Here is a 61,942-nt window from a genome sequence, read left to right on the forward strand (position 1 = left end):
ATGGAGTCAATGTATCAATCACCCCATCGCACCCTAACTAACCTTGCTAAAAGGATTGGAGGATTGTTTGGTTCATTGGTTTAATTGACTCTCCCACACTTAAAAGAGAATAAAAAATTTAGTCCTGGAAGGGACCTTAGAGGTCAATGAGTCCATCTTCTTCATGTTTCAGATGAGGAAACTGAGACCTAGAGAGGCAAAGTGAGCTCATACAGGTAGTAAATATCAAAGGTGAGATCTGACCCAAGTGCTCTGGCTCCATACCCTGCAAACTCTCCTCATTTCACCACATTTCCCATGATGGTGAGGAAAGTGTTCAAAATACGCCTATAATTGACAGACTTCATGTTATGAAGTTGTGTAGTAATAATAAACATTTCTAGTGATTTGTTTTTTTTTTACATTTTATTGATTCTTTTTTTGTTTTTAACATTACCTTTACCTCTAAATATAGCCCTCCTCTCTCTCCTCCCTAGACAGCTATTTCTTGAAACATAGAATGAAAAAGGAAGGGGGTGAGGAGAAGTGGCCAGGGGAAAGTTTGGGAGTGGACCATTCAGCAAAATAAGTCAAATAGCAATGGATTCTACCAATGTAGGCAGTGTTCCACATCCATAATCTCACAGGAAGGTGTGTTTTTTCCTCTTTTCTCTAATCCCAAACTTGGCTCTTACAGTTCTAGTGTTCCTATCTGTTGTGACCATTCTTTCCACTGACATTGCTATAATGAATCATTGTACATACAATTTTCCAGAGGTGTGCTGGTTGGGGTCGGCTCAAATTAGCTCTTGGGAGGCAATTGGGGAATTTTTGCTGTGAGCATTTCCACCTCAGAAATCAGTAAATACTACAAACCAGGACTTGGTTTATGGTTTTGTAATAAATGTTCATTGACCGATTGTAATTTTAAAAGAATTGGAGAAAATTCTAATAATGCAGATGAAACTTTTAAGTTTGTCATGAGTACATTTTTTTTTCCAGAGAGGCAGTTTTTAACTAGCACACTCTGCTGTTTTCTTGGCTCTGCTTACCTCACTTTATGTCTTTTCATATGTCTTCCCATCTTTCACAGTCACTGTTCCTTATGGCATTGGATGGTCCAATTCATTCACGTACCAACATCTGTTCAAATATCCCCACCACTGCTGGGCATCTGCTTTGTCTTTATACTTAAAGTGCTGCTATTAGTATTTTTTTGGTGATGGAACCTTTCTGCTTGTCATTGACCTCCTTTGGGATCTATGCCCAGCAGGAGGACCTCTGGGTCAAAGGGGAGGTATATTTCACAAATGCTAGAGATTTGCAAATTGCTTCCCTGAAGGTCAGGAATGTTTCACCAACCCCTCTGAAATGAACTATTTCCATCTTTTGTCATCCTTGCTATTTTCCTCGGTAGATAGTAGAACCTAAAAATGATTTTGATTTGCGTTCTTTTTATTATGAGTAATGTGGAACAACCTTCCTAAGGATTTTGCAATCTTATGAGACTTGTTCATGTCATTTGACCACTCAGGCATTCAGAAAGGGTTCATGGTCTACTACATTTAAAAATGCTTTCCATGCATTATCTCACTTGGGTAGCCATTACTGGTATTATTATCTTTATGGGATGGATGAGGAAATGGAGGCTCAGAAAGGTTATGTGACTTGCTCTACATCAGACACCTAGTGAGTGTTTGAGGCAAATTTTAAATTTGGGTCTTCCTGCCTCCAAGGCCAGTGCTCAGTCTATAAGGCAACACTGCCTCTATCATCTGACCTTTTCAGCATAAAGTTATAAAAATAAATATTTAGTAATGATGATGCTGGGGCATACTTAAACATAGCCTGGGTGAAGTATACATTCCTCTGGGTCCTCTGAATGACCATCTTAGTAAAATAATAATAACCACAGAAATAAACTATTATTATTATTATTATTAATAGATAGCATTTCTATGTCACTCTAAGGGTTCTGAAACACAGCACACACAACATCTCATTTATTCTTACAACAACACTGAGAGGTAGGTGCTAATATTATCTCCATTTTATAGATGAGGTCACCAAGATAAGAGGTGTTAAATGACTTGTTAAGGGTCACACAGCTAAGAACATATATATGTGTATACATACACACACACACACACACACTCACACACACACATATATATAATATATACATATTTTGAACTCATCATCCTGATTCTAAGCCCAGCTCTCTTACCCACTGTTTCAGTGGTCTCATGTTGGCAGAGTAAGAAGAAAATGGGGCATGATTTGGGGAAAATAATCATAAATCCCCATCAAAATTCCTTGAATGCAATGAATTCTACAATTATTAAATATTTCTCTTTTTTTAAATCTATGGACTTAGCCTTCTCTCTCTCTCTCTCTTTCTCTCTTTCTCTCTCTTTCTCTTTCTCTGTGTGTGTGTGTGTGTGTGTGTGTGTGTGTGTGTATGTATGTGTTGTACTCCATGGGCAATCTGGTAAAACCTTTAGATCTCTTCTTGGGGTAACGTTTTTAAATTATTGAAGGAGATGCTCAATTTCAGTTAGAGGCTAGTGAAAGTAAAGATGTGTTTTTTTTTTCCCATCCAAGTTTACAGACCCTATGAAAGGCTAAGAATCCTTGGCTTAAGCATTGCTTATTTGAAAGAACAGAATATTAGTCTTGGTGAAGAGAAGACTTGAAGTGAGGCAGCTGGGGGAGATGGGAAATGAAAACTATGTTGAAATATTTGAAGGCCTATTACATGTTGAAGAATCAGACTTGTTCTCTTTGGTGCCAGAGGACAGGACTGGGAGCAGTAGGGGACATTGAAAAGAGCCCATTTTAGTCTGAATGTCAGGAAGCACTTCCTAATAATCTAACCTGCCTCAAAGTGGAGCAAAGCAGCTCAAAAAGTGCCGAGCTTCCCTCCATGGAGACCTCCAAGCACGGGCTGGACAGCCACTAGTACAGTATGTTATGGTAGGAATTCCTTTGGTCCATGTGTTGGACTGGATGACTGCTAAAGTTCTTTCCCACTCTCACATTTTGTGATTTTGAGTCCTTCACATACCGTCCTTCCAAATGTAAATTTTGATAGTGTTAACACATTAAGCAGCTGAAAACTTTACTTGAATTTATTCAGCAAAATGGGATTGTCTTTTGAACAGGGGACAAAAGAATTATACTATCTGCAGCATTTCTCCATTTTGTATATTACTCTCTTATACAAAGGGCATCTGAAAAGAGGCTGAGCTGTGCTGGGACGAATAAGGCACAGCCACTCAAACACTGTCTTGTTGTGGGCAGCACACGTCTTCAGCTAGGGGCTGATTCAGAGGATGATTGACTCCTTCATCCAAACTGAAGCTCATAAGGATGTAAAAGGTCATCAAAGATGAAGCAGGAGTCTGTTCTTTGAATTTAAAAAGAAATTCTATGGTTCCCATAGCCCACAGAGTTATACCTCAATGTCTCCCTGATCACGTCCCATTTTTTCTCTTTATGTCCCCAGGAAGGCGATGGCCAATCACACAATCATCACCAACTTCCTCCTTATGAGCTTCTCTGACATCTGGGAGCTGCAGATCTTACATGCTGTGCTGTTCTCCCTGATTTATCTGGCAGCCTTGATGGGGAATCTGCTCATTATCCTTGTCACTACCATCGACCTGCGCCTTCACACTCCCATGTACTTCTTCCTAAGGCATTTGTCTTTCATAGACCTCTGCTACATCTCTGTCACAGTACCCAAGTCCATCCTCATCTCCCTGACCCACAGCAACTCCATCTCTATCCCTGAGTGTGCTACCCAGATTTATTGTATTGTGTTTTTCGCCTGTGCTGAGTTGGCTCTGCTGACAGTGATGTCCTATGATCGATATGCAGCTATTTGTCACCCCCTGCACTATGAGACCCTCATGAACAGAGGAGCCTGTTTACAGATGGCAACTGCTTCTTGGCTCAATGGGAGTCTCTCAGGCATCATGCACACAGTCAGCACTTTCTCTGTACCCTTCTGTAAAGCCAATGTGCTTGGCCAATTCTTCTGTGAGATCCCTCATTTGCTCAAACTCTCCTGTTCACCACCAAATTTTGCTGAAATTGGAACCACAGTTACAACTACAATTTTGGGTCTTGGCTGTTTCTTCTATATTGTTATCTCTTACGTCTACATTTTTTCCACTGTTCTAAGGATGCCATCCACAGAAGGCAGGTCCAAAGCATTCTTCACCTGCCTGCCTCACCTCATTGTGACCACTGTATTTTTCACAACTGCTTTTGTTGCTCATGTAAAACCTACCTCTGACACCCCTTCTGTGCTTGACCTGTTGGTGTCTGTGTTCTATGTTGTGGTGCCCCCCACCCTAAACCCTGCCATCTACAGTTTGAGGAACAAGGACATGAAGACAGCTCTGGCAAAGTTGATGAGGCGGGAGCTTCATTGTTTATAGAAAATTTCTTCATTATAAAGGTCATTTTTCTTTCTTTCTTTTAATCTCATTTTCCAATTTGTTATTATAAGGATTAAATGAGATAATTGGAAAAAATGCCTAGCAATATCATTCAGTTATTTATTCACCAGTATATTTGCTGTATTGTCCAAATGAACTATACCAAAGCAACACACATTTATTAAATATTTACTATATACAAGGTACTGTATACAAGTTGCAAAAAAAAAAACCACTGCCTGACCTCATGAAGCTTACATTTCAGTGGGAGAAGATCACACACAAATGGGACCTGCAAAGTTTGGGTGGGATGGAAGGTATCCATTTAGGGCCATGGTCTCAAAGTTTGAAAGGTCAGAAGCAGATCCAGTAGTGGAATGAATACTGGAGTCATGTTTCTATTTGCTCAATTCTAATTTTTAAGGAATTGTACCCCATACCCCTTCAAAATCTTCCTGTTCTGGTCATTACTTTTTTCTATTTAATATTTTATTTACTCCAAGTACATGTAAAAACAATTTGTAACATTCATTTTAAAAAGCGAGTTCCAAATTTTTTCCTTCCCTCCCCGCCCCCCTCATTGAGAAGGCAAGCAATTTGATAAAGATTATATATGTGTGGTCACGTAAAACATATTTCCATATTAGTCCTGTTGTAAAAGAAAATACAGACCACTATGAATTTAAAAAAAATAAAGGAAGCTTAAAAAGTATGTGTATTCATCCTCCATCAGTTCTTTCTCTGGAGATTGATAGCATTTTTCATCATACATCCTTCATAAATGTCTTGGATCATTCTATTGATGAAAATACCTAGGTCATTCACAGTTGATCATCTTACAACATTAATGTTACTGTGTACAATTTTCTCTTGGCTTTACTCATTTCACTTTGTATCATTTCATGTAAGTCTTTCCAGGTTTTATGAGAGCTCATAATTTCTTATAACACAATAGTATTCCATCACAATCATATACCACAACTTGCTCAACCATTCCCCAATTGATGAGTATTCCCTCAATTCCCATCTCCCTGCCACCACAAGAGAGCTGCAGTTGATATTTTTATACATATGGGTCCTTTTCTTTTTTTAAAAAATCTTTTTGGATTTAGACCTAGTAATGATATTTCTAGGTAAAGGGGTATGCATGGCTTTACAGTCCTTTGGGCATAATACCCAATTACTCTACATAATGGTTGAATTATTTCACAACTCCACCAACAGTACATTAGTGTCTCAATTTTCCCACATCCCCTCTGACACCTGTCATTTTCCTTTTCTATCCTATTAGCCAATCTAATAGATGTGAGGTAGTACCTCAGATTGTCTTAACTTCCATTTTACTAATAAATAATGATTTGGAACATTTTGTCATATACTATAAACAGCTTTAATTACTTCATCTGAGAACTGTTCATAATTTAATCATTTATCCATTGAGGAATGGTTCTTATTCCCATAAATTCGACTCTATTCTCTATATGTTTGAGAGATGAGGACTTTCTCAGAGACACTGGGTTCAAAAATTTTAGTCATAGTTGTGATTGCTAACTGTATCTCCCTTCATCCTATTTCCCCCCTGTTTATTCTGTTCTCATTGTATTCTCTCTCACCCTGTCCCTCCTCAAAAGTGTTTTGCTTCTGACTACTGCCTCCCCCAATCCCTTCTATGAATGTATCTCCTCCCCTTCTATCCCTTTCCCCTCCTATTTTTCTGTAGGGTAAGATAGATTTCTATACCCAATTGAGTCTGTATATTTTTCCCTCTTTGAACCAATTCCAATAAGAGTAAGTTTCAAGCATTTTCTGCCACCTCCGCCAACTTCCCCTCCACTATAAAAGTTATTTTAGGCCCCTTTTATGTCAGGTAATTTACCCCATTCTACCTCCCCCTTTCCCTTTCTCCCAGTGCATTCCTCCTTCTCACCCCTTAATTTGATGTTTTTTAGATATCATCCCTTCCATATATAATTCACATCTGTGCCCTCTGTCTATATGTGCTCCTAACTGCTTTAATAATTAGAAAGTTCTTATAATTTACAAGTGTCATCTTCCCATGTAAGAATGTAAACAGTTTAACCTTATTAGGTCCCTTATGATTTCCCTTTCCAGTTTACCTTTTTATGCTTCTTTGGGATCTTGCATTTGAAAGTCAAATTTTCTATTCAGCTCTAATCTCTTCATCAGAAATGTTTGAATGTCCTCAATTTCATTAATATCTATTTTTCCCCAGAAAGATTATACTCAGTTTTACTGGGTAGATGATTCTTGGTTGTAATTCTATCTCCTTTGCCCTCTAGAATATCAATTCCAAGTCCTCTAATCCTTTAATGCAGAAGCTGCTAAATCTTATGTTATCCTGACTGTGGCTCCACCATACTTGAATTGTTTCTTTCTGGCTTCTCGCAATATTTTCTCTTTGACCTGGGAGCTCTGGAATTTGGCTACAATATTCCTGGGAGTTTTCATTTTGGGATCTCTTTCAGGAGGTGATTGGCAGATTCTTTCAATTTCTAATTTATCCTCTGGTGCTAAAATTTCAGGTCAGTTTTCCTTGATAGTTTCTTGAAAGATGATGTCTAGATTATTTTTTTTATCATAGCTTTTAGGAGCTCCAAAAATTTTTAAGTTATCTTTCCTGGATCTATTTTTCAGGTCAGTTGTTTTTCCTTGGAGATATTTCACATTATCTTCTATTTTTTTCATTCTTTAAGTTTTGTTTTACTGTGTTTTGATGGCCCAAAAAGTCATTACCTTCCGCTTGTTTGATTCTCATTTTTAAGGAATTATTTTCTTCAGTGAACTTTTATACCTCCTTTTTCTTTCGGCCAATTTTGTTTTTGAAAGCATTCTTCTCTTCATTGGATTTTTGTATCTCTCTCACCATTTGATCTATTCTGTTTTTTAAGGTGTTATCTTCTTCAGTATTTTTTGTGCCTCCTCTAACAAGCTGTTGACTCCATTTTCACAGTTTTTTTTTTGCATCACTCTCATTTCTCTTCCCAATTTTTTCTTTACCTCTCTTATTTGATTTTTTAAATCCTTTTTGAGCTCTTCCATGGCCTGAGACTAATTCATCTTCTTTCTTTGATGCTGTAGATGCAGGATTCATGACTTTGCTGTCTTCTGAGTAGGTGTTTTGATCTTCCTTATCATCATAGTAACTTTTTATAGTCAGAATATTTCTCAGTTGTTTGCTTATTTTCAAGCCTGTGTCTTGACTTTTAACCTTTTGCTAAAGAGGAGCTCTGCTTCCAGGGTAGATAGAACAGGGGTTTTGTGCAGCTCTTTTCACAGCTACTCCTAGGGATCTATAAGTTTTCAGTTTTTCCAAGGTAGTATGATCTAAAATTGTGTTTACTACTCGGCTGGCCTGTGCTCTGGTCTGGGGGCAACCACAAGCATTCTTTTCTGCCCTGGGACTATCACAAGGGTCCCCACTCCACTGGCACTGTGAGCTCTGGTTTTTTCTTTCTCCTCCTTGCTCTGGAACTGCAACCCAGGACTGCAACCTGCATCTGAGTATGGGCAAAGCAACAGAATCCTGCCCCTGGTGCCAGAAAAGGGACCCCTGTAGTTTCCTTCTGGCCAGTTTTTCTGCCTCTTCTCATATTAGGGCTGAGAACTTGGAAGCAGCTACTGATGCTGCCGATTCAGTCACTCCCAAGGCCTACTCCTGGTTTGCTGGGACCCAATCTGCACTGGTACAGCCTACACTGGACTGTGCTCCACTCTCACCCTGATGTGACAGACTTTTTCTACCTTCTAAATTGTCTTCAGCTGGATGATTGTTTTACCACATCCTTTTGTGGGTACTGCCACTCCAGAATTTGTTTTCAAATCCTGAAAATCAAAGGAGAGGTTAATAAAATTTAAACTAAAAATTGCACTAATAATTAAACCTAGGGACTAGTTTTATGAAAGAACAATAAAATAAATGATCCATTAATTAATTTGATTTTTAAAAAAGAAGAAAATCAAATGACTAGTATCAACAATGAAAAGGGTGAATTCACCACCAATGAAGATTAAATTAAATTATTATTAAGTTAAATTACCAGGAGTTATTTTGCCCAATAATATGTCAATAAATCTAAAAATCTAAGTGAAATAGATGAATATTTGCAAAAAAATGTAAATTGCCCAGATTAACAGAAATAAAATACTTAATTATTCTTATCTTAGAGAAATTGAATGAGCCATAAATGAGCTCCCTAAGAAAAAAGCACAAGGATCAGATGGATTTATAAGTGAGTTCTCTCAAACATCTAAATATCAACTAATTCTAATATCAAATAAATTAGTTAGAATAACAGGCAAAGAAGGGATCCTACCAAATTCCATTTATGAAACAAATATGGTACTGATACCTGAACCAGGGAGAGTAAAAACAGAAAAAGAAAATTATGTACAAATTTTGTTAATGAATATAGATGCAAAAATCCTAAATAAAATACTAGCTAAATGATTACAACAATATATTACAAAGATTATACATCTTGACCAGGTGGATTTTACACCAAGAATATAGAGATGGTTTGACATAAAGAAAACTATTAATGTGATTTATTATTTCAAAACTAAGAGTTTAAAAATCATGATTATATCAATAGATATAGAAAAGGCACTTGATAAAATACAATACTCATTTATATTAAAAAAAACTCTTGAAAGTAGAGATATAAATGGATTTTTCCTTAAATTGATAAAAAGCATTTATCTAAAACCATAAACAAGCATTATTTGTAATGGAATAAACCAGAAGCATTCTCAGTAAGGGCAAGTGAAACAAGGATGCCCACTGTCACCAATATTATTCAATATTATACTGGAAATCCAAGCAATAGCAGTAAGAGAAGAAAAAGAAATAGACTTAATCAGAACAAGGAATGAGGTAATAAAACTATTTCTTTTTGCAGATGATATAATGATATACTTGGAAAATCCTAAAGACAACTAAAAAGCTAGTTGAACTAATTAATAATTTTAGGAAAGTAGCAGGATATAAAATAAATCCACATAAATCATCAACATTCCTATATATCACAAACAAAACTCTGAAAGAAGAGACAGTAAGAGATATCCCACTTAAAATAACTCTAGACGTTGTACATTATCTGGGAGTACACCTGTCAAAACAAACCCAGGAACTATATAAGCAAGTTTATTTTAAAAAAAATAAGCAATTTTATATACAACTTAAATCAGACTTAAATAATTGGAGAAATATTAATTGTTCATGGGTAGGCAGAGCCAATATAACAAAAATGACAATTTCAACTAAAAGAATTTATATATTCAATGCCATCCCAATTAAATTACCAAAAAAAATACTTTACAGAATTTTAAAAAATAACAAAATTCATTTGGAAGAACAAAAAGTCTAGCATATCAAAGCAACTAATGAAAAAAAAAATAGACATAAAGCCCATAAAGTGATTCCAGCTTAAGACATAAAAATAGACATAAAGGAGGTTTAGCAGTACCAGATCTTAAACTATATTATAAGTCAGTAATTATCACAACTATCTGGTACTGGCTAAGAAGTAGAAAGGCAGATCAATGGACTATTTGAAAAAATTGATAAAGAGTCCCACCAAATTCCTTCTATGACACAAATGTGGTGCTGATACCTAAGCCAGGAAAAACAGATAAAGAAAACTATAAACCCATTTCTTTAGTGAATATTGATGCAAAAAAATATATTTAATAAAATGCTAGCAAGGACATTACAGTAATTTATCATAGAGATCATATACTATGACAAGGTGGAATTTATATGAAAAATGCAGGGTGGTTCAATATTAGGGAAACTATCAGCATAATTGACCATATCAATAACAATAACAAAAATCATATGATGATATCAATAGGTGCATAAAAAGCCTTTTATCAAATACAATACTTGTTCCTAGTAAAAACACTAGGAACATAGGAATCAATGGAATCTTTCTTAAAATAATAAGGAGTATCTATCTAAAATCAAGAGCAAGCATTATTTTTATGGTGATAAACATGATGCCTTCCCTATGAGATCAGGAGTGAAGCAAGGATGTCCACTATAACGTGTATTATTAGAGATGCCAGTTACACCCATGAGACAAGAAAAAAATTCAAGGGATAAAAATAGGCAATGAGGAAACGAAACTATCATTCTTTGCAGATGATATAATGGTATACTTAGAGAACACTAGAGAATCAATTAAGAGACTAGTTGAAACAATTAACAATTCAGCAAAGTTCCAGGATAAAAAATAAACCTATAGAAATCATCAGTATTTCTGTATATTACCAACAAAACCCAGAAGGAAGAGATAGAAAGAGAATTTCCACTTAAAATAACTGCAGACAATATAAAATACTTGGGAGTCCTCCTACCAAGTCAAACCCAGGGATTATACGAAGAAAGTTACAAAACACTTTTCACACAAATAAAGACAGATCTAAACAAATATAGAAATATTCTTTTCTTATAGGGAGGCCAAGACAATATAATAAAAATGGCAATTCTACCTAAGTTAATTTAGTCATATTTCAAAAAAAAAAAAGAAAGAATAAGAAAATGAGAAAATTATGCTTCAATTTGCACTCAGTTCACCATTTCTCTCTGGAAGTGAATAGTGCTTTTTCATCTTCAGTATTTTGGAATCATCTTAGATCATTGTACTTGTCAGAGTAGCCAAGTCTTTTGCAGTTGATCATCATTGCAACATTGCTGTTACTGTGCACAATGATCTCCTGGTTCTTCTCACTTTGCTTTGCATCAGTTCATAAAGCTCTTGACATATTTTTCTGAAACCACCCCATCTTCATTTCCCCCAGTATAATAATTTTCTGTCATAATTATATGCCACAACTTATTTAGCCATTCCACAATTGAGGAGCACGCCCTCAGCTTCCAATTCTTTGCCACCACAAAAAGACTTGCTATAAATATTTTTGTACTATAGGTCCTTTTCCTTTTACTTTGATCACTTTGGGACACAGACCTACTAGTGATATTGCTGAGTCAAAGGGTATGCACAGTTTTAGAGCCCTTTTAACCTACTTCCAAATTCTTCTCCAGAATGGTTTGGCTAGTTCACTACTCTACCAACAATTCATTAGTTTACTTATTTTTCCCACACCCCCTCCAGCATTTGTCATTTCTGATAGGTCTGAGGTGGTATCTCAGAATTGTTTTAACTTGCTTTTCTCTAATCAACAGTGATTTAGAACATTTTTTCATGGCTACAGATAGCTTTGGTTTCTTCTTCTGAAAGCTGTCTATTTATATCCTTTAACCATTTATCAATTTTTCTATAAATTTGACTTAGTACTCTACCTAATATATATTTGAGAAATGAGACCTTTGTCAAAAAAACTTGCTGTAATTTTTTTTTGTATATTACTCCATTGTTTAGGGTACCTTTTATCATAATGCAGTTTCCCTCATTATGTCTTTTAATTAGGTCTAGTTTTGCTTTTGCTTTGTCTGAGACCGTGATTTTTAATCCTGCCTTTTTTTTTTACTTCGGCTGAAAAATTAAACTCTGCTCCAGCTCTTTATTTTAACTCTGAGTGTGTCTTTCATTTTCAAACGTGTCTCCTGTAAACACATATTGTTAGATTCTGGTTTCTAATCCCTTCTGCTATCTGCTTCAGTTTATGGGTGTGCCCATCCTATTTACATTCACAATTATGATTACTAGCTCGATATTTCACTCCATCCCATTTTCTTCTATGTCTTCCTCTCTCTCTCTCTCTCTCTCTGTTTGTCTCTTTCTGTCTTTCTCTATCTCTCCCCCAGCTTTTCCTCCACTATAAAAGCTCTTTTGCCCCTCTTTTGTGTGAGATATTTTACCCCATCCTAGCTTTCCCTTTCCCCTTCTTCTAATATTCTGTAACATAGTACAAATGAGGAATTATGCAAAGAAAATGGTATAGATGATGTCATCAGAGATTCATATGATTAGAAAATATTTGGGGGGCAGAGTCAAGATGGCAGAGGGAAAGCAGTGACTTGCTAGAGCTCTCCCCCAAAGCCCTCCAAATACTTACAAAAAATGGCTCTAAACAAATTCTAAAGCAGCAGAACCCACAAAAAAACAGAGTAAAACAAATTTCCAGCCCAAGACAACCTGGATGGCTGATCGTAAAGGTATATCGCGCGGAGCTGGGAGAGGAATGCAGTTCGGCATGGGCGCCCAGGCCACAGCGAACCTGGAGCAGGCCTCAGAGGACTGAATTGAAGACAGCTGTGGTGGTTTCCAGACTTCTCGACCCATGAACACCAAAGACAACTTAGAAGGTCAGTGGGAAAAGTCTGTGACTGTGGTGAGAGAAAGAGCTAGGTCTCAGCCACAAGTCCTGAGTGAGGGTAGCAGCTGCCTCCTGAGCTTCTGGCCCACAGACTGAGGGGGATTCGAGTGGCTGATTATAGGGGCATTGCAGGGTTCTCTTTGCCAGTGCTGAGGCAGGAATCTCTTGCTTTGCCTGTGCTTGGATCCAGGTCACAGTTCTGAGGGGCAGTCCTGGGGCGAGGAGGAGTGTGGCATGGTGGAGCTTGTTGTGGTGGTGGAGAGGAAACACCTCACCTCTTATCATAGCACTTTGGAAGAACTGACACTTTTCAGGTCCCTAAAAGTATCTCTGAAAACAGCTGTACAAACCCCCGAAACTTGGGACAGTATATTCTCCATATTGGAAACACTCTTACCTTAACAAAGAGTTTAAAACTCAAGTAATTGGTTGGGATCATGAGCAAGCAGCGCAAAAAGAGTCAGACTATCATCTTACTTTGGTGACAAAGAAGATCAAAACATACAACCAGAAGAAGAAAACAAAGTCAAAGCTCCTACATCCAAAACTTCCAAGAGAAATATGAATCAGTCTAAGGCCTTAGAAGAGCTCAGAAGGGATTTTGAGAAGGAAGTAAGAGTAGAGGAAAAGCTGGGAAGAGAAATGAGAGTGATGCAAGAAAATCATGAAAAGCAAGTCAACAGCTTGCTAAAGGAGACCCAAAAAAAATTCTGAGGAAAATAACACCTTAAAAAATAGCCTAACCCAAATGGCAAAAGAGGTCCAAAAAGCCAATGAAGAAAAGAATGTCCTAAAAAGCAAAATTAGACAAATGGAAAAGGAAATCCAAAAGATTACTGAAGAAAATACTTCCTTAAAAATTAGAATAGAGCAATTGGAAGCTAGTGACTTTATGAGAAATCAAGACACTGTAAAACAAATTGAAAAGAATGAAAAATTAGAAAATAATGTGAAATATCTCATTGGAAAAACAACTGACCTGGAAAATAGATCCAGGAGAGAGAATTTAAAAATTATTGGACTATCTGAAGGCCATGATCAAAAAAAGAGCCTAGACATCATCTTTCAAGAAATTTTCTAGGAAAACTGCCATGATATTTTAGAACCAGAGGGCAAAATAGAAATTGAAAGAATCCACTGATTTCCTCCTGAAAGAGATCCCCAAAGGAAAACTCCTAGGAATATTGTAGCCAAATTCCAGAGTTCCCAGGTCAAGGGGAAAATATTACAAGCAGCCAGCAAGAAACAATTCAAGTATTGTGGAAATACAATCAGGATAACACAAGGTTTAGCTGCTTCTACATTAAGGGACCGCAGGGCATGGAATATAATATTCCAAAGGGCAAAGGAGATAGGATTACAACCAAGAATCACCTACCCAGCAAAACTGAGTATAATTCTTCAGGGGAAGAAATGGTCATTCAGTGAAATAGAGGACTTTCAAGCATTCTTGATGAAAAGACCAGAGTTGAATAGAAAATTTGACTTTCCAATACAAGACTCAAGTGGAACATGAAGAGGTAAACAGGAAAGAGAATTCATAAGAGACTTATTAAGGTTGAACTGTTTACATTCCTGCATGGAAAGATGATATTTGTAACTCATGAGACTTGTCAGCATTAGGGTAGTTGGAGGGAAAAAAATATGTGTATGTATAGATAGATAGATAGATAGATAGATAGATAGATAGATAGAGGGCACAGGGTGAGTTGAAGATGAAGGGATCACATCTGGAGAATAAAATTAAGGGGTGAGAGAGGATTACACTAGGAGAAGGAGAAAGGGAAAGGTAGGACATGGTAAATTATCTCACAAAAAAAAAACAGAAAAGAAAAGGCTCTTACAGTGGAGGGGAACTGGGGGAAGGTGAGAGGAAATGAGTGAATCTTATTTTCATAGGATTTGACTTAAGGAGGGTATAACATACACACTCAATTGGGTATGGAAATCTGTCTTACCCTGCAGGAAAATAGGAGGGGAAGGGGACAAGAAAGTAGTGGGATGATAGAGAGGAGGGCAGATTGGGAAAGGGGGTAATCAGAAGCAAATACTTCTAAGGAGGCACAGGGTCAAAAGAAAGAATAGAATAAATGAGTGGGCAGGATAGGATTAAGGGAAATAGAGTTAGTTTTTCACAGCATGTCTACTATGGAACTGTTTTGCATAACTGCACATGTATAGCTTATATTGAGTTGCTTGCCTTTTCAATGAGGGTGGATGGGAAAGGAGGAAGGAAGAAAATTTGGAACCCAAAGTTTTAAAAACACATATTTAAAAAAATGTTTTCACATGCAACTGGGAAATAAGAAATACAGGAAATGGGGTACAGAAATCTATCCTGCCCTACAGGAAAATAGAAGGGGAAAGGGGGGAGAGATGGCAGGGAAAGCAGACCAGGGGAAGGGGTATTCAGAATGCATGCCATCTTGGCGTGGGGGAGGGGTGAGATGGGGTGAAAATTTGGAACTCAAAATCTTGTGGAAGTAAATGTTGAAAACTAAAAATAAAAAAGGAAAGAATTTAAAAAGAAAAAAAAAGAAAATATTTGGGCTAGTCATATGTGTCATATCTCAGACCTGAGTTTAAATCCAGACTTACTCACTTCCTACCTGTGTAATCCTGGACAACTCACTTAACCACTTAACCTCTGTTTGCCATTGTAAAATGAGTATAATAAAATCACCTACCTCATGGGGCTGTTCGAGATAATATTTGTAAAAAAGTGTTCAGCACAGTGTTTGGAGCATTGTAGATACTGTGTTAATGCTTATTTCCTGCATTCTCCTTCCCTATCTGTAGACAGTGCAACTCAAATTAAAGTATCAAAGGGTTCTATTAGAGGATTCTACAAAATTTAAAAAAAATCATTTGGAGGAATAAAAAGTCAAGCTTCATGTATATATGAATAAAACAGGAAGAAAGGTGAATTAGCTTTACCAGTTTTCAAATAATATTATGATACAGTAATTATTCAAAGAAAAAAACCTGCTACTAATTAACAATGAAAAATTGGTCAGTTGGAACAGATACAATAAATAAGACCTAGAGACAAACATGAATAGCATATTAATAATGTTTAATGAAGCAAACCTAAATTCCTGGGAAAGAGATTTTTTTAATCAAACAAGCATTGCTAAGAAAATTAGGAATCAGTTTGGAAGAGATTAGATTGAGGCTAGCATCTACCACCATATACCACTATAAATTCCCTATGATTAAACAATTTAGACCAAATATAATAAGTTAGTATATATTGTTGTTCAGTCGTTTCAGTCATGTCTGACTTGTCGTGACACTATTTGGAGTTACCTTGGCAGAGATACTGGAGTGGTTTGCCGTTTCCTTCTCCAGTTCACTTTATAAATGAGGAACTGAGGCAAACATGGTTAAGTGATTTGCCCAGAATCAAACAGCTCATAAGTATCTGAAGTTGGATTTGAACTCAGGAAGATGAGTCTTTCTGATTCCAAGCCCAGTACACTATCCACCACACCACCTAGCTGCCTCTAAGTTATTACACACACACACACACACACACACACACATGCACACAGAAACATAGACACACATGCTTATATAGTAATGGATATATAATGTTTCTACATGCACATCTATGTATATGTGCATATCTCTCTTTTGTCAAAAGAAGACAGATAAACACAGCTATTGTCCATAAGGAACCACCTCACAAATGGGCTCCCAGAAAAACCATCTGAGGCTTGAGTTACTTTGTGAATCAGCACCTATTCTAAATCCTGGCTCATTGACCTCTACAAATATATTTATTTTTGCCAGCCAGTCACAGGCCATGATCACATAAAACAAGAGACATGTCATCAAATAACATCTCCAGTAAAATGAAAACAAATATTGTACCACCTATATCAGGCAAAATCTCCCACAGGATACCACAACAAAGATGGAGAGACCACACACATGACCAGGAGTAACACATGGAGGTTCTACATGTTGGATAATCCTGTATGGCTTGAGATTTGTTGTCCACGAGCACATCAGAGCCCATGTGGCCAGGCAAGGACATGTCTAGCTAGAGTACATATGTGCTTTGGGCAACTTGGGTTTCTGATGCTCTATAACTGCTGCTGTCTCTAATTGGCATTGTCATTCTCTTGCTCTCTGTGACTCCCCTCTGGCTGTCTCAGTAGTGATTTCTGTCCATGTATTGTGCTGCTGCTGAGTGCCTCTGCTGTTCTTGGTCGATCAGGTACACTCTGCTACCATATGAGGGACCTCAGCTATTTATTCTCTCCAGGGATATTTACTACACCCTCTGACACTATCTACTAAGATATGGTGTCTCAAAAGCCTATCTTAGTAAGGATCTTGTCATAGGAAGATCAGTGGAAGCTGTTTGAATCCCTGGTATTAAAGTGATGTAAATGAGTCACCTAAATCTGCCACAGGGTATAAAAGAAAGCTTACTCATTTTTTAAAAACAGGTTTAAATTGTCAAACACAGGGCAAAAATACATGTTTATGTCCCTGCTCTCAGTTCTGGCTTTATTTTATTCTGTTTTGGGGAGTTCCCTCCTTCTCCTTCCTTTCCCACCTCTAACAATGGTGACAGTGCCAGCCCATATAAGATGGAGGATCAATTATGTCTGAGGATTGGGAGGAGAGTGGTCTTCCTTGAATACAGTGGATATTTTTATTTCTCTGTGGTATTACCAGTACCAGTAAGATTCTATGTCACCAGTGTAAAGCCTTTCATTATGTTTAAAACAAAGAAATCATGGGGATATAGCTGCTTCTGTGATAGATGACGTTGGTCAGAATCAAACTCTAATTCTCTTTATTTTTTTAATTTTTATTTCCAGTTCCAAATCCCTCCCTCCCTCCAGGCCTCTTCCCCCATCCATTGAGAAGGCAAGAAATATGATACTCATTATAGACATGAAGTCATACCAAACATATTTCCATATTAGGCATGTTGCAAAAAATCCCCAAGAAAAATAAAGCGATTAGGCATGTTAGGAAAAAAAAAAACAAGAAAAATAAAGTGAAATAAAATATGCTTCAATCTGCACTCAGACTCCATCAATTCTAGGTCAAAGGGTATGCATGATTTTATGGCCCTTTTGTCATTATTCCACATTATTCTCCAGAATGGTTGGACCATTCCATCAACAATGCATTAGTGTCTCAATTATCCCACACCACCTCTAGCATTTGTCATTTTCCTTTTTGGTCATATTGGCCAATCTGGTGGGTGTGAGTTGGTACCTCAGGCAAACTCTAATTCTATTGTGGATTTATCCTATCTTCCACAGCCTAAGGCCTTCTCTCTTTAAATTCTATCTGTTCCACAGGCCCTGCTACCATACTTACAATATATCTAAACCTGGCCATAACATACCACAAATATCTATAACTCTTTAGTACATAATCAAGAACTACAAGTCAGGTAACCAATAAAATCCAGTTGAATTAACATCCCCAAAATCCATCTTCTGGATTCCACCACTATCCCCCATACAAATCATAGCAGTTAGATTGAAGTGCTATCTCTCTGAGATCCTCAAATCCTTTTCGATTCATATATGCACTTTAAATATAGAAGAAAGATTAAATGACCAAATGAAGCATGCAAGACCATTACCCTCTGCCCTTGTGTTGATCTGCATTGGTCAAAGGAGTTTTCTTAGTAGGAGAATTAACCAGTTACCCACTACAATGATTAATAAAACTTACAAAAACTTCATATCTATGAAGACCCATCTTGAGCTTCAAGAGGACTTTTCCTCAAAACTCTAGCAATGTAAAACAGGAGAAGTCTTTCACCCAGACAGTCAACCTTTTTTGATCTCATGACCATAAATATCCTGTGAGTTTTTGACTGATGACAGCAATCATTGTTGTTAAACACTCTAAGGTTTACAAAACATTTTACAAATATCTTATTTTTTCCCATCACAACAACCCAGGAATGTAGGTGCTATTATTATCCCCAGCAAAACTGAGGCAAACAAAGATGAAGTGACTTACTCAGGATCACACAGCTCGTAAGTGTTTGAAGCCTTATTTGGACTCAAGTATTCCTGATTCCAGGTCTAGTGTCCTATCCACTACACCATATATCTGACTTACAGGTCACATGTAATATTTAGGTAAAATAAGTTATCTAAAGAGAGTATTGTGCATGACAGGTGCTAGCAAAGGTCTAATGAAGTGAGACTTGACCCCTTACCCTGCCTTCCTTATATCAGAAACAGCATCAGTTTGATCAATAGAATGTTGGTCTTCTATCCCTAATGAATATGCTGAACTATTCAGCACAGGTTATGGGTTAATCTGACTTCATTGATGCCTTATCATAATTTACACATCATTTGACTGACAGATAATGAGGAGATCTTCCAGGGAGAGGGGGTGGAGAGGGCATGAAGATAGTAAAAGCAAAGAGGTGGAGGGACAAGGAGAAAGTCATGGGGATCAAAGGAGGGACTTGAAAGGGCTCTATGCTGAATTGTTTCATAATTGTTCTGGTGGCTGGCCATGCTTATAACTTCACATAGATGTTTTCCTGGGCATCTGAAATAAGCTATCAATTTAGTTCCAAAGGAAGTCTGACTGGAGTCCAAATAGGAATTTGAAGATTCTGTTCATTCCTTTTATGTTACTGGATTTCCTCGTAGTTCTCCTATTCATCATTGCTACCATCCGTATTATTGACACTTGGTCAGGATATCCTGGGACCACACCTGGCTCATACTCTGGGCCCTAGGCAAAGCTAACACATTGTAATTTCTCTTCCTCAATCCCAAGTCATGGCTGAGAAGAAGTGATTACAAGAGCAAGAACTGCAGTCTACTGAGGTTAATCAAGCACTGGTCCCAGAAGGCCCCCCTCTCTGCTTTAAAAAACATTTCTGAAGAATTTCCTACAAAAAAAGAAAGCTATTTCCCCAGCAAGAGACCATTTTTAGTCCCAAGGGATATAGATCATCAAGGTCTGGTGACAGGTAGCTCCTCTACCTTTGGAGTATTTTTGTCTTGAGTAGAGGAGACACAAGGCACATTTACTTTCCTCAGAACTGCCCTATGGTTTCTTCCTTGGATTTCTGCAAACTCTTCATGTTGCCAACTTCTTTTCTGGACATGAAAGGTGAGGGGAGGAATCAGCTGTGTTTACCCAGGGAGTCATAGGAATATCAGAATTAGCAGGCTGCCTTTAAATTATCCAATTTCTGAGACTACTAAGCCAAATTCAATAGGTCAGATTTTTCCTTAAGAAATAAGTTGGAAAAAGAGAAGTATAATATGAAAAAAACTTAATTAGTATATATCTATAGTAGTTTATTTTTTCCTTAATGAAGGATATATTTTTAGCTGGGGCAAACAATTTAATGCTTCTTATATTGTAATATAATAGAGATTTTTATATATGTTAACCTTATTCAGGATTTTAGCTCAGTAAGGGATCTCAGAAATAGAAATATATCATCTTTAAATCTCTAAATGAAATTGTCAAGTTATTATAAAAAACAGAAAAAAGAAATCCCACCCTCATGCTTAGGACAGTTCTGATTAGATTTATCAGACTGGGATTATTGAACAATCATTAAATCATAGGTCTAGACCTGGACACAATTTGAAAGATGATCCAGTCTAACCCCTAACATATTTTACAGATGAGGAAACTGAGGCCTAAAGCAGATAAGTAGCTTGTCTAGGGTCCCATGGGTGGCTAGTATCAGAGCTGGGATTCAAGGAGGTCCTGGGACTTACAAATCCAAACCTTTTTCCTCAGTACTATGCTGCTAGTATGGCTAATATTGATGATGATGGTGATATTAATAATAGGAACTAACATTTATATAGTGCTTTAAAGTCTGAATAGTTTCACATACATTATCCACTTAATCTTCACAATGAACTTGTGAAGGATGTGATATTATTGTCCCCATTTTATAGATGAGGAAACCAAGGCTGAGAGAAGTGAAGTGGCTTGTGCAGGGTCACACAGCTAGAAAGTGCCTTTGGCTTTACTCAAATTCAGGTCTTTCTGACTCCAAGTTCATGTTCTATACACAATGACACCTTGTTGCCTGAGTGCCTATTTGTGAAGCAAGTCTTCAGAGTTATGATCCAAAGCACTGATGATAGTGACACTGGGAGTGTCTAAGCCTATGGGATGAAAGATCATTTTCACTTTCTTGCAGGAAGAGTAGGGTGCCAATGAGACTGAATTTAAGGAAAATTCCCCAGATATCCTGCTTATACCCTCAGATGCCACTGTATCAGTATTTTCACTATTAGAGGTTCATTCTTTTGTTGTAAGCACTGATGCTTCAGGTACCCAATTTTTTTTCCCCAAAATGCAAGTCCTGAGAAGGGTGGGACAATGTCTCAAAAAATGGTAGACATTTGTGGAATAGATAGTTTTCCTCTGTGAAAAGGGAGGCAAGGACAGTTTGAAAACATAAGCATCTAGTGGAGTGGTAGATTTTGACCAAAGAAGGAGCTAGTTAGAAATCTCTGAAGGGAGGCATGGGGAGCCTTTTCATCACCCTTTTAATCAAATTCCAGAAAGTCAGAATTGAAAGGGATAGATGTCTAAGGCTATCTAATCCTAATCCTCCCAGAATAAGAATGCCTATATTTACATCATCCCCAATAATTGGCCATCTACCCAAAGGAAGCAGAATCCCCCACCTCCTGAGGCATCCTGTTCCACCTTTGGACAGTTCCTATTGAGCAGCATGGGGCTTCTGCCTCACTTCTGCCCTTTGCTCCTGGTTCTGCCCTTTGGGTCCAAGCCAAAATAGACACATCCATTTTATAGATGACAGTTCTTCAAGTACCTGAAGACAATATTTATCTTCTCTCCTCCACACAATGACTGCTGAGGCCCTGTCAGTCTTCTCTTCTCAAAGCTAAAGAAACTCAGTTCAGGCTCTCTACTCTCCTAGTTGCACTTCTCCATCTACTTTCCTCTTTATTATGTTCCTTCCTAAACTGTAGTGCCCAGAACCGAACACAATAACACAGAGGAGATATGAGGAGGGCAGAAGATCGTAGGGTTGTTCATTCTCTTGATTGCTAAACAGGCTTCCCAGTGAGCAGCAAGTAGTTACAATGCTTTGTTTTTTGTCAGTCAGAGGATACTTTTGAGGGCTACTTTTACCAGCTGGTAGATTTTCCAATACTTCCATTATCTGATGTAGATTTGCTTTCCATTAGTTAGCTATCTCGAACAGTAGACTCAGTAACATTTAAAATATGGTTTTCCTTTGTTCTTGAAGAGGACTAAAATGACACCACTATGTTAGAGTCAAGTTACAGTGTGTCTAACTGTGGCTGATCAGACCAGTACAAGCTCCGAATGTTCTACCACAGGTCAGGCACAAATAGTCCATGGGAACATTTGGGGTAAAGCTGTGCATTTCATGTTTCTTTTGAGTGACTTCAATTCTGATTTGCTCATAGAGCACAACACCTTCTCTGATAAGGGCACACCATGCTGGGCAGTCCTGTACCAGCATCTTCGGTGTCACACAATCAATTCCAAAGTTCTCAAGAGAGATCTTCATAGTGTCCTGGTATCACTTTTTCTGACCACCATGTGAGGGCTTGACCTGTGTGAGTACTGCATAAGAGTCTTTTAGGCAAGCAGATGTTTTGCATTTGAACAACAGAGCCAGCCCATCAGAGTTGTGCTCTCTGCAGTAGAATTTGAATGCTTGGCACTTTAGTTCAAGAAAGGACCTCAGTGCCTGGTATCTTATCCTGCCATGTGATCTTCAGAAATAGCACAACTCTCTCTTTCTAGACTGAAGTTCCTGAAAGCAAACGTTAAGTATTGCAACACTGTTCCTCTCAGTGTCTGTAGGTGCTGAAGTCATAGCTAGGTGGCGAATCTTTCTCAGATATTCTATTTCTGACATAATGGTCGTAGCCCCTCCATATTTGAAGTCATGTTCAATGTTATATCTAATCTTGACATTCTCTCCTTGATGACTTCAGCAAAAAAAAAAAAGGAAATTTACGTAACTTTGTTGTGTATTTAAAAGGAATAGTAAGTTGTACATAATGAATTTGCAGTTTCATGTGCAATGATCTTTTTTATTGTACTGTTATGGAAATATTTATTTTATTCCATAAAAGTAAAAATTAATTAATTAAAAACAATCTTTATTCTCCAATACCTTAAGAGATTTTAGTCACATTTCCATGTTATTGCAAGATACAAAAATCCTCAATTCATTACAATGAACCAGATCATGGCTACTTTGCCTTAGGAAAAGAAAATAATTCATCTACAACTAAGCACCTTTTGATCTTTTCTCTCAATCTTTTTTTTGGGGGGGGGGTGAGGCAATAGGGGTTAAGTGACTTGTCCAGGGTCACACAGCTAGTAAGTGAGAATGTCAAGTGTCTGGTCTGACACCGAATTTGAACTCAGATCCTCCTGACTCCAGGGCCAGTGCTCTATCTACTGCACAGCCTAGCTGCCCCTTTTTCTCTCAGTCTTTGAGTGATGATAAAAGCAAGGTGTCAGAAAGAATGATGGAATCTGTGTGGACTGGAGGCCTTAATGATCTCCCTAGTCATATGCCAAACAGTCATTTAAGGGTATTCTGCCTCAGGTTTTCAAATATCTTGACTCTAATCACTAGGCTAGATTTTAAAATGATCTTTGTTCCCCTCTGGAGCAGCTAGGTGGCATAGTGGATAGAGCACCAGGCCTGGAGTCAGAAAGACCTGAGTTCAAATTCGGGCTCAAACATTTACTAGCTGTGTGACCTTGAGCAAGTAATTTAATCCTATTTGCCTCAGTTTCCTCCTATGTAAAATGAATAAATCACTCCTGTGTCTTTGCCAAGAAAATTCCAAATGGGGTCACAAAGAGTCAAATAAAACTGAAATGATAGAATAATAAAATTGTTCCTCTCTGACTTATAAATGGTCGATGAGTTGTCATGAATCAACTTTGCTTCTACCAAGTAGGGTTTTTTCCCTTTTAAATTGGACCTACTTATGACTGACACAAGAAATTCACTATGAAGAAAATCCCTTTGCCCCTCTGCTAATGGAGATTGGCTCCTGCTCTGCAACTTAAAACCTTGGAGACACTGAGATGTGAATCCTTCTCTGTCCATGGTGCTAAAGCTAGCATGAGTTAAAGGCTGAATTGAAATCCAAGTTGTCCTGACTAAAGGTCAGTTTTGTATCCACAGTACCATGTTGCCTTTGCGTAAATAGTACACATTTCACCACTGTTATAGCAAGGTCAAAAAGCTGGTTTTTCCAAAGTGAGTGCAAGTTATCTTGATGGGGTTATGCAAAAGAAAATGTTTTTAAGCTACAGGATCACTGAATCAGAAAAATAATATGCCTGTTGCCAGGGACTTCAGATAGCATGCCATCTGTCTCATTCCTTAATCAGCAATGTTCTTTATAGCATCCAGTTCTTGCTTGAAGTCATGAAGCAGAATTGAATTCAGCAACCTCTTAAGTCAATTGGCACATTTACCTGGGCACAGCTCCACATGTCAGGAACTCTGTCCTTTGATTAAGTCAAATCCTGCCTCTCTATAACTCCCAATCACTAACCTCAACTCTCCTCCCAAGGGTCCCCCTCTTCTAACCCCCCAAAACATTCATGGACATGACAGCACTTGGGATACTGGAAACAGTTCTCACATTTTCCTGGTGTATTCTGCTCTCTAAGTCTGTGTGGTCTAGTTACATAAGGCACTCTTTAAAAAAAAAAAAGTAACTACTGCTATAACTACTAATTGGGTGGGGGATTATTTAGGGGGAAGAAAACAAGTGTTTAAAGGAGAGTACCAAACATGGGGAAGGATCCTGAGTGTGTGATACATTGGGGTATGTTAGAAAGAACTGGGCATGTTAAGGGTCAGGAAGAGGAGCCTGGAAGTGTGGGATGAAAGGCACCATTCATATATTTAAAGGACTGTTGTGTGGAAGGGTGATGAAAACAGTATCCTTCTTGGCCACAGAGGGTAACACCAAGAAAAATGGGAGGATGAAGTGACAAAGGGTCATATTTAGGCTGGATTTTGGAAGAAAACAAGACCTAAAACTTGTTTAGAATTATGCCAAAGTAGAATGGGAATCCTTATGAGTCTTGGGAAGTTCCTACTCCTTGAGTGTCTTCAAACAGATGCTAGATGACCATTTGTCAGCTAAAGTATATTGGACATTTTTTCTGAGGGATGGCTTAGACTACTTCGCTATTGAGTTCCCTTTCACTCTGAAATTCCATGATTCTTTCAGGACTGGTCCTGGAATCAGAAAGACCTGAGTTCACATTCCACTTCTGTCACTTACTAGCTGTGCAACCATGAGTGAGTCACCTAATTGCTCTAAACCTTATTCTTTTCATCTGTAAAATGGGCTGATAGTCCATTTAAGCATGATTCTAGGGATTAATTGGGATAATGTATGAATAGAGACTCAAAATTGTACAGCTCTAGATAGATATTGGCTATAATTACATGACATGATTTTGAGTTCCCATCAGTATCATGGTGGCTTTACTCTGGGCAAATCCCAGTTTTTCAATGGCCATCCCATATTTTATTGCTTTAGAATTAAACACAAAACTCCAGATTGGTTCATACAAGGACTGAGCACCTCCCTTGCTCTGGCCACTATTTCTATATTAATGGACTCTCATATAACAGATAAATCAATATTATGCTCTAGGTGAAAACATACCTGCTATTTCAGTCTTCCTATTTCTTTTAAGGATCTGACCTCAAAGACTGCTTGAAATAACAGCTAGTAAGGATGCTAGGTTTCTCCATTTTGTGAATTGCTTCCATGGACCAAGTCTATTTGCACTGAATGCTGGATGGGCTGGGAAGAGTGGAGAGCTGCTGTCCAAACACTACCTCCTAGTGGGTACTCCAAATCTTCAGCTCTGCTACTGGGACTTGGGTCAGGAATGATTGACCCCTGCTATCCAATCCAATAAATCCAACCCAATAAATGTTTATTTAGTAAGCCTATTATGTCCCAGGCACTGTGCTAAGTACTAGGGATACAATTAATAAAAAGAAAGACAGTTCTGCCCTCAAGGAGCAAGAGAGAGAACACACAAAAGTAGGCAGGAAATTGGGGGTAGAACAGGACAACAAGGGCTGCTCAGCAGTGGGGAATATTTTTCCATGGAGTTGAAAGTGGGTGATACAATAGATGCAAAGGACAGTGGGCTGAGACTCCACTTTCTGCCCTCTATAAAGGAAGGCATTGGGAAGAATTTGGTATGCTGCCCTCCAGCCCTCCATTCAGAGGGGAGAGAAGGTGAGGACAATTAAGAGCTAGAATAGTGGTGAGATTAGAAGTGATAAACTGATCCAGGGAGCAACATCTTGTTCCATGTGGAGTTAAAACTACGCAGGGTCACAGGTACAAAGTAGGGTTGATGCCACATAAGCATAGGTAGGGAAAAGGCCTGCAAAAGTGACCTAAAACATTATTTTCCCTTTCAGTGCTATGAGTTTAAAAAGAAAGCCCATGATATCCTTAGACCCACAGAGCTATACCTCAATATCTCACTGATCCCTTTCCAATTTTCTTTCTGTGTCCTTAGGAAGGCCATGGCCAATCACACAATTATCACCAACTTCCTCCTCATGAGCTTCTCTGACATCTGGGAGCTGCAGATCTTACATGCTGTGCTGTTCTCCCTAATATATCTGGCAGCCCTGATGGGGAATCTGCTTATTATCCTTGTCACTAAGATCGACCAGTGCCTTCACACCCCCATGTACTTCTTCCTAAGGCATTTGTCATTCATAGACCTCTGCTACATCTCTGTCACAGTACCCAAGTCCATCCTCATCTCCCTGACCCACAGCAACTCCATCTCTATCCCTGAGTGTGCTACTCAGGTATGCTTTGTGCTTTTGTTTGTCTGTGCTGAGCTGGCTCTGCTGACAGTGATGTCCTATGATCGATATGCAGCCATTTGCCTCCCCCTGCACTATGAAACCCTCATGAGCAGAGGAGCTTGTGTACAGATGGCAGCTGCTTCTTGGGTCAGTGGGAGTCTCTCAGGCATCATGCACACAGTCAGCACTTTCTCTGTACCCTTCTGTAAAGCCAATGTGCTTGGCCAGTTTTTCTGTGAGATCCCTCATTTGCTCAGACTCTCCTGCTCCCAGCCAAATTTTGCTGAAATTGGAACTACAGTTACAACTACAATTTTGGGTCTTGGCTGTTTCTTCTATATTGTTATCTCTTATGTCTACATCTTTTCCACCGTTCTAAGGATGCCATCCACAGAAGGCAGGTCCAAAGCATTCTTCACCTGCCTGCCCCACCTCATTGTGACCACTGTATTTTTCACAACTGCTTTTGTTGCTCATGTAAAACCTACCTCTGACACCCCTTCTGTGCTTGACCTGTTGGTGTCTGTGTTCTATGTTGTGGTGCCCCCCACCCTAAACCCTGCCATCTACAGTTTAAGGAACAAGGACATGAAGACAGCTCTGGCAAAGTTGGTGAGGCAGGAGCTTCCTTGTTTGTGATGTATTTGTTTATCACAGTAATCTCCTTCCCACCCATTTCTTTTTTTTAATTTTTCTTTTCAAATATGATGGTGTAGTAGAAAGATACCAACCTGATAGACTAGACATCTGAGCTCTTGGCCAAATTCTGATATTAACTCCCTATGGTATATTGAACGCACCTTTTTTTCTAAGTGTAAGACTTCTTTAGTCAATGAAGAGGCTGGCACAATGGATTTTCTAGCTGTAACTTTTTTATGACAAATTCTCTCATCTCTTCTTCCTTGCCTGATCCTTTCTTTTTCTTTTCCATTTGTTGAGTTATAATTATATGTATTTTCCAGGACCAGTCACAAAAATACAGAGCTATGTCCAGGTATATGTATTAACAGATAGACTAATAATGGATTAAGCTACATGAGATCACTACCGTATATTAATAGTTAAACAGTAAAGGGAATGAACATCTATGACTCTAGAGACTTGTATTTTTCATCTTTTTTTTTCTTTTTTAGTAGGAGTGACTGAGCCTGTTGAGGAAGCTTCCTTAACTAATGCAGATTGGCATCTACTCTGTAACTTATATAGTAGACTTGGAAAACTTCTCTTTTTCATCCATCCCACTAGCCAATTCAATCAAAGATCACATTTTCCTGATTTTTTATGACTAACCTGACCAATTAAGATGACCATTTGATTAAATTGAGTTCAGGCAGAAAATCAACATCATTATGGACTTATTCACCTAAATATAGCTGGTCCAACATCAGCACTGGAAAAATTGTAATAAAATTGCTTCTGTTACAGGTCTTGGTTCAATTGTCATTCTGTCCATATATGTTGCAAAACAATTAGAACAATGAGTTTCCCCTGATTTTGCTGCTGCTTGCTCATATTACCAATTGATTCCACTGCAGTTATATTAGCGTTCATTCACTGAACCATTTTCCCAGATTTGTTTTAATTTTGTCAGGTTGGGGGAGGGAATGAGAATAGAGGGATTTGTGGGTCAACAGGCTGAATTATATGACATTTTTGGAGGCCCAAATGTTGTCAAAGGTAGCTTACCTTCTCTAGAGGGCATGAAAACCACTGCCAGTATTGCCACTCTTATGATAAGCACCACCACCATTAGCATCATTGCCAGCATCACCTCCACCATCACCATTAGCATTATCAAGTACAAGTATGTGTATACCCACACACACATATATCTACTTATTTATAAATAGTAAGTAATTCTGGGCAGGCAGAAAGATGGCTGTATTTTGAGTTGTGCTAAGAAGGAAGCTGGGGGTTCTCCCAGTAAATGGGAGGGCAGAGGGCATTTCAGACTTGGGGATCAACTTTTGCAAAAAAGCATGTTGGTGAAGGAGGGAATGGCATTCATGGGGAAGAGAGAATTGGCCAATTTGATGGAATGTAGGTAATGGAAAGGAGAGTAGTTTTATATCAGTTGGGTAAGGCAAGTTGAGTTCAAAATGTCAATGCCTCTGAATGCCAAAAACAGGAGTGCTGTTTTCTCCTAGAGACAATGGAAAGTAATAATCATTATCCTAGCTCACCATCATTGCCAGTGTTATCACCAACATCAGCAGCTTCAGCACCACCATCAGCACCAGTATCAAATGTATCATACCTGTCATGATCCACTGCTATCATCTATGACACCATCAGCATCATAATTACCCATGGCAATATGATATATATTTATATTCAAATGTTCACTGATGTGCAAGGCTGAGAACATTGTGAGAATGCAATAGATAATAACCAATCCATATTCTTTCTTATGCTCACTTTTTTTGCTTTTTTCGTATTCACTGCATTACTAATTATTTTGGTTTAGTGGCCAATAAATGAATACATCAAAAAGCATATACTAAGCACTCACCAAATGTCAGGCATGATAATAAACATCAAGGTTGCTGAAAGTGTGTGGGGGGGTGGTGATAGGTAGTGCAGTGGATAAAACACTGGACCTGAGATCAGAAAGACTCATCTTTCTGTTGTGATATCACCACTGTAGTTCCATATTATACTGGAAACATTAGCAATAAGAGAAAAAAAAGAAATTGAAGGTATTAGAATAGGCAAAGAAGAAACAAAGCTATCACTCTTTGCAGATGATACGGTGATGTGTTTAGAGAATCCTAGAGAATCAAGTAAAAAACTACTTGAAATAATAAACAACTTTAACAAAGTTGCAGTCTATAAAATAAACCCACATAAATCATTGGTATTTCTATATATTACCAACAAAGTCTAACAGCAAGAGATGGAAAGATAAATTCCATATCAACTTACTGTGGACATTATAAAATATTTAGGAGTCTACCTACTGAAACAAACCCAGGAACTATATGAACACAATTACAAAATACTTTCCATACAAATAAAATCAGATCTAAATAACTGGGAAAACATCAGTTGCTCATGAGTAGGCTGATCTAATATAGTAAAAATGACAATTCTATCTAAACTAATTTACTTATTCAATGTCATACCAATCAAACTACCAAAAAAATTTATAGAGCTAGAAAAAATAACAAGATTCATTTGGAATTAAAAAAGGTCCAGAATATCAAGGGAACTAATGAAAAGAAATGCAGAGGAAGGTGACCTAGCTGTTCCAGATCTTAAACTGTATTATAAAGCAGCAATCATCATAACTACTTGGTACTAGCTAAGAAATAGAGTAGTGGATCAGTGGAATAGGTTAGGTATGCAAGACACAATAGTCAATGACTATAGTAATCTATTATTTGATAAACCCAAAAACCCCAGCTTCTGGGATAAGAACTCACTATTTGTCAAAAACTGCTAGGAAAACTGGAAAAGAGTATGGCAGAAAGTAGGCATAGATCAAAATCTCACATAATATATTAAAATAAAGTCAAAATGGGTTCATGATTTAGATATAAAGGCTGATACTATAAGCAAACTGGGAGAGCAAGGAATAGTTCAACTGTCAGATTTACAGAGAACAGAAGAATTCATGACCAAACAGGAGATAGAGAACATTGTGAAATGCAAAATGGATAATTTTGATTACATTAAATTGAAAAGTTTTTGCATAAACAAAGCCAATGGAACCAAGATTAGAAGGAAAGTAGAAAATTGGGAAAGAATTTTTACAACCAGTGTCTCTGATAAGGGCCTCATTTCTAAGATATGTAGAGAATTAAGTCAAAATTATAAGAATACAAGTAATTCTCCAATTGATAAGTGGTCAAAGGATATGAGTAGGCAGTTTTCAGATGAAGAAATTAAAGCCATCTATAGTCATATGATAAAATGCTCTAAATCATCATTGATTAGAGAAATGCAAATCAAAACAACTCTGAGGTACCACATCACATCTATCAGATTGGCCAATATGACAAAACAGGAAAATGATAAATGTGGGAGAAGATGTGGGAAAATTGGAACACTAATACATTGTTGGAGGAGTTGTGAAATGATCCAACCATTTTGGAGAGCAATTTGGAACTATGCCCAAAGGGCTATAAAAATATGCACACCCTTTGACCCAGCAATAGCACTTCTAGGGTTGTATTCCAAAGAGATCATACAAATGGGAAAAGGCCCCACATGTACAGAAATATTTATAGCAGTTCTTTTTATGGTGGCAAAGATTTGGAAATTGAGGGAATGCCCATCAATTGTGGAATGGCTGAACAAGTTGTGGTATATGAATGTAATGGAATACTATTGTGCTATAAGAAATGATGAATAGGCTGACTTTATAAAAACCTGGAAAGACTTGTATGGTCTGATGTCGAGTGTAATGAGCAGAACCAGGAAAAATTGGTACATATTAACAGCCATGTAGTTCGATGACTAACTTGGATAGACTTAGCTTTTCTCAGCAATGCAAGGACGTAAGACATCTCCAAATGCCTCATGATGGAAAATGCTATCCACATCCAAAGAAAGAACTATGGAGTTTGAATGCAGATGGAAGCATACTATTTGCTATTTTTTCTGCTTTTTTTTTTGTTTTCTCTTTCTCATGGTTCCCCCTATTGGTTCTAATTCTTCCTTAATGACTAATGTGAAAATATGTTTAATAGGAATGTATATGTATAGGCTATATCAGATTGCGTGCCCCTTGGGGAAGGAGGAGGGTACAGAGCAGGAGAAAAATTTAAAACTCAGAAACTTATGGAAGTGATTGTTGATAAATTAAAATAAAATTTTAAAAAAGAGAGACCAGAAAACACAAGGGAAACAGTGTCAAACACACCACTTGTCTCTTGGTAGAAGAATGGGGAGGTGTGGGTTTCAGATTTTTTCTAAACTGTGAGATGTCATTACTTTGTTGGTAGGCTTCCTTAACTAGTTTTTCTTTTGTAAAGAAAGGCAAAAATGTAATGAGGCATTCTTTGGAACTGAATGTGATGTAAAAAGCAAAATATATTTCAAAACATTTTACATAAAATTTATGAAGCTCTCTTGCCTACATGTCAGTCAAAGCCATAAACATAGCCACTGTATATGTGTATCAAGTGAGCTAAGAAGCCAGACACTCTTCAGGACACTTGGAACTCTCCTCTTCTGCCTTTTCAGGAATGCATGAAATAAGCTTATTAGATTCTTTTGAGGGAACCTGAGAGATAATGAATCCTTCAGTCATAGTAAGTATTCTCACACATGCAAATTAATTAATATTTCTTGAACTCCATCCCAGTGCTTCTGAGAAGACTTTATTTGGCACTTTGTCTTTTGCTACCCAGAGATAATTACCTCAATGCAATGATCTCTACCCCTCTGCATTTGGCTGACAAGCAGGGACAATGTCCCCAAGGAGATGCAAGGAATATCTAGTAAACGTGAAATTGGCTTATGAAGTCATCTTATCAAACATGCTGTCAAACTTTAGTTTCCAATATAATGGGGAAAATAAAGGGAAAATATGTTTCCAAGCTAAGGAGAAGAGAATTATGATGGGCAGACAACAATGGAAACTTTATAATTTTCTGCCAGGACAGCCCAAACTGAGGAAAATCTGGATATCTTTCCCATGGCATTGGAATTCAATGATATCATTTTTGAGCAGCTCAGATTGTAGAAGCTAACAGCAAGAAAACTTGTTGCCTCATTCAGGTAAGATACAATGAGCTTGAAAGGAAAGCTTTTTCCCATTATCCACTTTTATTTGTTTTCTCCTCCCTCCCTCCCACCCTGTGCCTCTTCCTCTCTCTCTTACTTCCTCTTTCTTTTCTTTCTCCTCTTTTATTTTTTCTTTCTATTTTCCTCCCTTTCTCACTCTCTTTCCCTTGTTCCATTTTTCCTTTATTTCTTCCTCCCTTCCCCTTCTTTCTTTCTTTCTTTTATTCTTTCCTCCTTCCTTCCTCTCCTCCTTTCCTAATCCCTCCCCTCCCTGGCCTAAGCTTCCCTTCCTCCCTTCCTTCCTTCTGCTTCCCTGCCTCCCTCCTTCCTTCCCTCTCTCCCTCCTCTCCTTCCTTCCTTCTTTCCTTTGCTTCTTTCTTTCTCTTTCTTTCTTTCTTTCCTTCTTTGTTTTATAGCTAATATGGTCACTTGTTTTAGGTGACTATGCATGTGTGTTATATGTTTTTTTTGTCACATTCTCAATGGGTAGGAGAGGAGGAGTAAAATGATACAGAATTAAAAAATGAAAACAAAAACGATATTTTACATATATATGTGATCACATATACCTATGTGTGTATATATGTATGAATTAAACATAACCAAAATGTAGCTCTTATGTCAGGACCTGCTTGCTATTTCTTTAAAGACGTTATCATAGAGAACATCTGCCTACCAAATGTCCCAAAGTCTTGGATCTTTAACTTGGAAAGATTTATTTAGGGAAATGGTGGACATAAAAGAAAGGGGGATGTAGTATTAGGACAGTATGGTCCCTTTGATGCCATTCCATATGAAATAAGAGTAGAGCTGGGGGTGATAGACCATTCATTTTGCTTGTCTGATACTTCTGAATGGAAAAAATAATTGAAATGATAAGATCAGGAGAACCAGTGACCAGCTATGTTGAAAATTAGATGAAGTGATACTATTTAGAGGAGCAGAGAGAATAGCAGGCCAGGTCAGCAGACTTCACCATCCTCCTGTCCCTGGCTAGGGGAAATACATTTTTGTATACATCTCCACCATTCACTTGCAATTTCATCTTTCAGTCAGTTGGAGGGTGTGTGGAGGGCAATGGTAGGAGGAAAAATTATAGTCCCTGTCTCCATTGCCAGCAAAAGCAAGAAACATGATGGTAACTATGTCTTTTTAAATTTCTGACTTTCTCTTCTATGTTGTTTACATTATTCATAAAGATGAGATGGACATGGGAAAGGAATACAAAGATAGGATAAGACCATATCTCAGAGGACTTTAAAAATAAGAGATCATCATTTTCATTTCATGTTTCTGGTCTAGGTCAAATTATTCGTACTGATGTATCCACTCACAGATCATCAATACATTACAGAAAAAAGGAAGTCAATGAGATGTTATTAAGAATATTACTTTGCTTCCTTAAGCATCCATGTTTTTCACAGATGGAATTCCCAGGCACAGTAATGTCCTTCACCACTGAAGGTCTGCAGCTCTCATATAATTCTTAGAGAATATTTCCTTGAGAGATAATCTGACTTGCCCAGCATCACATAGCCAGTACGTGACAGGGGCCATGTCTGACACAGTAATGATCAAAATGGAATAATGTCTTCTACACACAATATGTCCTTAATAATCACTGATTGACAGATTGTTTCATTTCTCTTTGGCTCTCTAGGTCATTCACTGGATTCTGAAAATGTCTAACTTTACCACCACTGTGATTGAATTTCTCCTTATGGGGTTTTCAGACACCTGTGAGTTGCGGATCTTATATCCTTTGCTTTTCTTTCTCATTTACTCAGCAGGCTTGATGAGGAATCTCTTCATTGTCCTCATCACCATCATTGACAGGAGACTCCACATGCCCATGTACTTTTTCCTTAGGAATCTGTCCATTGTAGATGCCTGCTTCGTGTTAGCAACTGGTCCCCAGGCATCCATTAACTCCCTGGTGAACAACAGAGCTATCTCAGTTACTGGATGTGCAGCTCAGATATTCCTACTGATTTTCATGGCATATGTTGAGTTTACTCTACTCACTGTCCTGGCCCGTGATCGTTATGTTGCCATATGCCATCCACTTCTCTATCCAGTGATCATGAGTCCCTGGGTCTGCATGCAGATGACCTTAACCTGCTTGTTCACTGGCCTTTTGTGTACAAGTTTCCATACTGGTTACACATTTCAATTGTCTTTCTGCCAATCCAACGTGATCCAGCAGTTCTTCTGTGATATCCCCTCTCTCCTCAAGATCTCTTGCTCAGAGACATTCAGCATACATTATCCTAACTTGGCTGCACTCTGGTGATTGGGATTGGCTGCTTTGCCTTCATCTTTGCATCCTACATTAGCGTATTTTCCACTGTGCTCAGATTTCCAGTGAAAGAAGACCAAAGAAAAGACTTCTCTATTTGTGTCCCTCACATCGTTGTGGTTTCTTTGACCCTTATTTCATCCTCTTATGTGCACCTATGACCACCTTCAGATTCTGGGTCCCTTAAAGATATAATCCTTTCAATATTCTATTCCATAATACCTCCCTTTCTGAACCCCATTGCATACAGTCTACAGAATAAGCAGATAAAAGAGGCTGCAAGAACAGCAATGAAGAGAATACTTTTTTGAAAGGAATAAAACATAAACTGTAATTCTTTCTCAATATGGTTGAACCTAATTCATCTATAAATGAAAAATCCCATTAAGATATATATTTTTGTTTGTGATTTTGTGAGTTTATTGGTTGGTATTTGTATATTGATAGGTACAAATAAACCACTGGTCTAAAGGAGTAAAAACTCCTAGAATTGACTTTGATGTTGTCGATATCAATGGCATTTTTTTTTAGCATTTTGAGGCATATTCAAGAATTCAAAATAATATAATGCCCTTAGCCCTTAGGTGGACTTTGGCAGCACTGCTTATGAAGTACAAATGAGGAATATATACCACATGTGATTCAGAGGGTTCTTTTTCCAATTCAAATTCACACAGACAGTTCTGGTACCTTAGAGGAAGGCAGAATTCTTCTTAATCCAAGGGTTCTAAGGATATCTCAGAAAGTCAGTGGGATGTCTTTTTAAGTAGTGTGCTAGATTTATTAGGCTTTTTTTTTTAAAGCAAGCTTCATGGAATAGATATGCACTGTTGAATATACCGTCCATATTCTTCTTTGTATAAGGAATCATTCTTTTAACCTCTCCATTCATGTGGCCATTTACTGAGCTCACACTCTCCCCACAACTTCTAGGTTATTTCAATTTTCTCCTAATTTGTTTTTAGGACTCAGGGATTTTCTCCTCTAGGATCTTTTATATGCATAGTTGTCTAATTATTATATATGTATAATGAACATGCCTAATCATGTCACTCTCCTACTCATAAAGCTCTAATAGCTCCTTGTTGCCTCTAGGATTAAATGCAGACTGCAATATGTAGAAATTAATGTCTTCCACAGCATGGCTCCCACCTACCATTCAAGACTAGATGTGAAATAACAAGTGGAAATAACAACCACATGGTCAGATGAGCAACAAAATAATTAAACATTTTACAAAGAAATAAGAGTAGGTATTATAATAAGAAGTAGTGGATTCAAAGAAAAAATTAAAAAGGCAAACAATGGAATATTTTGTAGAAATATTAGTAGATTCTTTGAAAAAATGAATGACTGATTTGGAATATGGGAAGAAAATAGAGAAGAAAAATTATGCAAATGAAATCAAAAGGAATAAGATGTTAGGAGTGACTGAATGAATGAATGAAAATAATTTCTTAAGCACTCACAGTAAGCCAAACAGTGAGCCAAACCCTGGGAATACAAATAGAAAAAGGGAAACAGTTCATTCCCTTGAGGAACTTATACTCTAAGTAGAGAGGATAAAACATAAAAGAAAGTTTAGCTACAGGGAGAAGGGAAGCTCAGAAGTTCTAAACGTTCAGTGGAGTAGATAACAAGACCATCTTTAGGTTACATCAGTAGATCAAATGACATTTTTAAAAGTCTAGAGGCTACAACTGCACAGTAATGAATCATAACTTCCGGTGGTTATATATGTCACTTACGGTTATAGAATTGGTGAGTCTTATCTCATTCAAAGTATGTGAACTATTTTTTATTTTTGTTGCTTAGCTGTTTTTCAGTTGTATCTGAATTTTGTGCCCCCTTTTAGGGTTTTCTAGGCAAAAACACTGGAGTGGTTTGCCATTTCCTTTTCCAAGTCATTTTACAGATAGAGAAACTGAGGCAAGTAGGGTAAATGACTTTCCCAAGGTCACAGAGCTAACATCTGAAGCCAGATTTGAACTCAGGAAAAGGAGTGTTCTTGACACTAGGCCCAGAACTCTATTCATCGTACCACCTAGTTGTACCCATGTGAATAGTAATCCAGCCCAAATGAAATTTAGGTTTCCTAAGGTGAGAAAAAGGGAGTAGTCATGAAGGCAAGCTGTTGTTTTTGTTTGTCCTTCATCCTTTTGATCTCCAAGAGAGCTAATGTCATCATGAGGGTGATGTCTTGACTTGCACATGTATTGGATTTAAGTGAGGCAGAGCTGTGCAAAGTCATCAGCCTTATTCTCTCCTCCAGAGTAATGGGAGTCTGGTGGCAAGACAAAAGTCAAGATGACTTGTAATGGCCCAGCAAAGGCAAACAGTAAAGATAATCTGGGTGGTCACAAGTTTTCTTCCTACAATATGGCCATCCCAGGTAGGTTTTCAGTGATTGAAGGCTGGGGGTGATACAAGGCCAAAGGCAAGAGAGAATTTTGTCTATGCAGTGGAACACCTTCTTAATTATTCCTGGCCATCCAGGATGGGTTCTCAGTATCATTGGACCAGGTGAGGGTGTGAATAAAGAAGGTGATGAGGGCAAAGTGCCCCCACTTACAACCATTCAAGGAAGCTGAATTTGACTAGAGAATATAGAAAGGTTGTCTATGGTTTATTTATCTTCCAAGGGCAAAATAATGAAATAAAAGACTTTAATGTTTCAGAAAAAAAAACCGTACTGGAAAATTGCCATAAGTATTTGGAAAGATGGATACAAATAGAAAACAAGAGACTATATAAGGCACTGAAAAAAGAAATTCCAAGTAAAATTTAGAATAAAATACTGTGCTCAAACTTTAGAATTATAATATAAAATGACAAATATTGTGGACAGGTAAGTGAAAGTCAATTTCACATGAAGGTAATCATGATGAATAGTTTAGGACTGTATGTTGTTTCATCATTTCAAAGGGGTCCAACTCTTCATGACCCATTTTGGCATTTTCTTGGCAAAGATACTGAAGTGGTTTGTCTTTTTCTTCTCCAGCTCCTTTTACAGATGTGGAAACTGGTAAATAGGATTAAGTGACTGACTCAAGGTCACACAGCTAGCAAGTGTCTGAGGCTGGATTTTGAACTCAGGAAGATATGTCATCCTCGCTCCAGGCCTGGTGCTCTGTGCACTTTGCACTGTGCCACCTAACTGCCCTAACTTAGGACTACTTATTAATGAGAAATACAAGGAAATAGCTGAAGATTTTTAAAAGCAAAGGAGATTGTTTTCTGTGCCCAAAGTGACATATCCTTCTAAGCTGAGATCAAGTTCAAATGTTCAAATAAATCTGTGATATCACTAATTTAAAGATTTCTTAAAACAATACATATTATGACCCATCATAACCAGATGATCTTTTGAGATTCTTGTCTACATCATCCCACAAGCTTTCTGAAGGAGGGACACTTAATGTGCAAGATGCCTTTTGGTCTGCCAGAGGTAAATGTAAGTCCAAGATGAAGATCTGCTGAAGTAGACATGGGACGTGTGGGTAACATCCAGCTCCAGATTTTCAGAAGTCCTTTTCGTCCCCTGTCTAGGTTCCTTGAGATGTTCTTAGGCGTACTGTAGCTTCTTTGCTGTGATTCTTGTGAATACATGCATTTTCATCTGGTCTATCTGTGATTGTTCAATATTGATACTATCATTAGCTGATCAGGGGAAATCATTTGTATACACATGGAAACAAGAGAAGTCCAAAATCCTCCAGACTCTTTGGAAAACACAGTTTTCCTTCAGTCAAAAGGGAAGAAGGGAGGAGACCCAGGCCAAGTCCAAAATCAAGGTGATCTCTTCCCTTACACCGTGCCCCATCCCCCTAACACTTAGTTCTTCCTTAAGGCTTTTCCTGGAATACCAATTTCTGGAACAATCTGATTCTAAACTTGGGTATGCTAAAGTTTGATATTTGTACACATCTTAGAATGTGAACAGATTGTCACATGTGAACAGATGTGAACAGGTAGTCAGGAGATCTGACTACCATTATAGTGCAGTGTCATTCCAGTTCCAAGGACTTTTTACCTTTAGTCTGATGGCCAGACTTCATTGAAAGTCTCAAATTTATGATTGAGAGTGTTTTTTAAATGAAATCTCTAATTTAATTAAAGTATCAAAAGGTCTTAACATTTACATTATGTATGGTAAGGTGGCAATTGATTTAACTAGTCTTCTTAAACATAAATAAAGTCAATGCAGCTAGACCAGGGGTGAGGAACCTGCAGCCTCAAGGCCACATGTGGTTCTTCAGGTCCTCAACTGTGGACCTTTGACTGAATCCAAATTTCACAGAACAAATCCCTTTAATAAAATGATTTGTTTTATAAAATTTGGACTCAATCAAAGGACCACACCCAAGGACCTAGAAGGCCACATGGGGCCTTGAGGCTGCAGATTCCCTACCCCTGAGCTAGACTAAGATGAAAAGTAATAGATTGAACAATGGATAAAAGTTGTACATTAGAAATCTATAGGGAATCAATACAAACATATGATATAAAGCAGAGGTGTAAAACATATGCATTATAGGCCACAATATTGTCAACAACATTCCTGAGTGCCCACTGAATCAGATTAAAATGCAATCAGGAAATATTTAATGAAACAAATAAAAATTTAAAAGAACATAGATAATGTTAATATGTGGTTTTCTAAAAACCTGTGCAGCCCACAGGCATCCTTATTTATAGTTTAGTGGCACCCATTTCAAATTGAGTTTGGCAACACTGACGTAAAAAGCCAGCCCCACAATATATTAGTCAAGTAATCACCCAACTTGAGAGACTGAAGGAATATCTAAAGCAATATATTTCATCTCAGGTGCCTCTAAGGTGTCCCTAAAGTGTTAGATGTCCTTTAAACACCTAAAAGTGAACTGATCACTCTTCTACATGAAAACCTCCCAATATTTGAATCCTGTAATCATGTCCACTCTGAGGTGTCTCTTTAGTAGGCCAAACAGCTCATCTTCATATGACTTGGGATGAACATTTCTTGTCTTTCTGTTTATTATCCTCTGGATTTATTTCAACTCATCCATAAGCATAATATGGGATATTAAGGGAGGACTAGCATCGGTGCTGTGAGAGATTGCTGAGCCCTTTTCAGGGCTGCTCACCTACCTTTGGTGTCTACCTGCCACCCAACTTTCAGCTGTGGCTCCAAGAAGCATGCACAGTGCCTATAGTTCAGCAAAGTCACCTTGGTCAAACACCAAAGAAGATGTCAAGGTCATCCACGGTGTCTCAAACCATCTCCAGTCATCTTGACTTTTGTCTTGCCACTTGACTTCTGACTCTGGAAGAGAAAGTGAGACTGACAACCTTGTGCAACTTTGTCTCACTTAAATCTGATTCATGTGCTAGTCAAGATATCACCCCATGACAAAAGACAACAATCCAGAAAAGAACATTGTATTACTGATATGCTTTAATTATTAACTGGTTATTTGAAGTCATAGTACATGAGATGTAATTTCATGCCACCAATAAATAGCTACATGAAAAATTATATAAAACACATATCGGGTACCATATAACCCAACACACACACACACACACACACACACACACACACATGAACAACATGGAGAGCCCATTAGAGTTGATTTTCTGTAGTAAAATTTGAATGCTTAGCAGTTTAGTTTGAGAAAGGACCTCAATGTCTGGTATCTAATCCTGCCAGGTGATCATTAGAATCTTCCTAAGACAACTCAAAGGGAAGCTACTCAGTTTCCTGGTGTGGTGCTGGTAGATTGTCCAGGTTTTACAGATATCCAGCAATGAGGTCACCACAATGTGTTGTTCATGACAAAGACAGAGATTAGGAAGGGGCCTTTGATTTCATTGGTTAAAGGAACTCCAGTCTAAGGAAATTCCCTCTTCCACTGCTAATCATATGATTCTCTACCACATGCTCTTTTTTAAAAGTAGCATTTTTCCAATTGTATGTAAAGACAATTTTTAACATTCATTTCAATGAAATTTTCATTTCTAAAATTTTCTGCCTCCCTCACTTCCCCTCTTTCCAAAATGGTAAGCAATTCAGTATAGGTTATATGTGTGCAATCATGTTAAAATATTTCCATATTAGTTGTGATGTGAAAAAAGAAACAGATGAAAAGTATGTGTGGGGGGGGAACTATGAAAAAAAGTAAAGTGAAAAGAAGGGAATAGCTTGAATCCTTATGAGTCTGATTCAGTTCTGTATATATTTGAGAAATGAGACCTTAATCAGAGATACTTGATGTAAAGATTGTTTCCCAACTTTCTGCTTTCCTTATAATCTTAGTTGCACTGGTTTTGTTTGTACAAAAGCTTTAAAATTTAATAGAATCAAAATCATCTATTTTACCTTTTGTAATGCTCTATCTCTTGTTTGGTTATGAGTTCTTCCCCCCGCCCCCATAGATCTGATAAGTAGACTGTTCCTCGTAGGATTCTAGATTTTGATCCACTCTGCTACTCACTTCCATTTTATGAGAGAGTTCATCCCATTAACATTCACAGTTATGAGTATTACCTGTGTATTCCCCTCCATCTTATTCTTTGTCCTGTTTGTCCTCTCTCTCCTTTCACCCTTTGCCTCCTCACCAGTGTTTTGCTTATGTCTTTCACCTCCTTTGATCTGTCTTCCGTTCTGTCAGTCCCCACCCCTCCTTTTTTGATCTCTTCCTCTCCTATTTCCCTGTCAGGCAAGATAGATTTCTATATTCATTTGACTGTGTATATTATTCGCCCTTTGAACCAATACAGATGAGAGTAAGGTTCAAGTAATGCTTATTGCTCACACTCCCATCTTCCCCTCCATTGTAATAGGTCTTTCATGTCTCTTCATGTGAAATAATGTACCCTATTCAACCTTTCTCTTCCTTCTGCTCCAATTGTACTCCTTTTTCTCATCCCTTAAATTTTTATATCATTCCATCAAATTTACCTTATATCCGTGCCCTCTGTCTATGTATATTCTTTTTAACTATCCTATTAGGAATACAAATTTTGAGAATTACAAGTATTATTTTACTGTATAGGGATGTAAATAGTTTAGCTCTTTTGAATCCCTTTTGTTTTTTTCCTCTTTTTCACCATTTCAGGCTTCTCTTGTATCTTGATATTAGAGGTCTTTTTTTTTTGTTTAGTTCTGGTCTTCTCCTTATGAAAACTTGAAATCCTTCTATTTTGTTGAATGACCATTTTCCCCTTTGATATTACATTTGATTTTTCTGGGTAAGTGATTCTTTGTTGTATTCCTAGCTCTTTTGCATTCTGGAATATCATATTCCATGACCTCCAATCCTTTAATGTTGCAGCTGCCAAATTCTGTGTAATCCTGATTGTGACTCCCAATATTCGAATTGTTTTTTTTTTTTTCCTAGCCACTCTTAGTATTTTTTCCTTGACCTGATAGTTCTGAAATTTGGCTGTAATGTTTCTTTGAGTTTTTATTTTGGGGTCTCTTTCCTGAGGTGGTTGGTGGATTCTTTCAATGCCTATTTTGCCCTCTGGTTCCAGAGCATCAGGACAGTTTTCCTTGATAATTTCTTGAAAGATGATGTCCATGTCCTCCTTTTTATTGTGCCTTTCCAATAGTCAAATGATTCTGATATTGTCTCTTCTGGATCTATTTTCCAGCTTAGTTGTTTTTCCTATAGGGTGTTTTATATTTTCTTCCATTGTTTTCATTCTTTTCATTTTGTTTGTTTGATTCTTATCTCAAAGATGCATTAGCTTCCACTTGCCTAATTCTTGGTTTCAAGGCATTGTTTTCCTCAATTAGGTGTTGGACTTTCCCATTTGGAAAATTGTAATCTTTAAGGTGTAGTTTTTATGAGCGGATTTTTGTATCTCTTTTTCCATTTGGACAATTCTACTTTTTAAACAATTTTCCAAGCTTGTCTCTTTTTCCATAATTCTCTCTCATTCCTCTCATTTCTTTTCCCTGTTTTTCTTCTATGTCTCCTATATAATTTTTAAGATCTTTTTTGAGCTCTTCTATAATTTATTTCTTGGCCTGAGATGACTTCCTGTTTTTCTTTGAGGTTTTGCCCATGGCATTTTGACATTGTTGTCCTCTTCTGAGTTTGTGTCCTGGTCTTCCCTGTCATCATAAGAACTTTCTATAGTCAGATTCTTTTTTAAATTTTTTTGTTCATTTTTTGGCTTTTTTACTTTCTTTTAAATTTAATGTCTTCTCTCTGGGTGGAATGGAGATCTCAATCTTCTTGTTCCAGTGACTGCAGACCCTGGCTGTTTATCTGGTGCTGTGCTGATGTTGCCTTGAGGCACATGAGGGACCCTTGTGTCTGGTGCTGTGTTGAGGGGGTGGCTGGCACTGCTTGAAGATGTATGGGTCTGGCAGCTTACCTGGTGCTGATCTGGGGTCCTAGTGGTGGTGTCTGGTGTATTCTGAGGCCTGGTGGGGTTTTTTCTGCATTTCTCCAGGGCTACCATGAAGCATGTGGAGGTCTGACTGCTAGAGGTTACCTGTTTGTCCTGGGCTGTGCTGAAGCATGTGGTGGTTCTTGGAGCAGTAGTCCGATAGTCCCTGAGTATGCTAAGGCAAGTGGGAGGTCATAGTGTTGGTGTTTGCCTGCTCCACCACACTGGGGCTCAGGATCTCCCACTGGCTTGCCTAGGTAGGACTTGCTGCTGGCTTGTCAGGATGCTTCCTGGCCTGGACTGCACTCCCCTTTTCCCTGAATGAGATGGACCTTTCTTGCCAATCTTCCAAGTTTCCTGGGCTAAAAGACTGTTCCACCACATCTTTCTGCTGGCTTTATGGTTCCACGATTTGTTCTGGAGCACTATTTTATGGGTGTTAGAGATGAATATGGGAGAGCTATGACAATTTACTGCTTACTCCACCGTTTTGACTCGTGGAAGTCCAACATATGTGTTTGCTTGGTGTTAATTGTTAGGCCAAAATTAGCACAAGCAGCAGAGAATCAATCCATACTTTGTTGCATCTCAGCTTTAGAGGCTGCATTGAGTGCACAATCGTTGGCAAACAAAAAATCATGCACCAACACGCAGTCCACTTTAGTCTTAGCTTGTAGTTTTTTCAAGTTGAAGACTTTACCATCAGTACGATAGCTGACCTTGATGCCATGTCCATCCTCTTTGAAGGAGTCTGATAACATGGCTGAAAAATCATGCTACTAAGCATGGGAGCTAGTGTACAGCCTTGTTTCACTAAACCGGTAACTGAGAAAGTGTGAGAGCATTGTCCATTATCCACAACCTGGGTAAACATATTATCATGAAATTGATGAACAATAATGATTAACTTTTCTGGGCAGCCAAATTTTGACATAATTCTTCATAAGCCCCTTTGACTGCTGTTGTCAAAGGCCTTGGTCAGATCTACAAATCTTTTGTACAGACCTCTGTTCTATTCCTGGCATTTCTCTTGGAGTTGTCAGGCAGCAAACATCATATCAACTGTTCCTCGGCCCTTTCTGAAGTCATGCTGGCTCTCATATTGATGACCATCTTCCAGGAGAAGAAAAAGCCTATTAAGGAGGGCTCTGGTAAGAATCTTGCCAGCAATGACTAAAAGAGAGATCCTTGCTGTGATTGTCACATGATAATCTATTTTCATTACCTTTATAGAGCTGGACAATGGAGGCATCCTTGAACTCCTGGGAGACAACCTCCTCTTGTCATATTACCCCCAAAATTTCAATCACCTGTTGTATGAGCAATAGACCCTCCCACCTTGTAAAACTCAGCTGAAATAAAATCAGTACCAGGTGTTTTGCCACACAAAAGGACCCTAATGACATTCAAAACCTCTTCTTCAGTTGGAACTTCAGATAGAGAGAGATTGACTTCAATTTGAGGTAAATGGTCAATGGCTTCAGTATTGATTGATGATGGTCTGTTGAGACCATTACAGAAATTTCAGCCCATCTCTCTAGGATCATGTCCTTATCACTGATCAATGTGTCTCCATCAGCACTGAGTAGTTGAAATTCACCATAAACCTTTGACCCATAAATATCCTTCTGGGCATCATAAAAATGTTTTGGATTGTTACTATCAGCATAAAACCGAATTTCACCTGCCACGAACCAATAATTCTCTATCTGTATAAGTTTCCTTGTGCTTTACTTTTGATGGAACTAAATGTTGCCTTCTTAAAGACAAATGAACTATCCTGCTGGTAAACCCTATGAAGTTCTATCTTTTCATTTAGCAGCTTCTGAATTTCCCAACCATTTTTGTCAAACCAGTCTTGATGTTTGTGAGTGTTCTGACCCAGATGAGCAAATGCAGTGGTGTAGACCAAATCTCTGAAACTACCCATGCCTTTTTTTCTCCACTGTTGTCCACTCTATGTTGGTTCAACTTTCCCTCTAACTTAGAAACAACTTGTACCCACTCAGAGAAGTGCTCTAATTTGTTGACATTAATGCTTCTGGTATTCATTTTGCCTTGGAGCCTCCACTTTTGTTGAATGTGAATATTTAGCTTGGAGAGGATAAGTCTATGATCAGTACAGCATTCTGCACCACACATTGCCTTTGTCACTCTCACATCCTGTATGTCTCTTATCCTTACAATCACATAGTCAATTAAAGGCCAATGTTTGCTGAGAGGGTGCATCCATGAATTTTTAATTGCATTTAGGCAAATGGAAAACAGTATTGGTGATGAGATTGGGGTCATGAGATGCACAGTAGTAAGTGACCATTGCTGTGCTGTTTCCAACTCCATTCCTCCCTAGAACTCCCTGCCAAGTCTGACACTCTGAACCTACTCTAGCATTAAGGTCACCCAGAATTATAAGCTTGTCCTCTTTTGACACACTGATGATAAGGGTCTCCAAGTCTTCATAAAATTTTTCTTTCACCTCATCAGGGTTCATCATCATGGGAGCATAGGCATTGATGGTGGTGGAATGGCATTTTCCTGCAAGTGGCAATCACTTTGTCATGGGCCTGCCATTCACTCCTTTTGGTAGGTATACAAGTTTGTTGCCTATATTGGATTTGATTGCAAAACCTACACCAGCTTCACATTGCTCCCCTTCACTGTGGCCACTGCAGAAAAATGTATATCCAGCTCCAACTTCAGTAAGCTGGCCTTCATTTGCCAGCAGCAGGGCTGCTATTTGGATGTGATACCTGTTGAGTTTTTGTGCAACAGGAGCTGGTCATCTTTCAGGTCTGCTGGACTTTGTGTTGTCTAGAAGTGTGCACACATTTTATGTACAGATGGTCATTGGAATCATCTTTGCACATGGTTTTGTACATTTTTTTTGTGTTTTGACCACAGGGTGGGATTCCCACCTGCCATAGTAATCAGACTAGGTTTAGGTAAGCAGAATTTTAGGGCACATTTTCTAGCCCCTTCCTCACACCAGGAAGTGAGAAGTAGGATCCTTATAAGGTTACTCAAGCACCTAGGAGCTGCCAAATCCCATTGCTGCTTCCAGTGAGAAGACAACCCTATGGCCTGGGCCACCTGTGTGCAAGGTTGTGACTACAGTTCCCAATGTATCCATACCTACTGATTCATCATTGGCCTGTTTCCACAGCATTTTGAGATAACTAAAATGATAAAAATGGTATGTGTAATGTCTTTTGATTCATGTGTAAATTGGATTTAAGTGAGGCAGAGTTACACAAAGTTGTCAGGCTCACTCTCTCTCCAGAGTCATCACAATCCAGTGGCAGGACAGAATCAAGATGACTGATGAAGGCTGAAGATACAGTGGATGACCTTGGTGTCTTTGATGTCTAGCCAAACTCTAAGTGTTCTACAATGCCTTCTTCAGCTGCCTTCATGGCCATTCAAATAAATTGTTCTCATCCACTCATTCATGTGGAGACAAGGGAAGTCTCCACATGCTTAGAGTAGATGCCTTCCTAACTCACCAACTGACTTGAGACCCCTCAGTTACTGTCAACATGGTTTAGCCAAGCAGCTGAAATAGTTAACCAGGATGTGGCTATTATGCTACCATGCACAGCTCCAAGAGGAGCCACAGGTGAGTTGGTGGATCAGGTGGACACCAAAGGCAGAAATCAGCCCTGAAAAGGGCTCAGCAGTCCTCACATTAGAGGTACTAGTCTTCCCTGAACACACCCTGCTCCCCACTTCCCAGAATACTGAGAGTCAAATGACTTACCCAGGGTGACACGTACAACCATATGGATTATAGACAGAACATGAAATCAGTTAAGGTTGATAAAAGATGACAAAAGTCAATGTTGGAAAAGCTAGAGGGTACATAGAAACATTTATCAACTTTTAGTGGGACCACAAATCTAACCTACCTTTTGGAAATCAATTCAGAATTTTCAAGAAAAATCGCTAGGTTGTGTGTAACTTTTACTTCTGAGAGACATTAATGGGCACATACTTCAAACAAATCAATTATAGAAATGAAGATAACATAGAGATGAGAATATTCATAGCAACCTTTTTATTATAACAAAAACAAAATGGGAGAACAACTGTCATGTTAATGTAAGAAAATATGTTGTACACTAAGATCAAATGACAAATGTCAAAAAAGATGAGAGTGAGAGACCAAGGAACACAAAGTGAACAAGGTCAAACACACCACTTTCCTCTTGGTAGAAGGATGGGGAGCTGTGAGTTTCAAATGCTTTCTAATCAGTCAGATGTCATTACTTTATTGGTAGGTTTCCTTAATTAGTTTCTCTCTTGTAAAGAAAGGCAAAAATGTGATGAGAGATTCTTTGGAACTAGATGTGATGTAAAAAGCAAAATGTATTTTAAAACATTTTACCCAAACTTTGTGAAGCTTTCTTGCCTACATGTCAGTCAAAGCCATAACCATAGCCACAGTATATCTGTATCAACTGGCTAACAAGTCAAACACTCCTCAGAACACTTGGATCTCTCCTTTTATGCCTTTTTAAGACTGTGTGAAGGATGCTTATTTGATTCTTTTGAGAGAACCTGAGAGATAATGAATCCTACAGCCATAATACATACTCACACACATGCACATTAATTAATATTTTTTGAATTCCATTCCAGTGCTCTTGAGAGGACTTCATTTGGCACCTTGTCTCTTGCTACCCAGAGACAATTACCTCAGTGCAATGATCTCTTCCTCTCTGTATTTGGCTGAAGAGCAGGGACAGTGTCCCCAAGGAGATGCAAGGAATTTGTAGCAAAGGTGAAATTGGTCTACAGGGCAATCCTATCAAACGTGCTGTCCAAATTCATCTTCAAATATAATGAGGAAAACTGAGGGAAAACATGCTTCCTAGGCAAGGAGAATAGAATTATGATGGCTAGGGGACAACAGAAACAAAATTTTCTGCCAGTCCAGCCTGAGGTGGGTCAATTCTGGAGGTCTTTTCCATGACATAAGGATTCAGTATCTTCAAGCAGCTCAGACTGTAGAAGCTAACAGCAAGGAGACTTGTTGCCTCATTCAAGTAAGATACAATGAGTTTGAACAGAATGCTTTTCCCCATTATCCCCTTTCATTTGTTTTCTCTTCCCTCCCTTCCTTCCTTCCTTCTTTCTTTCTTTCTTTCTTTCTTTCTCTCTTTTCTCTTCTTTCTTGGTTTCTTTCTCTTCTTTTTTCTTTCCTTCCTCCTTCCCTCTCTCTCTCCCTTTTGTTATTTTTACTTCATTCCTTTATTTTTTCTTTATTCCTCCTTCCCTTCTTTCTTTCACTCATTCTCTCCATATCTTTCTTCTTCTTCTATCCTTTTTTCCTCTCTCCCTTCCTTCCTTCTTTTCTTTCTTCCTTCTCTCCTTTATCCTTCCTTCCTACTTTTCTTCTTTCCTTCTCTCCTCCTTTCTTTCTTCCTTCCTGCCTTCTTTTCTTTCTCTCTTCCTTCCTTTCTTTCTTTTTTCTTTCTTTCCTTTCTTCCTTTCTTTATCTTTTTTCTTTCTTTCTTTCCCTCCTTCCTTCTTTCTTATTTCTTCTATTCCATATCCCTCTCTATATCCCCTTTTTCAAACATTTCTGTAATTTCATTCCTTCTTGGTAAAGGGAAATTACATCTTAGGAAAAGGAAATATAAGTGGAACCATGGTTAGAATTAAAAGCAATTCAGTCTGTAGAGATGAAAAAAAATCAGTTAGAAAAAGTGACTTGTTTAAAGTTGTTCAGTTGGAAGTGGCTTAACTCAAGCATGAACCCAATTCTGTTAATTCCAAAGCCAGGGTCATGCCCCATACATGGTAAAAAAAAAAGATTCTGTCATTGAACTATGTAGTCACTCTGGTACAAACATTTGGTCCAGTCACCTCTGGTAGATACTACTTATGCCAGCAAGGCTAAAGAGCAGTAAGTAAAAGGAAGAAAATGATACTCTTCTATAGTTACCAACATTTTCAAAGTTCACTGCTTCAAGTGCAAGAAAACATTGAGCATAGATGTCCAACTTTTAGAAAAAGCAGAATATAAAACTTGAAATGGAAACAGAGGAGTTAAGAGAAACCCAGAACCTTTGTCTTTTTCTCTCTTGAAAGTTATGTCTTCTACCTTCAAACCCAGAGGGCTTCCATCTCTCTAACCTATTTGAAATATTTGTGAATTTCATTTTTTTTTCCTGTTTATATTTCTAAAGCTACCTCCTCTTTCACACTCACTTAACTGGCTGCCAGGTTGCTGATATTGGAGTATTCCCTGACTCTGTCCAGCCATAAATCTCACCATATACTCAATTGGACCTGCAACAAGTGGTCTAGTACATACAAAAATTTTAAACAAAACCCATTCTTCAGTGTTCTTTCTTTTAAAATATTAATACATTACAAATAAAATTAAGCTCCACTTGGCAACATGGTCATATAGGAAGCAGGAGTCCCCATAGTTTTCCCCAATAGCTTCGTAGTACATTATTAATGATAGCCTCAGATATAGGGCTGAAAACCTCCTTTGCTCAATGCAAGTACCAAAAGTTTGAAGAGACTCAGTTTTAGGTTCTTTCATATGACAGGTATTTGGAAAGTCGTTCTGTGCTGGGCTTGCAGGAACTTTTGTCTCTATGTTGTGGTGCCTTGATGCTATAAACCTGGAAAACTTGTACCTGAGGTCTCTTGTGTATCATTTTACATTTAATTGGTGCCTTTCCTCCTTTTTATATCATATTAATTGTTTACAATTTCCCTCACTATCAACCCCATGAGCATTCATTTGTAAAATAGATTTTTTTAAAATTCTATTCCTTTGGTGGGAAAACAGAGGGACCACTCTTGGTGGAGCTTTGAACTGGTCCAGCCACTATGAAAAGCAGTTTGGAGCAATGTCCAGCAAACAATTGAATTGTGAATAATACCCTTTGATCCAGTGATAGCACTTATTCCAAAGAGATTAAAGAAAGAGGGAAAGGAAAAAATATTTATAGATTCTCTTTTTGGTGGCAAATAATTGGAAACTGAGGTGATGAGCTTCAACTGGGAATGGTTAAACAAATTATGATCTGCAACCTTTAAATGAAGGGGATAATTTCAGAAGAACTATGTAAAATGATGCAAAGTGAAGTAAGCAGAAACAAGAGAATAACTTATATAATAACAACATTGTCATGATGATCACTTTGAAAGACAGTAATTCTAATTAACGTAATGACAAACCACAATTCCAAAAGACTCATCATGACACATGAAAGAGCTGCCTCCAGATAGAGAGGTAATGGATACAGGGTACAGATTGAAGTATATTTTCTTTTCTTTTCTTTCTTTCTTTCACCCTTTCTTTCCTACTTCCTTCCTTATTTCCTCTCCTTCCTCCCTATTCTCTCCCTCCCCTTCTCTCTGTCCCTTCCTTTTTTCCTTCCTTCCTTGCTTTTTCTCCCTTCCTTCTCTCCTCCCTCTTTTCCTCCTCTCCTTCCTTCTTCTTTTTTCTGTTTCTTTGATAGCTAATGTAGTCATTTGTCTTAAATGACTATGCATACGTATAATAGGTTTTATTTTTGTCACCTCAATGGGTGGAGAAGGAGGAATGAAATAGGATAGAATTCAAAAATGAAAATAAAAATGATATATACATGTATATGATTGCATATACCTATATATGTATACATGTAAGTATTCAACATAACCGAAATGTAACTACTATATGACAAAATGTAGTTCCTATATGCCCTATATAATATGTCAGGACCTGCTTGTTATTCCTTTAAAGATGTTATCATAGAGAATTAATGGCCAAGAAATACCTGTCTACCAATATCCCAAAGTCCTGGATCTTTAATCTTGAGAGATTTCCTTAGGGAAGTAGTAGACATAAAAGAAAGGGAGATGAAGTATCAGGACAGCATGCTCTCTTGGATGCCATTCCATATGAGACAGGGGTTGAGCTCAGGGGTGCTAGGCCACTCATTTTGCTTATCTTATGCCTCTGAATGGAATAAAATGGAAGTGATAAGATCAGGAGAGCCAGTGACCAGCTATGGTGAAAATTAGATGAAGTGATACCATTCGGAGGAGCAGAGAGAACAACAGTCCAGGTCAGCAGACTTCACCATCCTCCTGTCCCTGGCTGGGAGAAATATATTTTTGTATATATCTCTACCATTCATTTGCAATTTCTTCTTTCAGTCAACGTGAGAATGTATGAAGAGCAAAGGTAGGAGGAAAGATTATAGTCCCTGTCTCCACTGCCAGCAAAAGCAATGAACACATTCAAAACAATGTCTTTTAAATTTCTGAGTTTCTCTTCTATGCTGTTTATGGCTGTTCATAAAGATGAGATGGCCATGGGAAAGGAATACAAAGATAGGATAAGACCACATCTCAGAAGACTTTAAAAATAAAAGGTGATCATTTTCATTGGTGGCTTCTGGTCTAGGTCAGATTGTACTGGTATATTCATTCACAGATAATCAATACATTATAGAAAAAAGGAAATCAATGTGGTATTACTGGGAATATTACTTTGCTTCCTTAAGCATCCGTGTTTTTAACAGATGGAATTTCCAGGTGCAGAAATACCCTTGACCACTGCAGGTTTGCATCTCTCATATACTCTTAGAGAGTTTTTCTTGAGATATATCCTGACTTGCCCTGAGTCACAAGCCAGTACATGACAGAGGCCATGTCTTATGGAGCAATGATAAAAATGGAATAATGTCTTCTAATCCTTGCCTACAGTATGTCCTTAATAATCTCTGATTGATAGATTGTTTCATTTCTCTTTTGCTCTCTAGGTCACTCACTGGAGTCTGAAAATGTCTAACTTTACCATCATCATGAGTGAAATTCTCCTTCTGGAGATTGCTGACACCCAAGAGTTACACAACTTATATTCTTTGCTTTTCTTTCTCGTTTACTCAACAGGCTTGATGGGAAATCTCCTCATTGTTATCATCACCACCTTTGACAGGAGACTCCACACCCCAATGTACTTTTTCCTTAGGAATCTGTCCATTGTGGATGCCTGATTTGTGTCAGTAACTGTTCCCCAGGCATCCATTAACTCCCTGGTGAACAACAGAGCTCTCAGTTACTGGATGTGCAGCTCAGATATTCCTGGTGACTTTCATGGCATATGTTGAGTTTACTCTGCTCACTGTCATGGCCCGTGATCATTATGTTGCCATATGCCAACCACTTCACTATCCAGTGATCATGAGTCCCCAGGTCTGCCTGCAGATGACTTTAACATGCTTGTTCACTGGTCTTTTGTGTACAACTTTCCATACTGGTTACACATTTCGATTGTCTTTCTGCCAATCCAATGTGATCCACCACTTCTTCTGTGATATCCCCTCTCTACTCAAGATCTCTTGCTCAGAGACATTCAGCAATACATTATCCTTACTTGTCTCTGTTGTGGTGATTGGGGTTGGCTGCTTTGCCTTCATCACTGCATCCTACATAAACATATTTTCTACTGTGCTCAGATTTCCAGTGAAAGAAGACCAAAGTAAAGCCTTCTCTACTTGTGTCCTTCACATCATTGTGGGTTTTTTGCTCCTTATTTCATCTTCCTATGTGCACCTACAACCACCTTCAGATTCTGGGTCCCTTAAAGATACAATCCTTTCAATATTCTATTCTATAATACCTCCTTTTCTGAACCCCATTATATACAGTCTACGGAATAAGCAGATAAAAGAGGCTGCAAGAATAGCAATGAAGAGAATGCTTTTGTTGAAGAATAAAGCATAAACTGTAATTCTCATCCAATGCTGTTGAACTTAATTCATGCATAAATGAAAAATTTAATCTGTATATGTTTATGCATACATATATACATACATATATATATGTATACACACATATTTATGTTATTTTATTGGTTTATGGGTTCCTATTTGTATTTGGATGTTTTCAGATGAATCACTGGTCAAAATGAGCAAAAAGTCCCTAGAATTGACCTTGATATTTTCAATATTAGTAGAATTTTCATCATTTTATTATTTTTATCATTTACTCAGGAATTCAAAATAACATATTTTCCTTACCTTTTAGGTGGACTTTGGCAGCACTGTTTATGACATATAAATAAGGAATGTATACCACAAATGGTTCAGAGGGTTCTTTTTTCCAACTCAAATTCACATAGACAGCTCTTATCCTTTAGAGAAAGACAGAATTAATCTGAAGCTAAGGTTTCTAGGGGTACCCCTGGAGGTTAATAGCATGTCTTTCCTTTTTTTTGAAATAACATGAATTTTTGGTATGTGATTGTGATGGAATACTACTGTGCTATAAGAAATGATAAGCCCAATGATATTAGAAAACCATGGAAAGTTTTTCATATATTCCTATTTGTGTCTAATGGTAGCCATCTCTAGGGTGAGGGGAGGGAAGAAAAAAAGGGAAAAAATAATAAATGAATTTACATTACAATTTTATTATATATTTAAAAGGATTAGCAAGTTGTACATCATAGATTTGCAGTTTCATGTGTAATCATCTTTTTATTATACTTTGCTATGGACATTCATTTTTTATTTCATAAATTAAAAATAGAATAAATTTTAAAAATAAAGTAATATCCTGAATTAATTATATATATATAATGTATATATATGTGTGTGTGTGTATGTGTATGTATATATATATATGTTGTTGTTGTTTTTTTATAATAGGCTTCATGACACAGAGATCCACAGTTGATTATACTCTCTATGCTCTTCTTTGTACATGGAAATGTTCTTTTTTTTAACCTTTTCTCTATTCACATGGCCATTTACGTAGTTCACACTCTCCCCAAAAGTTCTGGGTTATTTTAATGCTCTCTTAATTGGTTTTCAGAACTCAGGTCTTCCTTCCTCAAGAATCCATCCTCCATTCATCACACAGTTGTCAAATTTCTATACATAAGGAATATGTCTTACCATGTGACTCTCCTACTTAGAAAGCTCTAATAACTCCCTGTTGCCTCTGGGATTAAATGCAAACTACAATATTTAGAAATTAATGTCTTTCACAGTACAGCTCCCATCTCCCTTTCAAGACTAGATGTGAAAAAGTAAGTGGAAGAACATCAAAATAATCAGAAGAGCAATAAAATAATTAAAAGTTTAAAAAGAAATAAAGATAGATGTTAGAAAATAAGTGGTGGATTCAGAGAAAAAATAAAAAGGCAAATAATACAGCATTTTGAACAAATTTTAGTAGGTTCATTTGAAAAGTAAATAACTGATTTGAAACAAAAGAAGTGAATACAGAAGAAAAAGTATGTCAAAATCAAAAGGAACAAGATGCGCAAAGGAGTGACTGAATGAGTGAACAAAAATAATTTCTTAAGCACTTACAATAAGCAAAACATTGAGCCAAACCCTGGGAATACAAATAGAAAAATAGGAAACAGGAGAAATATTAATTGTTCATGGGTAGGCAGGGCCAATATAATAAAAATGACAATTTTACCTTAACTGATTTATATATATTCAATGCCATCCTAATTAAATTACTAAAAAATATTTTACTGAATTAGAAAAAATAATAACAAAATTCATTTGGAAAAACAAAAAATCAAGAATATAAAAAAAAAATAATGAAAAAATGTAAAGGAACAAAGTTCAGTAGTACCAGATCTTAAACTGTATTATAAGGCAGTAATTATCAAAACTATTTAGTATTGACTAAGAAATAGAAAGGTAGATCAATGAAACAAAGAAGACATACAATTCACAGCAGCAAATACATATAGTAACCTTGTGTTTGACTTATGTAAAGAGTTAAGTATTTGGGATAAGAATTCATTATTTGGTAAAAATTGTTAAGAAAACTAGAAAACAGTATGGCAAAATTGAGTATTGACTAAAATCTTATACCATTTATGAAGATAAGGTCAAAATGTATAGAAGACCTTGAAAGAAAGAGAGATATTGCATGAAAATCTGAAGAACATGAAATATATTACTTATAAGACTTATGGATAGGCAAACAATTTATGAGATACAGAGCAGAGTAAGGTATAAAATGGATAACTTTGATTTCATTAAGTTAAAGTTTTTGTACAAGTAACACAAATGTAGTCAATATTAGAAAGAAAGCAGAAAATTGGGGAAGACTTTTATAGCTAGTTTCTCAGATAAAGATCTCATATCTCAAATATGTAAATACCTTTGGCAAATCTATAAGAATGCAAGTCTTTCACCAATTAATAAATATTTGGTCAAATGATATGAACAGTTAGTTTTTCAATGAAGAAATAAAAAAATTATATTCATGTGAAAAATTCTCTAAATAACTATTGATTAATGAAATGCAGATTAAAACAACCTTGAAATATCATTTTATACCTACCAGATAGATGAAAATGATAGAAGTGAAAGTGACAATATTAGAGGTAATGTGGAAAAATTGAGACACTAATTCACTGTTGGTGGAACTGTGAACTGATCCAACCATTTTGGAGAGCAATCTGGAATGATGCCCAAGGAATTATGAAACCATCTATACCCATTGACCCAGCAATAACACTAATAGGCCTATTTCCAAAGATGATTAGGGAAAAAGGAGAAGGACTTACATGTTCTAAAATGTTTACAGCAGCTCTTTTTCTGATGATAAAGAATCAGAAATTCTGAGGGTGCCTGTCAGTTGGGAAATAGTTGAACAAGTTGTGGTATATGATCCTGATGGAATACTACTGTGCTGTAAGAAATGATGAGACATTATTTTTAGAAAAAAAAATGGATAGACTTGCATGAAAAAAGTGAAGAGTAGAATGAGCAGAACCGATAGAACATTGTATACAACAACCATGATAATGTTCTTGGTTTCTTTGTTTTTTGTTTGTTTTGTTTTGGCTAAGCAATGGGGTTAAATGACTGCCCAGGGTCACACAGCTAATAAGTGTCAAGTGTCTGAGGCCGAGTTTAAACTCAGTTTTCCTGACATAAGGGCCGGTGCTCTATCCACTGTGCCACCTAGCTGTCCCAATGATGTTTTAAGAAAAACTGAGTGCTAAGTCTTTTTGACTATTAAAAATACCCAAATTAACTACAAAGATCATATGAAGGAAGACATTATATGCATCCAGAGGAAGAACTGATAAATAGAAGTGTGTACAGAATGATTTCACACACACACACACACACACACACACACATATTTGTGTCAAATGGTAGCCATCTCTAGGGTCAGGGGGAAGTAAAAAATTACACTATAACTTTAATATATATATATATATATATTTAAAAGAAATAGTAAGTGCATAACAGATTTTCAGTTTCATGTACAATCATCTTTTAAAAATTTTACTATGTTATGGAAATGCTTTTTTTAATCCATAAATTAAAAATAAAATACAATACAATACAATACATAGTAAAAAGGAAATAGTTCATTCTTTTGAATTTATACTCTATGTAGAGGGACAAAGCATAAAATAAAATTCTGACAGGGTAAATGGAAGACTCAGAAATCCTAAGTTTTCAGTGGGGTAAATGGCAAGACCATCCTTAGGTTATATCAGTAGGTCAGATGACAGTGTCAAAAGTCTAGAGGGTTCAATGGCAGAGTAGTAAATTATAAGGTCTGGTGGTTATATATATAGTTGAAGGATATAGAGTTGTTGAGTCCTATCTCATTCAAACTATGTGATCATTTTGTTTTTGTTGGTGGTGAGCTGTTTTTTCAGGTCTATCTGACAGTGTGGTCCCATTTGAGGTTTTCTTGGCAAAGATTCTGGAATGGTTTACCCTTTCCTTCTCCAGCTAATTTTACAAATGAGTAAACTGAGGCAAACAGGGTTAAGTGACTTGCTCAGGTTCACATAGCTAGTAGGTGTCTGAGGCCAGATTTGAACTCAGGAAGATAAGTCTTCCTGACCCTATGCATGGCTTTCTGTGTACTGTGCCACATAGCTGTCCTAACTTAGGATTACTCCTCATTAACAAGAAATACATGGAAATAGCTGAAGATTTTTTTATTTTTATATTAATTTATTTTGATTTATCAATAATCACTTCCATATGCTTTTGAGCCTAAAATTTTTCTCCCCCTTCCTCCCCACCACCCTCCCCAAGACGGCACACAATCTGATATAGGCTATACATTTACATTCCTATTAAACATATTTTCCCATTAGCGATGTTGAAAGTAAAAATTAAAACCAATAGGAGACACCATCAGAAAGAGGAAACAAAACTCAACAGAAGAGAAAAAAATAGCAATCCAACTTCCATAGCTCTTTCGTTGGATGTGGATAGCATTTTCCATCACAAGGTCTCTGGAGATGTCTTAGATCCTTGTATTGCCAGGAAGAGTTAAGTTTACTAATATTAGTCATCACACAACGTGGCTGTTATTGTGTACAACATTCTCTTGGTTCTGCTGACTTCACTCAGCATCAGACCATACAAGTCTTTCTAGGTTTTTTCTGAAGTCAGCCTGTTCATCATTTCTTATAGCACAATAGTGTTCCATCACATTCATATACCACAACCTGCTCAGCCATTCCCCAATTGATGGACATCCTCTCAATTTCCAATTCTTTGCCACCACAAAAAGAGCTGCTATGAATATTTTTGTACATGTGGGTCCTTTTCCCAAATAGCTGAAGAATTTTAAAAGTAAAGGTGATTGTTTTCTATGCCCAAAGTGACATCAACTTCTAGGATGAGATTACATTCAAATATTCAAATAAATGTGATATCACTAATTTTAAAATGTCCTAAAAGAATACATATTGTAGTCCATCAAAGCCAGATAATCTTGTGCGATTCTTGTCCACGTCCCACAAGCTTGCTGAAGGAAGGCCACTTAATGTGCTAGAGGCCTTTTGCTCTCCCAGAAGTAAATGCAGAGTCTAGGATGAGGATCTACTGAAGCGGACATGGGGCACATGGATAATATCCAGCTCCAGATTCTCAGGAGTCCTTTTTGTCCCCTGTATAGGGTGCTTGAGATGTCCCCTTTAGGCATAGTGTAACTTCTTTATTTTTTTTTTTAGTTAGGCAATGGGGTTAAGTGACTTGCCCAGGGTCACACAGCTAGTAAGTGTTATGTATCTGAGGCTGGATTTGAATTCAGGTCCTCCTGAATCCAGGGCCACTGCTCTATCCACTGTGGCACCAAGCTGCCCCCCATAGTGTAACTTCTTTGCTGTGCTTTTTGTGAATGTGTGAATCTTCATCTAGTCTTTCTGTAACTGTCCAACATGGGAACTACCATCAACTGATATGGAAAAACCCATGCGAATATGGGAAATCTAGAATTCTCCACACCCTTCAGAAAACATAAGGTTTTACTCCAGTCAATAGGGAGGAGGTGAGGAGACCTAGGCCATGTCCAAAACCAAGGAATCTCTTAATCCCTCCTCCCAACTGTTAGTTCTTGGTGAGTTAGGAGAATATCTAAGCATAGGAAGATTTCCCCTTGAGGAATATATGAATGAGAACAACGTGTTCCAATGGTCATGAAGGCAGCTGAAGCTGTTGTTTCATCATTTCTATAGAGTCTGACATTTCTCATCTGTTTTATGTGAGATAATTTACCCCATTCTACCTCTCTCAGTCTTCTTATCCCAGTATAATCCTCTCTCACCCCTTAATTTTATTTTTTAGATATCACCCCTTAATCTTCACCTTACCCTTGCCATCTATCTATCTATCTATCTATCTATCTAACTATCCATATATATATATATATATATATGTATGTATATTTTCCCTACAACTGCCTTAATGCTGACAAAGGTCTCATGAGTCACACATATCATCTTTATGTGCAGGAATGTAAACAGTTCAACTTTAATAAGTCCTTTATGATTTCTCTTTCCTGTTTACTTCTTCATGCTTCTCTGGAGTCTTGTCAAATTTTCTGTTCAGCTCTGGTCTTTTTGTCAAGAATTCTTGAAAGTCCTCTATTTCACTGAAAATCCATTTTTCCCCAGAAGGATTATACTCAGTTTTGCTGGGTTAGTTGCAATCCTCTTTCCTTTGACCTCCAGAATATCATATTCCAAGCCCTCTGGTCTCTTAATGTAGAAGCTGCAGAATCCTGATTGTGTTTCCACAATACTTGAATTGTTTCTTTCTCCCTGCTTCCAATATTTTCTCCTGGACCTGGGAACTCTGGAATTTGACCAGTGTATTCCTAGGAGTTTTCCTTTGGGGATCTCTTTCAGGAGGTGATTGGTGGATTCTTTCAATGTCTATTTTACCCTCTGATTCTAAATTATCAGGGTAGTTTGACTTGATAATTTCTTGAATGATGATGTCTAGTCCCTTTTTTTGGTCATGGCTTTCGGATAGTCCAATAATTTTTAAATTATCTCTCATGTATTTGTTTTCCAGGGCAGTTGTTTTTCCAATGAGATATTTCATATTGTCTTAAATTCATTACCTTCCATTTGCTCCATTCTAATTTTAGGGAAGTATTTTCTTCAGTGAGTTTTTGGACTTCCTTTTCCATTTGGTGAATTCTGCCTTTTAAGGCATTCTTCTCCTCATTGGCTTTTTGGACTTCTTTTGCCATTTGGGTTAGGCTATTTTTAAGGTGTTATTTTCTTCACTATTTTTTAGGTCTCCTTTAACAACTATTGCCTTGTTTTTCGTGATTTTCTTGCATCACTCTCATTTCTCTTCCCAATTTTTCTTTTACTTCTCTTACTTGCTACTCAAAATACTTTTTGAGCTTTTCCATGGCCTAGGATTGATTTGTATTTTTCTTGGAGGCTTTGGACATAGGAACTTTGACTTTGTTGTCTTCTTCTGATTGTATGTTTTGCTCTTCTTTATCACCAAATAAGATTTTATGGCCTGACTTTTTTTGGGCTGTTTGCTCATTTCCCCAGCCAATTACTTAAGTTTTAAACTCTTTGTTAAGGTAGGGGTCTGCTTCCAGTGTGAAGAATGTGCTGTCTTAAGCTTTGGGGGTTTTGTGCAGCTGTTTTCAGAGATACTTCTGAAAAGTTCAAGGATAATGAGTAAAACAGTGGGGAAATCAATTGTCATACTCTTTCCAGAAGCATCAGTCCCACTGACTGAATGAGAGTTCTTAGAATAGTAATAAAAAGAACCACAGAATTTGAGAGTTGGAAGAGACCCATCTCACCCAATCCATTCAGACACATCAAGCCAATAAGCATTTATTATTTGCTATGTGCCAGACACTGTGATAAGTGCTGGTAATACAAATACAAGCATAGAGAATGACAGTCACTGCCTCCAAAGACCTTGTACTCTAATGGGAGAAGAGAACACTTACAATGAAGCTGAAAAGTGTGTGCTGAAGTACCCTTATCAGGGGCATGATAGAGAAGGTCTGGAGTCAGGAGTGCAGCCTAAAGAGGCATGAATGCATGGCTGGCCTGGGGGGCTCTACTTAAAATCAAAATCCTAGGAAGAATCAGCCACTGAGAGGAAGAGACCAAAGGGTAGAGAATGCTTTCAAAGTGAGAAATCCAGGGGTGAAGTGAACTTTCAGCATAAAGAGGTTTCTGTGGCATGGAACAAAAAGTCTGGAGAGTCAGGAGGGCAGCCTGGAATATAAGGAAACCTCATTCAGGAAGAGTCCCCACTATAACCTACCTAACAGATGGTCATCTAGGCCTGCCTTACTCATTGGAAAAGATGCTGATGTTGGCAAAAGGTGATGAAGGCAAAAAGTAAAGGGACTGGCAGAGGATGAGATGGATGATGTCATGGAAACAATGAACATGAACTTGGACAGACTTTGAGAGGTAGTAGAGGATAGAAGGGACTGATTCATGGAATCACAAGGAATTGGACACAACTGAATAAACGAACAACTGATTTGGATTAAAAATTTTCAAGGAAGGAGAAACAATCATTTCTGAAGGAAGGTCTTTCCTTTTTTTTTTTAACAGATCCAGCAGTCTGGAATTTCTTCCAGACACCAAATCTAAATATGGACCTTTGTGACATTTATACATTGCTCCCAGTTCACAGTCTAATCTCTTCTCCATGTGGCAATCTTGTATATATTTGAAGACAGTATTCATGTACCCATTACCTACTCCTGAGTCCTCACTACTATGGACTGCATATGCCCAAGCCTTTTAACTGATTCTCACATGAGAACTCAAGGCCCTTTACCCTCCTGGTTGCCTTTCTCTGAACCCTGTCCAGTTTATGATTCTCCTCATTAAAACGTGGTACCCAAAGCTGAGTCCAATTCTCCAGTTCAGGTCTGATGATGGCTGTGTACAACAGGACCCTCACCTCTGTAGTCCTGGAAGCTACTCTCTTCTTGATGCACCTTTTTATGGCTGCTAAATCACACTGTTGACATATATTGAGCCAGCAGTTAACTAAAACCCTCAGGGCTTCTTCAAAACAGCTGCTATCTATCTATACCTCCCACATCTGGTTTTTTTTATACCAATACAAGACTTTACATTTATCTGTATTGAATTTCATCATGTGAAGTTCAACCCAAAGTTATAGTTAAATAATGTTGATAAGCATTTATTAAGCCTTGACTGCATACCAGATATATGTTGTTGTTTGTCCTTCATTTTTGAAGAGGACCAATGACATCATGAGTCACGTCTCCACTTGTGCATGAATTGGATTTGTGAGGCTGAGTTGCACAAAATCATCATCCTCACTCAGCCAGAGTCATTGAAGTCCAGTGTCAAGACAAAAGTCAAGATGACCAGTTGTGGCCCAGGATGCAGTAAATGACCTTGTCTTTGATGTCCGACCAAGCTCTAAGCACTCTACAGTGCCAGTTTCAGCTGCCTTCACAGCATTTGGTACAAATTGTTCTCATCTACCTTTTTTGCTGAGGGAAATCTTCACATACTTGGGGTAGACACACTCCCCTCACTTCTGCCTAACTCACTGATGGGTTTGAGTCCATCTCTTACCCTCAAATTGATTTAGTTCCTTTGCCAAGAGGGTTTACTGGGAT

The 61,942-nt window shown here is 37.7% G+C and overlaps 2 pseudogenes; both read left to right on the forward strand.

Moving 5' to 3' along the window:
- Positions 1–34,027: 34,027 nt before the first annotated feature.
- On the forward strand, positions 34,028–34,956 carry LOC114041219 (annotated as a pseudogene).
- A 15,302-nt stretch (positions 34,957–50,258) lies between these two features.
- Positions 50,259–52,768, forward strand: LOC114041218 (annotated as a pseudogene).
- The last annotated feature ends 9,174 nt before the right edge of the window (positions 52,769–61,942 follow it).

Source organism: Vombatus ursinus, unplaced genomic scaffold, assembly GCF_900497805.2.
Source record: "Vombatus ursinus unplaced genomic scaffold, bare-nosed wombat genome assembly UNPS02014170.1, whole genome shotgun sequence".
NCBI classification, from domain to species: Eukaryota; Metazoa; Chordata; class Mammalia; order Diprotodontia; family Vombatidae; genus Vombatus; species Vombatus ursinus.